The 53,441-nt window shown below is 41.9% G+C and overlaps 1 protein-coding gene across 1 annotated transcript; it reads right to left on the bottom strand.

Moving 5' to 3' along the window:
- Positions 1–1,036: 1,036 nt before the first annotated feature.
- samsn1b (SAM domain, SH3 domain and nuclear localisation signals 1b) lies at positions 1,037–29,332 on the bottom strand. Its single transcript, XM_028595856.1, has 13 exons — positions 29,228–29,332; positions 22,556–22,693; positions 20,998–21,041; positions 20,818–20,858; positions 20,570–20,632; positions 20,207–20,289; positions 11,902–12,477; positions 7,227–7,304; positions 3,387–3,519; positions 2,964–3,115; positions 2,351–2,551; positions 2,109–2,259; positions 1,037–1,230 (listed from the first exon to the last, which is right to left on the bottom strand). Exons 1-13 carry the CDS (start codon positions 29,249–29,251, stop codon positions 1,037–1,039), a joined length of 1,878 nt encoding a protein of 625 aa, XP_028451657.1. The 5' UTR covers positions 29,252–29,332.
- Between the last annotated feature and the right edge of the window lie 24,109 nt (positions 29,333–53,441).

Below are 53,441 nucleotides of genomic sequence, written 5' to 3'. Positions count from 1 at the left end.
TCAGGGTTTTACAGCATAGTTTCCTCCAGGCTGGTCATAATTAAACACCTCACTGTGCATGTGGATCCTTGACTTCCAGGCAGGCAGACCTCAGGTGGTGAGGGTGGGCAGGCACACATCTTCCAACCTCATCGTTGACAACAGAGCACCCCAGGGCTGTGTTCTGAGTCCCCTGCTGTACTCCCCGTATACACATGACTGTTAAGCCACTTTCGTCTTCATACACACACAATCATCAAGTTTGCTGATGACACAGTTGTGGTGGACCTTATCACAGACAACTAGGAAAAGGCCTAGGCTACCTGAAAGAAGTAGAGGACCGGAGCCACTGGTGTCAGGACAAATAACCTGCAAATGAATGTCAGCAAGACTAAAGAGATGATAGTGGACTTTGGGAGGAGTAGGGAAGGAACTACGCCCCTGTAAATATCAACGGGTCCTCGTGGAGAGGGTGGCCAGCTTCAAGTACCTTTGTGTCCACATCACTGAGGGTCTGACCTGGGCGCTGTATACGGACTCAGTGGTGAGAAAGGCAAGGCTAGAGATAGTTTGACCTCAGATGTCAGATGAAATGTCAGGTTCCCTCTCAAACACTGAGCAATTTCTACCCCTGCAATATTGAGAGCATCCTGACGGGGGACATCACTGCCTGGTACAGAAAAAGCACCGAACAGGACTGCAAAGCCCTGCAGAGAGTGTTTCGCTCAGATATACCAGGCCAGCACCGAGAGGATCAGGAGGAGCTTCTACCCTCAGGCCACTGGGATCCTGAATGAGGACACTGCCTTAGACTGCACAAGTTGAAGGAGTTGATGGGATTACATTTCACTGGAATTGTACCTCGTACAATCAGGAAACAAATGAGCATCCTTCAACGTATAGACACATACAGTAGTATTACTAAGAGTTGAGGATAAGCAGTGGTAAAGGCTCATTGTACATAATAAGAAATGACGCTGTTGCAAGAAATACATTTTTTTATTCACAAGTCATCTCAACAGCAGCATAAAGATTACAACAGATTCTAAAGACATTCTCATGAAGCTGCCGTCTGAGCTGGTAGAGGGGATTCAGAGAGAAAGTGAAGGTCTGTGTCCTCCGCGCTGTTGTCGGGGCTGTCAGATGGCATGTGGCAGCCGGAGTCTCTTAGGCAGTTGTTCATATCTGCCTTTGTGTTCTCGCTGGGGGTCTCGGCCTCCTGATTGGCCTCATTCTCCAACTGACGATTAGCTGTGAAGCAGAGAAGAGTTGGATGTACTATCCCAGAGTTGAATGGATGAGCGGTATGTAATCCTTTACAGCTAGTATTCCTGTGCAGTAAGGCTCAACGGCCTGTGTTTCTGCAGCTACTATCTTTGTGTGTCCTGCTCTATTCTCAGTAACACTCTTTGGGGTTATCCTGTTATCCTTAACCTCTTTAGCTGTGGCCCGCATACCCTCCCAGGAGTATATATTTGAGGTGCAATGTCACTTGTCCCTAGGGCTCGGCAATTTATCGATATTATAACCATATCAATATATTAGAGTAGACATCGCCTTCAATTTTGGATATCGTTATATCTTGATATGACACAAATGTTGTCTTTTCCTGGTTTTACATTGCATTACAGTAACGTGATGTAATTTTCTAAACTAACCAGACTGTTCTAGCTGTTCTGTTATTTGCCTTTACCCACTTAGTCATTGTATCCCTATTAATGGTGATTATTTATCAAAACTCTGATTGTGCAGACTGATCTCATAAACTGACACGCCAATTCGTATGCCATTTTGGCGTGTTATCAAGACGCATAATCGCTTTTTGCTTACATCCACTGTATACAACGTAGACATACACGTGGATAGCTCAAATGCATACAGATAACACGCCATTTGGCTTTAGTAAAGTGGCATGTATGTTTACGCAAAGTCATGATGCCTCGCAATATTGACATTGATGTTGTTGGTAAAAAAATGTCATGATATTTGATTTTCTCCATATCGCCCAGCTCTACTCTTTTTATTTCTGAATCTTAACATCGCCACGTGTACTTTTTGCGGTTTTATCACAAAATGTGCGTGATGACACTGTCCTTGGATGAGCTTTTTCTCTGCTTCCCACTACTCACAGCGCATTTGCTGCAGGGAGTCGACAGCGTCGAGCAGGCGATGCCTGTGCTCTGGATCAGTCACATTCAGCTCCGTCAGGTGGTGCTCCCTCAGCCTCATCAAGTCATCTACTGTTTGGTAGCCGTTCAGCTGTAAGGACGAGAAATGCTCCTGGGGAAGCAAGTGGAAAAAGAAACATTCAGGAACACCCTCTTGTACGGAAGATGATTGCTGCTAAGTGAATCTCCAAAAGACAAAATACCTCCAAACTGAGGCGCTTTAAAACTTCCTTGGCAGTTGATTTGTGTTTCACTCTGTGGGTTTGTGTCTTCCTGTGTGTGTCAGGACTCTTCTCTGTTAGCACATCCACATAAATGAACTTGAAATTTCCCACTCTGCCGTTAAGCATGCCTGTCCATATTCCCATGGGGGGCTTGGCGATTATGTCAATCACATCTCCCACCTGAAGGAGAGGTTAGTTTAGTTTAATTACATTTATTTGACTGGGAGCATGTACAAAATACACCCAAGTTCATAGACAGAGAAGAGCTTGTACCAGATTGCACTTCTTTCCATCTATGCTCACTGCCTGGGCAGTAGATACACACACTATTACTACTAATACAATGAACACACATACAAGTTCAAAATAGAGTAAAAACCAAATGCTTTATAGCTTTCATATTTCTGTTAGCAGCTACTAAGACAAAACAGAGGAAAAATCTTGGGCATCACTAAAGTCAGTAGGATACATCATCTTGGGACCATTAATGTATGTACACACTTTCATTGCAATCTATGAAATGGTTGTTGAAATATATTAAATTCAGGTAGTTTACTGCATTTCCATTTGCCTTCCAGACTTGTTTATGTACCTTGAGTTTGAGGGATTCTGTGTCATATGGACTTGGCACAAAGTCTGTATGGACTTTAGCTCTGCCACAGAACTGTCTTCTTGACAATAGATCGTCCTCCAGCCTGAGACTGTCTCTGTTACTGGAGAAGTCCGACCCACTGGTGACTCCACCTGGGGATCAGCAGACAAACAAGAGGGTTCAATAAAGGGGCAAGCTAATTACTGCGTTCGATTCTAATCGAGCCATCCACACGTCAGTAATAAGAGCGCCCAAGTCTGAGTCGAGGGTTTAGTTTTTGATTTGTCAGAGGTTAGTGTAGCTCTACAAATTAGTGCGTCTAACGGGAAGTAACAGGATACAGGAGTGTACAAGCAAGGGTTGCATAATTCATCAGTTTGTGGTGTAAAGAGTACACTTGGCTCTGTGCCTGAAGGTGCTTACTTGAGGAGCTTTGTCCACTGTGGAGGCTGTAGAGGCTTTCCAGAGAGTTACTGGACCGCCTGTGTCCTTTACTAAAGGGTCGCCCTCCACCAACTTCCCTCTTCTCTGCTTCGTCTTTCTGTGTGTTTCCAGTCTGCACAGTAAAAACACCAGGTGACATTTGCATTCTGCCGCATATGCTTTTGGTTCCCTCCCTGTCATTCGTTATCTTCCGCTACAGGCGAACAAAAAAAGAAGGTTAACCAACCAGAAAGCTGAGTCAGGGCCCTACAGTAAGCTGCCGTGTTTGATTCCTCATGTGAACAGCGCACTATCCCAGTTTATGCTGGAACATGCAGCTCCTCTGGTAAGCGAAATACTTAATCCTGCAAGAGTCGCCTTGCTTTTTATAGCTGACAGCTAGGATGTGTGTGGCGAGCATAATCCCCAGCTACCTGTGCTCAGCTTGTAACTTCCTCTTCCTGTACAGGGACTATCACACCATGGACCGTGGACCATATTGGCATCATGCGTGTGCAGTTTGTGAAGTGCATAGTTGTGGATAGATTGCACTTAAACTTCACAGCTATGCAGCTTATAAAATATATGATCGGATTTAATTGGGTTTTGAAATTGTGAGGCAGACTCTTCTATAGCGAGCGGTGGTGGGAATAATTTGTTTGAATAAACAGCATCCGTATCACCTGATAATAAAGAGGACAATTTAACCGGCCGCATGCACACACTGATTATATACATAAACATAACACAGTGAACCAGGGCCAGTGAGCTGTCATAGTATGGCAGTTTTATCACCTAATAGCTTGATTAGGTGATATCACATTGAAGATATCTTTCATGATCTCTCATTTATTCATGATATCTATAATAATGTTTTGACTAGTCAACGCCTGAGTTTAGGAAATCTTACATTACATTTTGAGTGCTCACAATTTGGTCACAATAATGGTAAAAAACATTATAAGCTCGGCGCCCAGATAGCTCAGTTGGTAGAGCGGGCGGCCATGTGTAGAGGTTTACACCTCGACGCAGCGGACCCTGGTTCAATTCCAGCCTGCGGACCTTTGCTGCATGTCATTCCCCCTCTCTCTCCCCCTTCACTTCTTCAGCTGTCCTATAATTAAAGGCCTAAAATGCCCAAAAAAATAATCTTTAAAAAAAAAAAAAAAAAAAAAAAACATTATAAGCTTAACAAATGCACACAGGAACTAATGCATCAGTCACACTGAGTTAATGCAGATGTATCAGGCATTCGTGTAGTCCATTACAGTAAGCAATGATCAGGTCACTATGAGTTCACGTGATTAGTAAACACATAATAGATCATCAAATGCAAACATAGACGTGTTGCCAGGCCGACTGACCGCCATCCCTTCAGCCGCACGGCTAGTATGGATACAATATGATCATCATTTAGCCACACTCTCTCTTACGAATATGACAAACAAAGACCTTTGGGTCATGCAGCAACATGTAGATGTTTGCATCTGACAAGTTTGATAAAAAAAAAAAACAGCTTCATGCTTCCGTGAGAATAGCTACTGTTCTGCTTTCAGAGCGGCTGATCGCATGCATCCCTGTCTCCTCTGTAACTGGATTCCAGCTGATTAGCCGGCATATAAATACATAAATATATAAAGTTCCTGAGTTAATATCCATTAATTATGATCCATTAAGTGTTAACTAGTTACATAACTTCAAAGTGACTCGATCATTTCTTAATGGTGAGCAATATAAATCATCATTACACACGCATTGTAGTATGACAGCTCATTTACTGACACTGATCCAAGCCAGGGCTCCTTCACTGCCATTTGTCATCCATCTACCAGATGCCCTCTAACTTCACTTCCTTTCCCTGTCACCTGACTGCCCTACACACCTGTTCCCACTTCCCTCATCTGCTCCGCAGTTGCCTGGCCTTCCCTCCTCACCTGCATCTCATTCCCTCATCAGCATCCCACTACACTACATGTACCGGCCCAGTTCCAGTCCTTTCACTGCAAGACCGTTGAAGTTGCTGTGTGCCCTGATTTGTTTTCAAGCCACCAGAACCAGAACCTCACTTAGATCCTGTACCTGCACCTGCCTGCATGTAGTTTTCCCTGCCATCCTGTGGCTTCAACTTCTGTTTGGACTGTTCTGTCTGGACTTCACTTGCTGTCCTGGCACCTAAATGGTGGAACGAGCTCTCCATTGATATCAGGACAGCAGAAAGTCGACACATCTTCTGCTGCAGGCTCAAAACGCATTTCTTCTGACTGCATCTTAGGTACGTAGATGATGGCTACAAAAAAAATTCACTTCCATGTGGCACTTTGTAGTTTGGCTTATTGGAAGCTAATGCACTTCTGTGATTCTTGCTGTTCTGAGTTTGAACCGTCATGGTTGAATGCACTAAGTGGAAGTCGCTTTGGATAAAAACGTCAGCCAATTGTAATGTAATGGACTTGCTATCTATCCCCATAAGCTTTTGTATCTTTTTTTTTTTTTTGTGAATAAATTACTGAACTGTCCCTGTCTCTTATTTGGGTCTTTCCCTCGTTGCACACCAGCTGTGACTCATGCGTCATTCATATAGTTGCGTTGACGCACTTTGCAGCTGTAGTCATTTAAAACCATAAGGTGGCAGAACATCCACATGCATGTTGGATCCGTCAGTTTAGTGCCAGTTTGAACTGTCTTTGGTGTAAAGCCCTGTCTGTAAAATGGCAAATGATAGTCTGATAGTTTGCAGTCTGGCGGAGCAGGCGTGGGCTGTGTCTGCTTGGTAACCGATGTTATTTCGTTAGGTGTGAAGCACAGCAAATGCAGGGTGCAACGAACTTAAAACTGGTTGTATAAACCTAAGCTTTGTAGAGTGCATGACATACAGTGATGGCTGTCAACGTTTTCTCAGGCGGGGCCTTGACATGCTTTCTGTCCCCGTGTGACGAGGTCTCCCTCCTCTGCAGCCTCAATTTGGTTGGATCGCAACTCTGCTCCTGCTTTTAAAAACAGAACGCACTGTAAACGGGGACGGATTCAAGATTTTTTATTTTATTTTTTTAAGTGGGCTAGCACAGGGAGGGGACCAATAATCGTCTGGAATACGGCATAGAAAATATGTTTAGAAATATTGGAAAGGATATAACCCAAAGTAATTCTGCTAAATTAAACATCATATATAATATCTCATTCATTATTAATTTCACTTGTTTTATATTCAATTGTAAATACAAATACAGTACACATTTTCTATAGGCTCATGCTGCGTTCCAGACACAATTTTTAGCCCGTAAATTAGGACTTCAAGTCACGACTCAAGTTGGTTGCGTTCCAGGCAAAGTCACGACAAACTCTTCTAGCTAGAGTTAGCGTTAGTTAGCGGCTACCTAACCTAGCTGATACTAGCGATTTCTAGTTGGCGACATATTTTGGGCTTCATGTAATAAACATAACCTGTAGTAGTACACAATTGTCTGTGTATTGTTTTGATTACAATGTGCGGAATTACTTTACGTTGCCTATCTGTACAGCATCAACAGGGGTCGCCATGGTTTGTGTGGTGTGACGTCAAAAACTGAAACTGGGAGTACAACCATCTGGTACGAGTTCATGAGTAGTAAGTGACGGGTTTGACTGCCGTTCCAGGACACTTTCACGGGTAGAACGTTGTGAAAACACGAGTTAGGGGTTGCCTGGAACGCCCCTGACTGTAAATAAAGGATTTGCCCACAACTGCCAAATAAACATGCTGTACATTTTCTGTCTAAACCTCAGATTTGGTGTGGTGCAGTGGTGTCAAAGTAAAGTTCCTCAATGGACCAACCGGCAGATGGAGGAGCTTGGTTCTCTTACCGGAGCGCTTCCATTATCCTGTGGCTTCATCAAAGGCAAGGGCTGTCTGCAGGCTTCTAATCTCCCAAATCTGGTCAACTGTTTGGGTAAAAGAGAGATTAAAATGTGTTTTGTGGTGACAGATGGGCACATTATCTGCGTGTATGTGTGCGTTCTCCCTGTGAGCCCACAACATAAACCGTATGTGTTTATTCCCTGTTTGTGATTTGTGTCGGAATTAGGTTAAACCCTGGCAGCCATACAGTTCTTTAGATATGATGTATTTTACTTTTTCATATCCAGAGTCAAAATATTGTGGCTTGTATTTGAATGATCACGTTGCGCTGATCTTGTACTGTTGACTGCGTTACCTTTTTAAAAATATGATTTCAGTGTCATGTGAGAGGGAGGTTGCCTACCTACCATGTTATTTTTGTCAATATGTATAAAGTATTCTACCCTGCTTAATAATTTGTATAATCTTCTGATCTATATTCTGTAAGTGGATACAGTATGGGCACAATGAGTTATTTTCTTGTTTGCCATTAGCTTCCGTTAGCGGTCATTCAGCTCTGCCCTCAGAACATCTGTTACACTGACTCTTGGCTCAATCCCAACATTGGCCGTTAGTGAACTGAGGCCTCACTGTCATGCACGGAGGGTAGGGATAAGAGCAACTCTAAATACCATTGTCCTTGATTTACACAATTATGTCTGTAGTGCATTTATTTTTTTTTATTTTTTTTTTGCAATTCTATGAAACAGCCATATTAATACAGATTCAGAGTTTTGGGGTTTGTCTGTGACACATGCGATCATGTGCTCTGATGCTTGGTGTGGAGTCTGATTTCAACCAGTGATTGATCTTATTCTTAATTCCACCCCAAGCGAAGGGGAGAGAGGAATCTCCGTAACTGGGTGCTGAGCTGAAGGATAACCGGTTGAGATTTGTGATAATGAGGAAGGCACTGAATAGGAGAATGAGTTAGTGCATGCTGTTCTAGTCCCCAGGGATTTGGAATACAATAAAGAAGCTGCTCTGCCGCTTGATGACATCAGGCTGTCACTTCTGAGGCAGTTGGTCACATTTACGCTCAATGGTGTTTTTTGCCCCCAACTGCTCCTTCCAGGCAGCACTGCGACCACTGCCTTCAAGGCACCTAACCTTAACCTTAACCAACCAGTGCCTCCCGAAGGCACCGTTGGGGGCAAAAAAACACTGATAAACCACATTTACTCCGTTCTACAGTATATCGACACATTTCATTTCCAGGATTGCTCAGGTGCCGCCAGATATTCCGTTGGATGTCCCTCATTTAGGTCTGATGTCCATCACCTTCCTTGTTTCTTTGAGTTGGCATTTTAAACTCGGGTGGATTTGTGAGGACTATGGTTAACTGCTCCTCAGATCTCTGCAGGGTAAATCCAGACAGCTAGACGATTCTGTCCAATCGGAGTTTTCTGTTGCACGACAACCTGCTTTTGAATGTACACACGTTCCACCAAAACAAGTTCCTTCCTGGGGCTATTTTGCAGCCGCATCGTGGCTCTGTCCGGCGCTTAGCGCCGCCCAACACAGTTGTGATTGGTTTAAAGAAATGCCAATACACCAGAGTACGCTTATTTTTATTTTTTTTTGCTGTGGACTAGCCAGACTCTCCTCCACAGCACTGTGGAGGAAGGTCTGGCAATGTGAGACTACATTTACTCTGAATATTACAGTAATAAATATATGAAATACATGCAAGTTCCAGTGGATTACTTTTTGTAGCTATATGTGCAAATGGTTCATGAGAAGAGCCTGACTTAAGTGATGTCACTTGAGTCATTTTCTCAGGCCTGACAAAGCACGCCAAAGGGGGCTGGCCCTGCAGCACTCCTCCATGCATGAGCCTCATGCCTCATGTATCTGTCCTACATATCCCTGATGTTCAACTCTGAAGCTGCTGCTCACTTCCTGCTTACCAAACTCCATCTCTCAGGGATATCAATAGTTTCAGGTTTCATTTAGAGAAATTGTCTTCATTTTTCCAGTTTTAGCAGGATGGTCAACACATTTCCATTACAGCCTTGTGTAACTGTTTTTGTTTTCATAGGATTGTGATATTTTTAAGTAGCAGGTTAGGACGCATAACCGTTAGTCTAAATGTTCTCTGAAGAGCTCTGAGGTGCAATTAGAAAGTCAGGCCCTGTGAAGCCCATTTTAACGGTACTTTGGAGAACTGGGAGCAGGCTACAGACTGCAGCTAAATGCTGGTTTCTACTGTACTTTGGCACAAAACACGCTTACAGTTTTTTCCAACTGCTTACACACAATCTTTTCATGTCACACGATTTTTGAAACCTCTCAAAGTGCAAAACTACCCAGCAAATCTCCAAAACCATAAGCTATTTCTATGCCTTTCACTCAGTTTTCAATTGCATAAAACCCTTTTTTCAAAACATTACACACAATTCTCTACCTAAGACACAAAAATCTAACAGGAAGTGACTTGCTATCCATTTCTAAACACAACCAATCAAAATGCTACTTATTTACCAGGGCACACACACTTCTCACATTTGCAAACACATTATGTCATAACTGAACACTAACCTATCATTGCTTTAGTATAGGCCTATACATGGGTCAAAGGTCAGATTACCAGTTTTGAACAATGGATGCCAACAATAGACAGAGAGCAAGGGGAGGAGGAGGAAGAGACGGGGGATAACGAGGAGGGAAGAAAAGTAAGGAGAGCCATCTGCGATCAGGGAGAGAAGCCCATCTAGAGTAGCTTTACAGTGGTGTCCATACTGCATGCAACTATCTAATGACTATTTCAGCATTACAAATCAATCAGACTTTGTTTTGCACAAAGTGCATACAATTCTGTCTCCACACACACACACACACACCCTCGCCCCAACACACAAGCATGCAAAAACACTCACAGCACACACACACACATACACATATTCTTTATTCTAAAAATGATACCTTTGGTTTACATATGTTTGTACTATTGTTTTCTTGTTTCATGCTACTGTAAACAACACGGTGCTACTCTTACAAATGTAATGTTTTGCCCAATCAATATTTTCTGTTTCATTGTAACATTACATTGTTTTTTACAGGTGCACTTTTCAACCACTTCCAGCAGATTACTTTCCCTCTAGAACATTGTAAATGTAGATATAAACCTATGAAAGACAAAAGACCTTTTAGATTTAGAACAACAGTGTGTACATGGTATATCCAAAAATATACTATTATGAAAAAAGTGTTTGCCATTTGATGCAAATGCTTCATTTTGAGATGAGTTTATGGTATTTTGAATGCAGTGTTTCATTTTGAAGGAGATGTGAGGCATTTTGCATTTTGTGTGAGCAGTTTTAGGAATTGTGTGTAGAGTTTTGAAAAAAAGGAGACATAGTTTTGAAAACGTGTGTAAGCAGTTGGAAAAAAACTCTAAAGTGTCAGTGGTGGAAGTATTTAGATCCTTTGCTTAAGTAACTCAATGTTTGTTTGTTTTTTACAGTGTGGTATTTGTACTTTTACTTAAGTGAAAGTGTATATACACTATCAGGAAAATGTACTTAAATTTAGTAAAAGTACTCGGAGAAAAGAAATCCTCACATTTTAGAATCTGGAAATGAAACCGTTCTGTTAAATCAACTAAGATTAATCTGCTAATCATTTCAGCAGGACTTGTAGGCCGTTATATTGTTGGCTAGTTTAATTTATTAAAATCGTATTATGTGTTTTGTAAGCAAAAATGTTCATTTGTAAAGTAACAAATAACTAAAGCTGTCTGAAAATTGTAGGGGATTAAAAATTGCAATATTTCTCTCTGAAATATAGCGAAGTAGAAAGTGGCATGAAAAGACTCAAAGTTCAAGCACCTTGAATTTGACTTAAGTACAGTACTTGAGTAAATGTACTTAGTTACATTCCACTACTGTAAATTGTAAAATCTATATGAACATAAGAATAATAATTGCTGTAAACAAACCAGGTCATCACACCCAGGTCCCTCTTCACAGGGAACGCATTGCTTCCCACAAAACTTCAAGAATGCTCACAGGCTTACTTTTGAAATTGAGATCAAGTTTTGTAGCAACAATAGCTGTCAGACGGCGTGAATCATTCGGCATTTATGGGAAATGGACTTTACACACATGTCCCCTGCCCCGCGCACAATACACAACCCTTACACCCACATTTGTAATCTGTGATAGTCTCTATCTGTTCTGTCTTGTGTACCTGTTTTGTTTCTTATGACTGAATAAAAAGTGGAACTGCACCTTAGACAATGAATTGGGGAAGATGTTATAGATGACACTGTGAGCACCCAGGGAAATGTTCTGAGTCAGCCGGACGGAGCCACGGTGTCGCTGCGAAATCGCCTCGGGAAGGAACTTGTTTTGGTGAAACGTGTGGACGTTCAAAAGTAGTTTTAGTCGTGCAACAGAACTCCGATTGGACAGATAGTCTAGCTAGCGGTCTGGATTTACCCTGCAGAGATCTGAGGAGCAGTTAACCATAGTCCTCAGAAATCCACCGGAGGTTAGAATGCCGACACAAAGAAAGAGGAAGGTAACGGACATCCGGCGGAATTTCCGGTGGCAGTGGCACCTGAACAACACCAGAACTGGACCTTCGTGGATATAGACTTGATGGAAGGTAATGACGCCACGGTACGGTGTGTCTTACTGTGTTCTGTGAGAGCTGCAGATCTGTGTTGGAGCGCATCATTTGTTTAGGAGACAGATCAGGCTGTTTGCTGTCCAGCTCCTGTATCAAACTCTCAAAGCGATCCCATTCTGTGGTCCGGGGAGGCGACCAGGTGCCGCCATACCCCGACAGTTCATGTCCAGGTTGGTGACATGTGTGGTAGAAGGGAGTCCAGGGCTGCGGACACTCGAACGGGTTCCACCGATAATTTCCAAGCCGCGGGCCCCAAACTCCTTCCTCTTCTGAATCTTTACGGCCATCTTTGGCCTGTTGTTGCTGCTGTGGTGATGGGGCCGTTTCAGAGGGCTTCTTCTCTGTTCTCCTCCCCAGGCCGATGCACGTTAGCACTGGATTGTTGCTCCTCAACAAATCCGATCTGAGTGCAGCTTCCTGAGCAGGTTGAGGAACGTGGCCCTCACCGTTATTCTCGGAGGTCCTCTTGCCTCCTCCAGCTCCACCCTGATGTCCCGTCTTTGTTTGCACCAGGTTCTGTAACTTCTTTAGTCTTCCCGTGGTGTGTATGGATTCTGCTGTGTCAGCTGCAGTTTCAGTGCCCTGTAATAAAGAAACCAGGTGAGCATTCTGTGCAGTGTACTGCACACACTGAAATGTTTCTGCTTTACAAAACAGGAATATATTAAAAGAATCTTATACAGATTATGTATATAAAACTGTTCAAAGTAACTCTATCAAGCAGTTACAACAGTAAAATGCTGCTTACTTATATAACACATAAATTTTTTTTAAACATGAGTTTGAGAGAGAGAGAGAGAGAGAGAGAGAGAGAGAGAGAGAGAGAGATCTATAAAGCTAATTAAGATCAGCTCCACACAACTCAGTTAGTAGTCAGTCAGTAGGACTATGTTCAGAAGATTGTATCTTTTGCACACAGAAACTCAAGATAATGACTTCTTCTGAAGAGTCCATGTTTTTGTATCCTCCTTGGCTACTAGCAACTGTGTGGAGGGTTGGGGGGGTGCTGTGTGCGATCACGGAAGGCTTGTGTCAGGTGGATGCACTGATGGTGTTTTCATTACTTAGAATTCCTCTTGGGGGTCACAGAAACTACGGACTATAGCTTTAATAGGTAAATTATTACAGAGATTTGGAGCAGCCACTGAAATTGCTCGATCACCTTATTTCTTAACCTGGAACGGGGATCATCGACGAACATTTGCTTGGACGACCCCAGTGCATTGACAGGAGTGAGCATCGGTATTAACAATCTAATACCATATATTAAAATATATTGGTCGCAGGGGACATTTTAGTGCAGAATGACTACTTTCACTTTTGATCAATCATACTAAGTTTGTTTGGCTGATCGTACGTCTGTTCTTTTACCTCTGTATGATTTTGAGTGCAATACTTGTAATGAAGTATTTAATCACTGTGTAAAGTATCTGAACTTCTACCACTTAACCACTTAAATGTTACACGACTAGCCAAACCTTCCAAAACTTGCTGTATTCCCTTCAAAATCTAATGCTCAAATAAAAAGTCACCTCTTCATGCTGGTACTGCCTCAGCGTTTGTTCCCTGCTGTGTGGATGAGATTGCTGTCCCGTCCCTATCTCAACTATCAGCTGTTGGCATGAAAAGCACCAAACCGTAGAAAATCTAAGTGTTCTAAAGAACACAGACCTATAGATATAAAAGGGGCTTTATAAAGCAGATTAAAGATTATAAAGCAGATTAAAGTGAACCACGGTGGATCTGATCTGGCTGACATACAAATGTCCTCCATCAGGTTTACTTCACATTTCCTTTTTACCCTCTGTTACCTCTGTCCATGTCACATAATTATAGGAAGTGAGTTAACTTTGAAACATTAGCCAGATTTACACATATAAACAGATGAAATGGACCTGTATACACTGCCAAAGGGCTTAAGACCTTCTTTTTTTTGTCAATGTACAGATGCTGTACTGTAATATAATCTATTCCGTGTTTTTCCCAGTTAGCCTACATAAGCAGAGCGTGGAAGATGAGCACAGATAAAAATGTCTATGTGGCACACACGGACATGTAGGTACGGATTTATATATTTATAGTTAGTTAGTACAGGCCAAAAGTTTGGACACACCTTCTCATTCAATGCGTTTCCTTTATTTTCGTGACTATTTACATTGTAGATTCTCATTGAAGGCATCAAAACTATGAATGAACACATATGGAATTATGTACTTAACCAAAAGTGTGAAATAACTGAAAACATGAGGACCGCCCCAGGAAAAGGAAGACCAAGAGTCACCTCTGCTGCTGAGGATAAGTTCATCAGAGTCACCAGCCTCAGAAATGACAAGTTAACAGCAGCTCAGATTAGAGACCAGATGAATGCCACACAGAGTTCTAGCAGCAGACACATCTCTAGAACAACTGTTAAGAGGAGACTGAGCGAATCAGGCCTTCATGGTCAAGTAGCTGCTAGGAAACCACTGCTAAGGAGAGGCAACAAGCAGAAGAGATTTGTTTGTGCCAAGAAACACAAGGAATGGACATTAGACCAGTGGAAATCTGTGCTTTGGTCTGATGAGTCCAAATTTGAGATCTTTGGTTCCAACCGCCGTGTCTTTGTGCGACACAGAAAAGGTGAACGGATGGATTCTACATGCCTGGTTCCCACCGTGAAGCATGGAGGAGGAGGTGTGATGGTGTGGGGGTGCTTTGCTGGTGACACTGTTGGGGATTTATTCAAAATTGAAGGCATGCTGAACCAGCATGGCTACCACAGCATCCTGCAGCAACATGCCATCCCATCCGGTTTGCATTTAGTTGGACCATCATTTATTTTGACAATGAACCCAAACACACCTCCAGACTGTGTAAGGGCTATTTGACCAAGAAGGAAAGTGATGGAGTGCTGCGCCAGATGACCTGGCCTCCACAGTCACCGGACCTGAACCCAATCGAGATGGTTTGGGGTGAGCTGGACCGCAGAGTGAAGGCAGAAGTGCCAACAAGTGCTAAGCATCTCTGGGAACTCCTTCAAGACTGTTGGAAAACCATTTCAGGTGACTACCTCTTGAAGCTCATCAAGAGAATGCCAAGAGTATGCAAAGCAGTAATCAGAGCAAAGGGTGGCTACTTTGAGGAAACTAGAATATAAGACTTGTTTTCAGTTATTTCACACTTTTTTGTTAAGTACATAATTCCATATGTGTTCATTCATAGTTTTGATGCCTTCAGTGAGAATCTACAATGTAAATAGTCATGAAAATAAAGAAAGAACATTGAATGAGAAGGTGTGTCCCAACTTTTGGCCTGTACTGTGTGTATATGTGTGTGTATCTGTCAAAGGTGAAAAGATCTGTGTGTGTGCTCAGTTCAGGTCTGGTTTACTGCCTCCCCATATTGAAATGCTCAATGATGTTTTTTGTTTTTGTTTTTTTAAGCCCCCAACATCGACTTCAAGGCAGCGCTGCGACCATTGACTCCAAGGCACTTACAGTTTTTTTGGATTGCTTAAGCACGATTTTCAAAACACTACACACAATTAGCACAACCACACACCCAATTAGCAAAACACCTTTGCACCTTTGCAAAATGAAACACTCTTGCAAAAACTATACACTAATTTATAAAAAACATATTTTGTTACCATATGAAACACACCTTTCATTTGACTTAATTAAGTTTTAACCATATACACACTGCTGTTAACCTAAAACACTTTTAGCATTCTATTTTTCAGTGATTAGAGTACTGTAAATGAATTACACAGAGAAATTTACAATAAGTTCACCAAACACTACACAAGACCAATGCTGCAGACTGAGGAAATATAATTTATTTCTCTCCATATACCCAAATCAGTCGACATGGAGAATCAACAACAAAACATGTCCCAGTTTTCATTCTACAGTAGTAGAATTCGACAGTAGTGTGCATAACACTGTTAGCTCCACAAACAACAAACTTAAAATATTCTATCCAGTACAGGTTACAATCACAGAAAAAACAGACAAAACAAAAAAAAAGATCTGAAAAAGTACAGAAAATACTAGACATTATCTCTTCGCCTAGCTGGATCCGGCCAAGAGAATTTCATCAACATCACAGGCGATATCTTCATTGGCAAGACAACGTGGGAAGAACCGTCTTGAATATCGAATCCATCCTTGCACAGCTGCAGCGTAGATTTGGTCACAGGCGTCCTCCATGGCCTCAATGAGGGGTACCTGAGCCTGGGGCCTCAATGAGGGGTACCTGAGCCTGGGGCCTCAATGAGGGGTACCTGAGCCTGGGGCCTCAATGAGGGGTACCTGAGCATGGGGCCGGAGATCGTAAACCCTCGCGTGAATATGGGCCCCCTTCCTCCTTGTCGTTGTCGACCCTCAATCCTCATGTCACAGGGAGGGGTATCAAAAGTGCTGATATGGTGCATCCAGTGAGCAGCTGATTACTGTAACTGTAGACAGATTTTCTTTGACCTGTTTCCTTGTCGAAATGTCCTTATGACAGATGCCGCTGTATATCTACCAAGATTTGGCTGACTCTTAGTCCAGTCTCCCTCAGCATCAATCCGTGGTTCACAACATGGTCCACTAGTGTGCCTCTACCTCTGGCTGGGCCTCTTCCTCTACCTCCTTTTCCTCCTCTGTGGATTCTCCCTCTCACTCTCATTCTTCTTCTGACTCCTTCCATTTTGGTTGAAGGCAGGTGAACTTACCTGCTGCATTTTATATAGTGCTTAAACCCGATTGGTGTGTCTACAATTTAGCAGTCATGTGTTTGTGTATCTGGTGGCTGTGTTTAACCAATTGATTCATGTGTGTTCATTTGAAAGCCTTTGCTTTGAAATTGCAAGGAAGTGACATCATGATAAATTTCTGTGTCAAATGCATACAAGTGTGTTTAGTGTTTTGCAATCACTGTGTGTAATGTTTTGCAAAACGTGTGAAGCTGACAATGTGCTTACAGTTGTGCAAATCTAGCCTAGTGTTTTGCTCCTTGAGTGTAAGGTTTTGCTAATTGTGGGAAAGTTTTAATTTTAGTGTGTAAGCAATTGTAAAAAACTGTAACCTTAAACCTAACCATTGCATAATCCTAGTGCCTTTCAGGCAGCGCTGACTGGAAGACGACGTTGGAGGCTTAAAACGCCAAACACCTATCGAAACAGGAGGTTGGTCATACACCAGTGAGGAAGACAGACTGTGTTAGTTATGTGATCTCAATGAAAATGGAAGTTAATTTTGCTTTGTATTGTCCATATTATCATGACTTGAGATTGCAATTATTTAACAAAGTTGAAGTGAAAGAGATGAGGCAGGATATCTATATGTTAGTTTGGTTGTTCGAACATAAAACATTTTTATTTGCAAACTTTTTACTTTTTTTTTTTTTTTTTTTTTTTTCAAGAATATATAGTTAGGGCTACTTCAAACATGGATACTGTACTATATTCATCATAATGTGGCTCTCCTGGAGAGTTCCACCTGGTGTGAGGTAGGGCTGTAGCGATACACTAATCATACGATACGATACACGATATTCAGCTCACGATACGATATATATCACGATATTCAGCCAACGATACGATTCGATACGATTCGATATATTTCGATACACTTACATCATTTTCTGAAAGATTTAAAGGGGACCAAGTGATTTTGGTGACATCTTGTGAGTGTTCCATTTACTTGGATTTAATTAATTGAACTGAAAACATCAATTACACAATATATGTCTCTGACTGGACAGAGAGTCTACAGCAGGGATCATCAACTACATTTTTGTCAGAATTTTTCTAAGCACTCTGGCGGCCGGACTTTCAAATAAAGAAAATAAAATGAATTTATACCTAATACGCCTATTCTTGTTCGAAATTTTCACTTTCTTACTGAATTAATGCTACTATTTTTTAACATGTATTAGTGTGAGAAAACTCCTAAAAAACATGGAAACTCCATAATGATAACTGGCTCTTTAACTAGAAAAAGATCTCAGACTAGGAGGCAGTTCACTGAGGAGTGATGGTTAAAGTCTGTGATTATGGAAACATTATTGTAGTATGCAGCATCCTGATTGGTGGAAAATGCTTGCAGAAAGAGGCTGTTGTCAGGTAAACATGTCACTGTCAAAGACGCTGAAGCGAAAAGTTGACGTGGAAAAGCCAAAAGCCCAGCTTTAATGATGAATGACTGATAAGCAGGCTATGCACTCGTCATGTATGCCTCATTTGCAATGAAACGATGTTGTTGCAAAATAATACATCCATCATCATCACTCGAACATAACGATCGCGTCATTCACGTGCATATTAAGTAGCTCCAGATTGTCCGCTCTAGCGGAGAGTTTGGTTTGTTCAGCCAGCAGCAGTGTTTGGAATAACGCTGTTTAAAAGAACGGCGTGAGGTAACGACGTTATTTTTTCAGTAACAGGGTAATCTAACTAATTACTTTTCCCGTCGTTACAACGCCGTTAACGTTACTGGACGTTAAATGCGGTGCGTTACTATGCACTGATTGAATAAACTGTAATCCGAATGCACCCCTGGCTCACAGCTAGTGAGGAGGTGGTTAATAACAAGGTAATCGATTATGATTGGCTAAGGCAGAGTCATGTTTTATGGTAGCCAATCAGAGCCAGTGTTTTTACACACACACACACACACACACACACACACACACACACACACACACACACACACACACACACACAGGTAAACAGAGATTCGATGAAGCAGCAGAGATGGCGAGTCAGGAGCAATCCGAGGAAAAGTTGGCATTTTCAAGGTGGAGATATAAGCGCTACTTCAAATACATTGTGGTCAAAGGCAAGAACGTGCATGTAATGTCCTACATTATGTCCAAGAGTGAAGACTTTGTCGACATCCGTTGTAAGCAACTCTAATTTAATGAAGCATCTCACAACGACACACGCATCTACAAAGCTAGTAGCCAAAACCACCGATACCTCCACCACAGATGATCGCTCGCCATCCACTAGCAAAGAAGGACTCGGAGCAAAGTCCTCCAAGCAGCAAAAGCTAGATCTTTCTGCCTCACAACAAAAACCTATGACACAGGCTGAAGTCAACCGTATGATAGGCAGGTATGTTTCTAAAAGTATATGTGTCATATAAGTTTATATGGTGTAACTGTTAACAGTTTACTTTTCTTACAAAGATAATACTTGAAGTGCGGGATAAACCTCTTGCTGTCTGTCGACGTGCAATAAATATCTAAAGTTATATACAAACACCTGTCTGTTCTACTCATTTCAACTGACTTGTGAAAACTGCTAAAAAAAATCCCAATTCTTTGACATATAGCAATTTTTTTTTTATAGTAACAAATAGTTACTTTCCCTGGTAACGAGTTACTTTTATTATAGAGTAATTCAGTTACTAACTCAGTTACTTTTTGGAACAAGTAGTGAGTAACTATAACTAATTACTTTTTTAAAGTAACGTTCCCAACACTGGCCAGCAGTGAGGTTTACAAGAATTTGTCAAAATGTCCAGATTCCCGGCAACCTAAGATACACAGTTAAACTACAAACCGACAGCTTTTGTTTTAGCTTGTTTGTTAAAATTTGCTATTTGCAGAGTAGAGCTGTGTTTGCGTAAAACAGCGCGGTGGACTGAGCAGATAGAAATATCCCTTTCTACATGTTTATGCCGGTCTACACAGGTGAGTGCATTGATAAGTATTGACTTTCTACTCACGAAGGTTTAATTGTAGCCTATTTACAGAAAAGAGACCAGCGTGAGTTCATCTGCCCCAGCGGCCGTTGGTAACTGTATCGTTCCCAGTCAGGTGCTGCGTGTTTTAACCTTTAACACACACATCTCGGCTCAGCGGTGTGTGTGTGTGTGTGTGTGTGTGTGTGTGTTTTAACGCACACACATCTCGGCTCAGCTGTGTGTGTGGAGCTCGGGCATCGCTGTGGGCTACAGAATCCCGGCGTGTGAATAGAGATGTAAATACAGGGGGCTGGGTTTTTGCTCTAAATGCTTGAAATGATAAATAACAGAACACATTTTTTCCTCTTTACATTTTGTGAATTCCTGATTACTCTGGGGGCCAGACTAAAAGCTTTGGCGGAGGGCCGCCAGTTGACGTTGGCAGCTCTACAGCGACACTAGCGGCTGGCTGACCAAATCGCTCTTCCTGCAACGTGAACGGAGGTAAACACGGGGGATTTGAATGGGACTTATGTATCAATACTCGCGGCATAAAAATCGATACTTTGTTGGGGGAAAGAATATCGATTTATATCGGAGAATCGATAAAATTGCTCAGCCTTAGTGTGAGGGTGACCGTAGTGTGGTCTTACCTCAGCCTGTAGATGGGTCTGTGTCTCCGTCACTCTGTCATCTCTTGTCCACATGCTGCTCTGACACGGGCCTTTACACATCTCTGTAGGATCATCAATCCACAATGCTTTATTTCCTCCTCATTCACATATTGTCAAACATACAAATGTCATTAGCACTGATCCTAGATATGAGGTAAATAAAGCCATGCTAGTCTGACCGCTATCATATATTTTTCTTTTTTTCTTTTCTAAATCTGGCTTCCTTCAGCTGTCATACACTCTTATTAAATTCTCTGATATCTGATCTGACATAAGTTCCAACTTCAGTGCACCGTGGTTTCCTAGCACTTTGGTTTTGCTCAGGTAGACCTATTTCTTTACCTTTCATTTGTTGAGAGAAGTCCTTCTTTTCTCTTGATGACATACAGCAGGTATAATGAATGTCTGCAACAGACAGGGTGGAGGGGGAGGAGAAGCAGGTGTGACTGTACACAGAGAGGTTCAACATGTAATGTAAGATCAAGATGAGTAACGGGAGCCTGAAGTTACTTTGCATGAAGTGTGAAGAAAAAGCAACAAATAATGATTGGAAATATGAACATGAGTGACTGTGATCATTTCATACCAACCTAATGTTTCATTGTCCAAGGGTGATGTTGGCACACATGACCTAAAATGACAAATATTAAAATTTCCTTATGGGAAATAAGTTGATTCTGATAAGTGAAATACAAACAAGGCTAAAGAAAGTCTTTTAAAGGAAGTGCCCTCTTAAAAATGACCGTTCAAAATGAACAAAACTGTCATACCTTCTGTTATTCTTCTTTACTTTTACTGTACTCTGTGGTCGGTCCTTGGGGGAACAAAGACATGTACAACTTAAAGAAAAATCATCATCATAATAATAATAATAGGATCCATTAGCATTTAGCCATGTGATCTGGACTTCTGTACTGGCTGTGCCGTTTTTAGCCATGCTAGCTCAATGAATTGCAATGTCAACCCTTGGGTCCAGACTGAAATATCTCAGCAATCATTTGATGGAGTGGGATCAAATTTGGCGCAGATATCCAGGAAGCTGAGAAGATTCATCCTCAAGACTTTGGTGAACCCCTGACTTTTCGTCTAGTGCCACCAGCAGTTTAAAGATGTCACTTATTCTGAGAAACATTACCATCTATAAGATGAGAAGGGCACAAAATGTGGTCGACATTTACAAGTCCTGGTGAATCAAATTTAGTGATCCTCTGACTTTTCCTCTAGCGCCACCAGGAGGTTCACATAAAGGGTTTTGAGTGAATTATCTCAACAACTGTTGGATCTTTGGAACTTCACATCTAGTGACATTATCGGGTCAAACCTAGGCGCTGTGCTACCCCTGGTGTCGCGCACAGCTCGGATTTGCTGCTTTGCGCTGCACTCAAAGTTCAAATTATTTCAACTTTGACCTAGTTGCCGCTGACCTTTCGAAAGCACAACTAATGAGATAACAGCTGTCTTTACCTAGCAATGGGAAACGGCTTCCTTGCCACCCTCGGTAACAATTACTTGCGCTGCTCTTTGCTCTCTGTGCTTTGCTCTACGCCCTACCTAGCGGTGCTTAGAGCGCAAATCACTTATCATGTGTAGGCGGCTTAAGAGAGGTGATCTATAACCGTGAGCATGCCCGATCATCACCACAGTTACAGCTCTGTCTGGTTTCCAGAGGTTGACCCTTGGTTTTGTGCAGAGCCGGCCTTCATCCTGCATCACACAGGCTTTCTTTGTGTAGCCAGTTAGTGATCCGAGGACTGTCCCACAAGTCTCCAATCCCAGCGGTTTCAGATTGGTTGAATGTTTAAAAAAAGTGTCCACTAAACACTCATCGGTGTTTGATCAAGTCTTGGTCTGAATGAACGTACAGTCTTGCTTTGCCAGACCTTCCTTCACAGCGCTGTGGAGGAGGGTCTGGCTAGTCCACACAGCATTCCGGGATGGGAGAAAAACGTGCTCTGATTTATTGGCATTTCTTTTAAACCAATCACAATCGTCTTGGGCGGTGCTAAGCGCCGAGCGGTGCCACGGTGCCTCTGCAAAATAGCCTCAGGAAGGAACTTGTTTTGGTGGAACATGTGGACGTTCAAAAGTAGTTTTTTAGTCGTGCGAGAGAAAACTCAGATTGGACAGATGGTCTAGCTAGCTGTCTGGATTTACCCTGCAGAGATCTGAGGAGCAGTTAACCATAGTCCTCACAAATCCACCGGAGTTTAAAATGCCAACACAAAGGAAGCCCACGGTAATGGACACCTGGCTGAAAAGAGTGAAATCCGGCAGAACAAGAGCAATCCCGGAAGTCGTGGATACAGACTAAAATGAACATAATCTTACAGAATGGAGGGATGGATCTGAGCCGCCCCATTCAGTCTTCCACGTGTGGAGAGAAGGGCTGCACTGGTACTTGGGATGGACGTCCTGGACGAGTGTTTGGCTGTGCGGTGGTTCGTATATGCTTTCTGTGGAGCCCTCCTGGAGAGAAAGAAAACAGTCTGCATGGTGACAGCAGCCTAGTTTAAATACTACAGTACACTGATTGGCTCTGTTCAAACTCCTAGACTAAATATATCCTAGTGTTGAGGCTCATCAAGGAGGAGTTGTCCTGAATCAATCATCAGCCCGACTACACAATACAAAATCCATGAAAAGCCTTCCAGTACATCTGAGAGAGGCGAGCATGTCTTCTAATCTAATGTCCTGGCATCTACACCGCATGGTGTAATTATTCTGCATGTACAGCTCGTCACTCAAACGCGTACAATCAATATTCATCACACTTTGGTGTACTTTTTGTCTTGATCTGGTCAAAATGTCTGGCCATTTGAGACGAAAATGCTGGATTATGTATTGTGTGAGAAGCACTGGGAGCAGTATGTTATAATGGATTCAAACTGAGCTCCAAGTCATTGTGAACGCATGATGATCAAACACAGAGAAGATACAGATTTCATTTATAATAGCTCTACCTTGTTTACGTGGAGTGTCAAATTAAGTTTTAATGGCATGGAAAGAAAATGTAAATTCTACCATTCTACACATTACACGTGTTTTGAAGACTCTTCTGATACTGTTGTGGACTAAATGTTTTAAAATGTGATAGTTTGTAGGTAAAAGAGTTGTAAAATTATTTCTACAGCAGTATTACATATCTGGCACTGTAGCGAAGGCTTTGAGCAACATCTAGATTATAATGAAGGGCAATAAAATGTAGCCTAATACACTAATATAATTAAACAATTAAAGTATAATTAAACTCTGCTTCTGATTCAATCTAGAGATGTTATGATACCAGTATCTGAAAAGCCTCCGATACGCCTAAAATCCTGGTACTGGTATCTGAAAGTATCCGAGTTTATGCACCGCTACTATGTTATTTAGCCCCAAAAAAAATTACTTTAAAGTAGTTTGTGTTCTTTTTCCGTTAGGACTGACTGGAAAATTGTGTGTGTGTGTGTGTGTGTGTGTGTGTGTGTGTGTGTGTGTAAATGTTAATATCCTTCCTCATATTATATTACATATATTTATACAGTTTTTCAACCATAACTGATAAGACCAGATATGTAAATGTGTCATAGTTTAAGATGAGCGGAAGATGTTGTGGTGTTGTTGTGTTGTCACAGTTTTGAGTCCATGAGGCTGGTGGCATTTAGAACTGTTTGTGTGCTAACTTTAGGATCTTACCTCAGAGTAAAGCCCCAAATCTGGCACTGAGTGGAAGAGGAGTGTGATATTATGTAACAGCTACTGCTATAAATTGTCGCTAACAATCAAACTGAACATATGCAGCAGTGTTACAGCTGTGGGTGCAGCGGTGGCCTAAAGGTTAGAGAAGAGAGCTGCCGGTTCAATTCCCAGACCAACAGCATGGGTGGGGAAAGTGAAAGAGCAGCGCTTGTCCCTCCCTCATTGCCACCACTGAGGTGCCTTTGAGCAAGGCCCTTAACCTCCAACCGCTCCAGTGGAGCTGCTCAGTGGCCAGCAGATAGACTGTGGTTGTACTGGGCAGCTTCCAGGTATGGATGTGGAACTGTCCTGCAAAAGAGAGGCTGCCTCTCAGTGAACCTTCCCTGAATAAATACAGTACAGGCCAAAAGTTTGGACACACCTTCTTATTCAATGCGTTTCCTTTTTATTTTCATGACTATTTACATTGTAGATTCTCACTGATGGCATCAAAACTATGAATGAACACATATGGAATGATGTACTTAACAAAAAAGTGTGAAATAACTGAAAACATGTCTTATATTTTAGATTCTTCAAAGTAGCCACCCTTTGCTTTTTTATTAATAAGGAAAAAACTTCCACTAATTAACCCTGACAAAGCACACCTGTGAAGGTAAAACCATTTCAGGTGACTACCTCATGAAGCTCATTGAGAGAACACCAAGGGTTTGCAGAGTTATCAAAAAAACCAAAGGGTGGCTACTTTGAAGAATCTAAAATATAAGACATGTTTTCAGTTATTTCACACTTTTTTGTTAAGTACATCATTCCATATGTGTTCATTCATAGTTGTGATGCCTTCAGTGATACTCTACAATGTAAATAGTCATGAAAATAAAGAAACACATTGAATGAGAAGGTGTGTCCAAACTTTTGGCCTGTACTGTAAAGGTTAAAAAATTGTGATAATAATCATGAAATCACACTCCATTAGCATTGATTCTTTGTGTTATATTTCATTATCGTTCATTATTGTTGAGTGTGTCACCAATCAGACCAATAAGACCAGTCGGATGCATGTTTTTCTGAATCGTTGTCGAACTATATGACTATTTATATGAACATTAGGTCAGTTGTTTACATGACTATAGTCATTTGTCATTGCTTTGGCACAAAAAGCATTGAGAAAGCCTTGCAGATCAAAATAGTTAGCATTTATTTGCTTTTGAATCCTATTTTTCTCAAATGCAATTGCATGTTCACTGTGTAAATCCCTATACATGCAAAATGGAGCAACCAACAATCCCAACAACCTGTCACATATATTAGATTTGTTGTAAAAGCTTTCCGATGAATAAACTTCCTCACAATTTAGAGCAACCAAATACAAACAGGTGATCGGTGAGGATATCACAGCAGGTTTTTGTAAGGGGGGGGTTGGGGCTGCATCATGCCAAAAGATTTTTCCCTTGTTGCATTGCAAAGGAGGATATCCGGTGTGATCAGAGGTGTATAAAGTACTAGAGACCCATACTTGAGTAAAAGTACAAGTGCTCTATCAAAAAAAGTGACTTGAGTAGAAGTGCTCTTTAAGCACAACACTTAAGTAGAAGTACTAAAGTATTCAACATTTTTTGTACTTAAGCATTGCAAGTAGTTAATTTTAAAATGTACTACTCAAGTACTAAAAGTAAAAGTACAAGTATTGTATTATGTAGTTATTAAAGAAAGCAGTCAAATTTTGAGTATCCTATTGTTGGAGTTCAACATTTTACTTAAAGGTCCAATATGTAATATTTGCACTGTAATAAATCCAAAAATGACACCAATGCCTCATCAGATATTAAGGAAAGATGTTAAACTGAAATACTATCTTTTCTGACGACAATGCTAATGTCAGTATTTTTTTCTTTTTGAAATTTACATTCCGTGACAGAATTCATTTTTATGTTTTGATCTGTGTGTTGTTATCAACGGCGCAGTTTGACAGGCAGGCCGGGTTGCCAGATATACCTGTAAAAACGTAAACCCAGCACACTACAGCTGTAACGGTAGTACAGCCATGAAAGCAGCAAACAAACCAACAGGATCAATGGAGATAGATTCTACATGACATAAAAAAAAAGAAAAAAGCATGTTTCTAACAGTTGCGTGACCAGAGACGTAACAACCCCCTGGTAAATATTGGAGATGTATTTGAAAGATGGAGACAGCTTAGATCCCAAAAGGACGCAGAGTTGCCTTATTTCCTCCTGAACAGGTAAGCATTAGCTTCAGGCTCATTTATCACAGCTACTAAGGATGGGAATTTTTTGTCATTTCAACATTTGTCTACTCACATTGAATTATATAGCTAGAACACCCGAGTTGGTTACTCGCAAAAACAATTGAGACATAGCCAGTAAAGTGATCCCGACTGGTCCTGGCTAACGCCGTTATGCTAACCCTGTTAACTGTTAACGTTACCGGGAGGACCAGGCATGCAGACCATGGCTGTTTACAATGTGTAGTTCAGCGGCTGGAGCCGACAACGGTGAGTTATTTTAAGCCACGAGAGGGGGGCTGTAAATCGGAAAGAGAGGACTGTGAGTTTGCAGTGTGTTTAGCGATTGTTGCCGTAATTCTAAGCCAATGAAGTGTGTTCCGTCGGCAAGGTAGTGGTATTTTTAGCGTTTCGTATTGTAATTCTAAGCCGAGGAAGTGTGCCTGACTTGCGTGTGGAGAGAACAGTGAGGTTGTTGTGTTTTTTGCGGTTCATACTGTAATTTTAAGCAGAAAAAGTGTGTCTGTTAGTTGGTTACTCCGCGTGAGCACGGGCTTTTATGACTGTCAATATAGCCAGCATCTACCGTTAGCTACTCCGCTGTGCTGTGGAGTAATGTCTGGCTATGTGAGACTAGCATCTAACGTTAGCTACTCTGCTGTGCTGTGGAGTAATGTCTGGCTATGTGAGACTAGCATCTACCGTTAGCTACTCTGCTGTGCTGTGGAGTAATGTCTGGCTATGTGAGACTAGCATCTAACGTTAGCTACTCCGCTGTGCTGTAGAGTAATGTCTGGCTATGTGAGACTAGCATCTACCGTTAGCTACTCCGCTGTGCTGTGGAGTAATAACTGGCTATGTGAGAAAAGCGTCTAGCAACATTGTTGTGAATGCTGCGGTCTCGGCCTGGCAACCCCCGTGAACTTCGAGTCTGGGCAGGAGGGGACGGGGGAAACGACTCTCCAGTATTTTGAATTGGTAGTGCAGTAACTATTTTAACCGCTAGCTGCCAGTATTACATACAATATTACATATTGCACCTTTAAGGCAGTCACAAACTGTACATTGCTGGATATGAAGGAAGTTTCTGAAATAAACCCCAAAAGGTACATTAATGTCACAGCTGTTATAACTACTATTATCTGATATAATAGTGGGTTATTAATCACTTATTAACAAATACTGAAATAAAATGTGTGATGAACAGGAAAGTGAGCAAGCTAGCAAAATACAGATGAACTAGCAGCTTCACATCACAGGGTCAAACGGTTAACCTTTAGGACTCACTGCAGACTGAAAGTACTTGAATAGATTAATCTGCTGCAACAATAGTTTATAGAAAGAGTACAAACTTACATCGTCTCTGACTTCTGAACAGGCAACCATAATGAAAAGAAACCTGACGCGATCTCAGGGATTTCTTACGTAAATTATGTAATTAGCCTACCTAGCCTAACCTACCCAGTCTCCGTAGTGTGAGGCATTCACAACAGTAACGAGTAACGATGCAGCACATAAAAAAATGTATCTGAGTAAAAGTATTAAACTCATCAAAAATATGTACTCAAGTGAAAGTGGAAGTAGGAGAAAAAAATACTACTCCAGTAAAGTACAGATACAGCCTTTTAGTACTTAAGTAGTGAAGTAGTACTATACAGCTCTGGGTGTGATATCGATAAAATGTTGTGGCCAGACAGAGGAGAGATTGGATGACCCTTGAGGTCGATATATTATATATTTGCCGAATATTTTCTTCTTTTTTTGTATATCTTTAACAACAGATCCTGATCATTTTGCTGTCTTATATATTTTCCTCTGTACAAGCTTCCTTGGTGTGTTTATGGATGGCTGGTGTGTAAATACAATGAGAAAATATAGTGTATACAATACTTTTAAGCTGCCTACTAGTTAGCAACTGGACAATATGACAGAGTGGGTAACTATCACCCCTTTAGAGTACACTGTCATTAGACAAGATGTCTTTGCATTTTGACTGTCCGGGTCTAAGCCAGACATGTCCAAAGTCCGGCCCAGGGGCCAATCCCAGTCCACGGCCAGATTTCATACGGCCCGCAGCCTCAGTTTGTAAAAGGCTAGAGCAAGAATCCTATTTTGTAAGCTTAAATAAAAAAAAAAAAAAAAAACTTTTCATTACCCATAATAAGTAATGTTTAAAATGAACATGAGGTTAAGATATTTATCAACTTCAAGTTTAAGGTATTCCATAAGGAATCTGTAGTCAGTCCAGTTAATGACTACAGATGTAAAAGTAAGGCACAACATTGTGACAATGAAAATAAAGAGTTTTGAAAATTGAAAGTTTGTTTCAGTAAATGTGCCAAAGCCATTGAGGAAAAACTGTAATCCTTCCTAACATCTCATAAGAAATTCAGGAATTAGTACTGCACTACACTGACTATGATTAGTAGGGCTGCGTTAAAGTTATCGATTCTCCAATTAAAATCGATATTTGTCGGAGTGATCTGGTATGGATTTATGAAATCCTGAAATTGATCTTACAGCCTTTATAACCCACCACAAACATTCTGCGGGTCAATCCTTAATGTTAACATTAACCTGGTGCATTATAAAAAGTATTTGAGGGTTGCTTCTCGGTTGTACAATTTACAGCATAAGTTCTTTGAGAATCTCTTTTATATCCAAGCTAAATTGGTATTGTAACTGAAATGTCCCTAAACTAATTAATATTGAATTGGCCATACCCAGCCCTAATGATTATGTCACGTTAGCAGAATTATTATACCATTATATATGATTAATTACACTAATAAGAAGATATTACATATACAGTTGTAAGTATGCAGAACAAAAACCAAGCACAGCAAAGGAAGAGTACCATCGTACGGGACCCAATGAATCTTACAAAGAGGGAAAGTTGTTTGCAGTTTTGTCTCGTTCCCCAGAGAGACCATTTCAGGTCCTTGTCAACACCAATAACATCAGCAGTCGCTCCCACAGCAGCACGCCGAGTTTCCTCTGGCGGCAGGGACTAAACGAGTGCTCCGGATACACCCAGACCTAACGACAAAATGTAAAGCAATTGTGGAAGATCTTACCAGCGTGAAGCAGAAGAGGTTCATGTCTGCAGGTCCGTGCCAAAGACAAGGCAGCCAAGTGGAGGCGAGCTGCACACTTTGGACTCTGAGATGCGTAAACACACTTTCTCACACACATACACACACCACCCTCCCGCTCAAACACACACATACACATACACGCTGAACCCTAACACACCCCTGTGATGCAAAAGCTCATGCAGCCCCCGTGCTGTCCGCAGCCCAATGGCCTAATCCTAGTTTCAAATCCCTGACCTAATCCAATAGATGCGGTGAGCCAGCGCTGTCCAACAGGGGCCTCAGGAGGAGCCAGGCCACCCGTGACAACAAGACAATAAACACAGGCTGGCTTTGTTTGGCATGTGTCTGAAATGATTATGATAATGACCTGATGGAGATTAAGTAATCCCTAAATGAGGTTAAATAAAAAAAAAAACAATACAAATATCCTTTTAAGGTTTTGGTCACATGTTAAGGAATGTGTTTGGTAGCCTACGTGTCTGACGAGACATGATGAAGCCAAGGTTTGCATAATACAGTTTATACTACAGGAATACTTTTAATCCTACATTTTGCATTGATTCTAAATGTATTTGAGGGTTTGACAGTTAGAATAAATGCATTGCATTATGATGAATGAACTGGAAAATGTCTAGATAGATATGGATTTTAAGTTGCCGAGGCGATTTTCTTATGATTTCTTTAGCAGAATGAGCTGCAGACAAATGCTTGAAAAATGTTGCTTTATATAAACTGTGCAAATAAACATTGTATTTTATGATTTTATAATGATTGGATTTTTAAAACAAATCCTACTTCAAAATAACTAAGTGAATAGAAAAAAGTATCTTCCTATAAATAAGCTACAGTAAGAACACATAGTGACATCGGAAGTCAAACCAGTGGAATCAAGAGTAGATTAGACTGTTTAAAAAATTGCTTATCTAAACCGGTTGTAATATTTACACATTTTATGCAATTTTTTTAACAGACAATGCATCGTTACATCCCTATTAGACAGACGGATAATATTTTGTCTCGCTTTGCCAGACCTTCCTCCACAGTGCTGCGGAGGAGGGTCTGGCTAATCCACACAACATTCCGGGATGGGAGAAAAAAGTGCTCTGCTCTTATTGGCATTACTTTAAACCAATCACAATTGTCATTGGGCGGTGCTAAGCAACGCACGGCGCCACGGTGCCTCTGCAAAATAGCCTCGGGAAGGAACTTGTTTTGGTGGAACGTTTGCTCGTTCAAAAGTAGTTTTAGTGGCGCAACAGAAGACTCCGATTGGACAGATAGTCTAGCTAGCAGAGATCTGAGGAGCAGTTAACCGTAGTCCTCAGAAATCCACCGGAGGTTAGAATTACAACACAAAGGAAGAGGAAGGTAACGAACATCCGGCCGAAAAGGGGAAACATCAGGGGAATTTCCAGCTGCACCGGAGCAATCCTGGAAGTGTAATGTCGTGGATATAGACTAGATAATATCTATCTCACAGTATTACAGCAATTGAGCCTTTTCAAACAGTGTGTGTTTCCAGAGGGAAGCTGCAGGAACACAAAGCCGTTCTTTTACTAGTGGTACTCCAGGAAATGTCTGTGTTTCACTCAAATCCCATAAAACGCCAAATGCAAACCTCTTATTACAGTCACTGTTTCTCCGTGAACAGGCTTCTAAAAATAACATTATTACAGTTATTATTGATGTCAGGGTCAATGTCAATCTCTTCTTGAAAGCCCGTTCTCCCCCTCTGTCTCCCCCCCCCCCCCACCTTCTCCCCCGGTCCTGTCTACACCTTCTCCTGCCCCGCTGTCTTTTTGTCTCCCATCCAGAGATAAAGATGACCTTTCATGTTGTTGTGATCAGAGCTCGGCTACAGAATTAGGTCAGAGAAGGAGAACAATATGTCTCTGGTAATAAGAACCAAAGATGTTACTGAGATATTTTACTCAAGAGTCTGACTGTTAATTATAGTGCTACTTACAATTCAAACTGTGTTTACTGCAGCGAGGGGATTTAGTTAGTTTTACATATACCAGTGCCATTTAAAACTTATATTTCTATTAGCTATAGGTGATTTAAAGGGGTACTCCATCTATATAGCATTGCACTTTCATAAAGTTTAGAGCCTCACAAGGGGCACATTTATTTATTTTTTTTAATTTGAAATTAAATTAGATTTACATCACCATAATATTTTTTTGTAGAATTTTTTTCTTTTTGTGAATTGCATATTATAGTTTTTTTTTTTATTATAAAAAAACTTTAAATCATTTTATTTTAATAATCATTTTACATCTAATATGCTAAGAAATGTGTCTATTGCAAGCTAGTAATGCAGACTGATATGAATACATGACATGACATGGAGCATCCTGTTTCACACTCATCCAGTTCCACACACTGGAAGCTTCCCAGTACAACCAGAGTCTGATCTGCTGGCCACTGGGGATTAAGTAGTCTCGCTTTGCCAGACCTTCCTCCACAGCACTGCGGAGGAGGGTCTGGCTAGTCCACACAGCATTCCAGGATTGGAGGTAAAACGTGCTCTGGTTTATTGGCATGTATACCAATCAGTCGTCTTGGGCGGCGCGAAGCACCGGACGGAGCCACGGTGCTTCTGCTAAATAGTCTCAGGAAGGAACTTGTTTTGGTGGAACGTGTACGTTCAAAAGTAGTTTTAATCGTGCAACAGAAAACTCAGATTGGACAGATAGTCTAGCTAGCTGTCTGGATTTACCCTGCAGAGATCTGAGGAGCAGTTAACCATAGTCCTCACAAATCCACCGGAGGTTAGAGCAGCAACACAAAGAGGAAGGTAACGGACATCCGGCTGAAATGAGTAAAATCCGGCGGAATTTCCAACGGCAACGGAGCAATCCTGGAAGTGGAACATCAAGGATATAGACTAGTGATGAAGAGCCTTGCTCAAGGAGCACCTGAGCAGTGGCAATGGTTGTTTCTTTACATTACCTTTCACCGCAGGTCCATTGTAGCTTATCTGCCTTTAGTCACAATCCTCAGTCAGGGGTCTTCAACCTTTTTATAGTGCAATGTCCCCCTTAGCTGAAAGAGACACAGAGCAGGGACCCCCTACCACAGATATTGTATAAACATTTAGTTGTATATTAACGTTCTAATAAAAGAACAACACAGCTGGTGTGGACATCCTGGTCTGTTGTGGCACATGCTGAGTTATAAAATCCATGGTACCACTGCTAACACTGGAGGGAATAAAATAAAGAAGAGTAATGTTAGTGGACTCGAACCTCCTCATTGAGATCAATTAAATGTTATTTATAGTGTCAAATCCCAAACGGAGCTATCTCAGGACCCTTTACGGACAGACTAGGTCTAGACCACGCGCTATAATTTACAAAGACCCAACAATTTCCCACGAGCAAGCATTTGGTGCGACCGTGGCGAGGAAAAACTTCTTTTTAGGCAGAAACCTCGGACAGACCCTGACCCTTGGTGGGCGGCTATCTGCCGATGCCGGTTGGGACACCGTGACGCTGATGCAATCACTGGGTGCCTCTGCTCAAACGGTGAGTTAGAATGGCAGTGAACCGGAAACACTGTCCTTGTGTTAGTGTACAAGTCAACAATAGTTTGTAGAAAATGACAAAAAGAGGGCCCATCACCCCCAAAATCTGTTGAGCTGTTGCACCACCACACAGCAAATTTTCTTATTAATCTTATGGAAATCTTTCTTTTTTTTTCTATATGTAAAATGTTTTTATTTTTATATTTATTGCTCTTGTCTCTTGTGTTTGGTAGAGGTTCATGATCCACTCAGTTAAGTTTGTTATTGCCCAAAGCAAGGATTACAAAAGATTAAATTTTTTTCATTGCTTTGTTATAGCTGCATGGGAGCATCAAAGGATACCTGCAATGGCAACACTCCTCCACTAGAAATGGTAAAACGGTTTCATCCAAGGGGGGTAAGCGAGCATCCAAAAAGCGTACCTCCTATGGGGAGGTTCATAGGCTAACAAGCCATCACCTCCCGTTAGCATGCCATTGACTCTCATTCATTTTGGCGTCACTTTGACAGGGAATAACTTTACATCTGAAGCGTTTAAAGACTCTATTTGTCCATTGTTTATTTCTAAAGAAACACGGCAATGTATAAAAGGCTCCATTACCTTGTATCTCACGTTATGGCTCCGTAGCAGACGGTTTTGTAAAAATAGGCTGACGATTGTGTCATAACCAAGCGACTTACTGTCCAAGATAAATTACCGTATAGTCAGGAGAAGCTCGCAGGTGATCGGGGTGGGGGGACTTGGAGGCATACAGTCAAAATGACAAAATAATGAATCAGAATACTTACCAAAAGTTGCTCCTGCTCCTCCGCTCATGGACAGCTCCTACTCATGTGCTCCGTCTCTGCAAAATTGGGAATGATTGAGATTTCTCTTGGCACAGCTACCAGAAGACTTCACACTTTCAGACACGTTGCTCACGTCACACCTACGTCGTCTCTCTCAGTTGGAGGCTGCTCAGTAACGCTCAGCCATCACCGGAAAAGTGCTTCTAATATCCTTCACTGGTCTCCGTGGAAGTCTACAGCGTCACGTTGTCCATTCCTTTAACTGTCTATGGTTTCATCATCCAGAGATCTTTTTGTTCTTTTGGCCATAGCATGTGTGAACAGTTTGCCGGTGTACTGCCCTCTACTGGGACTGGACAGAAGCACAACATTTCAGACTCAGCAGGCCTTACTTTAATCCTCAAATGTTCCAACCTAATAATCAGCAATGACAAAACTAGTCTCTGTTGTCTTTTGTGTCCAGATGAGACTGAAGCACAGGTAGGAAACAAGCCTCACAGCATTACATCACAGTATCTCATGCACTGTTATCAATGGGTTTAACTTTACATGTTCCATTTGAGCTATTTACTGTGATGCTCTTCTTTGGGAATAATGCAGAGTGAGTAAGGAGCCTTTTATACACAGAGAACAATCACTACTGTAGGCAACTCTCAGGGCATAGATGTACTGTAGTCTGACTAAACTAGCACTAACTCATCCCTTTGGTTCACACACATCCACTCACTTCTACCAGAGCCTTACTGCTGTGATCTTAACTATTGCATTCAACATTGTATCATTTCCTTGAAGTGTGGAAAGCAGTGTTTAGCAATGCTGACATTACACCGACTGTTGTGTATTGCTCCTGCAGATGGCAGTGTCACACCTGGTGATTTCAAAGTGGCTCTGAGCTCATCTCATCTGTCATCAGAGCTGAGTTCATTGAGTTAATATTAATGTTTATTATCAGCAATGTCAACACAAATGTAAGAAATCTTTCATAATGTTAAATATTATACTACATGTTTTTTTTTTCATTTTTAATGACTGAATAGTCTTTTGATATTACAGTGTTATGCAAGACTACTTTTTGAGAACGGCTGCCATGGGATCTTATATTACTTGGATACATTTTATACAACGCAGCAACAGTTATTCTTGAAAAAGTTTAATTAAACGCCATGATTCTTCTTCCGACAGTGTGAATATAATATGATTCATCAGTTCCCATTACATGCCTTCCACTGTGCGTAATTAGAATATTAAATCACACAGTTACACCTTCAGCCTGAACCTGCTGCCGCTGCTGCTGCTGCTCCAGGTACATTCTGACCTCTAGTCTCAGAGTACAACTCCCATTTACTCAGGGATCTTCATCCAAACGGGAGGGATGGAGACCACACCTTTGACCCCTTTGCTCCCAACCTCCCGTTTACCCAGCATTCCTGCGCTGACCCCCTGACCCCCAGGACACACAGAGTCTCAGCCCAGAGGCTACGACCCTGCTGTCCTTTACTGCGACCTTTTTTCAACTTTAACACACACACACACACACACACACACACACCGGTCAAAAAGTGAAACGGTTTGTCCCCTTGGAACAATTGACCTCTCTTCCCCTTGTCCGGCAAAGGTATGTGAGTACGTTGAACCCGCTCAACCTTTCATTAGCTCTTGCTTTTATTACAGCGCTTCCTCCCTGCTGCCTCGTCAGCACGTCACAGCGCGGGGGATGGTGGAAGGAGGAGGGAGAGGTGTGGGGGGGAGAGATGGAGAAGCAAAATGAGAGAGGAGCAGGAGGAGGAAAAAGAAAGCCGAAAGAGAGGCGTAGAGAGAGAAAGAGATAGGGCTGTAAAAAGGAGGGCGGCAGATCGAGCCGAGGAAGAGATAGATTGGCAGCATCTGCTGCTGCGTTGACTGAAATGTCACCTTTAAATGGCTCGTCTGTCCTTGTAGCCGGACCCCGCTATCTGATCTCTATTCTCCTTGGGAGTTGTAGTTCTGATGACTTATGTAGGACACGAAACACATCTCTTATGGAAAAAAAAACAAACTATAGGACAGTTCGAGATAAGCTTTCAGCAAAAAGGGAAAGACAATTTCTCTGCCTCCTGTGGTTCTGAGTTCTACTGAAATTGACCATTTGAATGTTAAGTCAAAGGTCATTGCGCCATGTCTGAATAAGATAATTGGATTTTGAGGCTTGCTGATACTGAGAGCTTACCAGGTGATGCAGCTACTCACCCCAACAACAGTAACTCATACACCCCCCACCCACCCACCCTGTTTTGCTCTCATAGGAGATGAAATCTATTTTCTTGAACACTGCCGATACAGTAAGACACCTCCGCTCATCCTGGGCACATTCAGCTTAGATATGGCTAAATAGCTCAGTTGGACATATATCATTTTAAATGTAGTATTGGGGATTTAGCTTTAATGCTCCCAATTCTAAAATAAAATGGAATATCCCTATAAAAAAACAAATAGAAGAACATATATTGTGTATTTGGTATAGATCTCATCCAGCTAAATCTGCCCCAAGGCAAGAACAGCACATCCACATCTGGAAGGTGGCAGATCTTGTTTACTGTCACTTGACATGAGATGCAGTTGACATGTGTAAGAGATATGTCTGTCTGTGTGTAGCGTGGGATAGGTGGGGGGGTGTTCCACTGCATTTTGGGGGCTAAGTCAGATCAGGCTGACAATGTCTCCATGTGGTGGCTCGCCACAGGGCACAGCGGTGCCACACTCAATGTCATTCCTATCTTTAATGTCACTCTCGGTAAGCCCATCACCTCTCATCTGCTGGCTCGTGTCCCCGGGGCCACATTCACCCTTCAACCTTACAGTAATGTAGCAAAGAGGAGAGGGCAAGCCAGACCTCGTCTCCGCCTCTCCAAGGCCGCTGTTTACTCTTCTTTTACATAATCTACTGTGTCACCGTAGGTCGTTAAAGTCCAAAGACACACTGAGAAAAATATAATGAGGCTCAGCGGACTTTCATTGTGCGAGTTTATACGTGCTCAGATGTTTGTGTGCTCGCTGGTCACACCGTTGGCCCTCAAGTGACCTTTGGTCTGGCGTGACCCAGGGGCCATGATGTGCCCTTTCATTCCCACTGGTGTGCTGACAGCGAGGCTAATTACCCACACTCCACTGTGTGTGTCTGTGGGAGTCATAAAAGGAGTTACGACTGTCAGATGACAAAACACTGTAAGGCTGGTGTTTATTTAGTGGTGCGCTTGTGCTGATGAATAACGTGCAGCGGTGGAAGGAGCATTCAGATCCCTTATTTATATAAAGTAAAAGTACTAATACCACACTGTAAATAAAATAAATAATCCGTTACAAGTCAAAGTCCTGCATTGAAAATGTTACTTAAGTAAAAGTATGTAAGTATCATCAGGGAAATGTACTTAATAGTATTAAAAAAAAAGTTCTCGATGCAGACACATTTTGGAAACTGGAAACGATCCAAACTTCTGTCAATCAACTTTGTGTTATCATTTCAGCTGTACTTGTAGGCTGTTATATTGCCGGGGGGTTTAATTTATAATAAAACATCAGATTTTATAAACTGCATGTGTTTTGTGTGCAAAAATCTTAATGTGTAAAGTAACTAGTAACTAAAGCTGTAACAGATGAATGTAGTGGAGTAAAAAGTCCAATATTTCTCTCTGAAATGTAGCGGAGTAGAAGTAGAAAGTGGCATGAAAAGAAAAGACTCAAGTAAAGTACAAGTACCTCAACATTTGTACAGTACTTGAGTAAATGTATTTAGTTACATTCCACCACTGAATCAACTTTATTACATGAACTCGTCCGTGAACGTTATTTCTGCCTGAGTCACGTCTTTGCGTCATCGCCGGTGGTGGTTATTTAACAACGAAGACAACAACTCCCATGATCCCACAGTACGTCACGACGTCATTGTTTTGACTGAGAGACCGCGAGCGGCAGAAATAACGTACTGTGCTTAATTTCAACGCGATGTGCGATGACTTCAATGTTCAGTGTTCGCAGCTTGTTTCTGCTGCCTCCAAATGGCCCCAAAAAAAAGTCTGTTAAAGTCAGGTTTGACTAAGCTTCAATCACTTACACCTACCAGTATTTTATGTAACATAGTTGGTTTAACTTCATCAGCTGGCCAGTTTCTGATGTGGAGCCAAATAAAGATCTATATTCTCTATATATGCGATTACAATTGAAACAAAATGTGACATCTTACTATAATAACTCGAAACAAAGTGCTCGGCCACAGTGAAAATAGTGTGTTACCTCCTGTGTCAGTGTGTATGTGTGGCCCATGGATGATCCACCTTCCACTGTAGGAGTAGAGCATCATGATATATGGTCACAATTTCCAAACTCTCTGTTATAGAAATGCATCTTTTTGCCTGAAAGCGGTTCCAGGAGCAGATTACTTTTTTATAACAGTGCTCTTTATGACCCAAATGGTAGTGAGTATTGCATGTTGTTTTTTTCTCAAATCGGCACACACTTGGCAAGATATACTGTATATACTGTTGATGTCTTTCCTAAGTCAATATCTTTCCCTCAGCTGGCTGACATGAATTGAGCGATTTTTACTTTTCACTGTAAAACCTAGTTGCAAATCAGAGTTTGTGTGGCTTCATTTTATGACTTAAAGCGCTCCTGTGCGCTGTGCACTTTATCAAAGGCGCAATAATGAAACGCTCCCTTACAACATCTAAATATAGAACGCAATGAAAGTGGTGTCAAAAAAAACAAACAAACGCAAAATAGATAATCCATTTGTGACCCATTTCTGTCCCTGTGTGAGCTCCGTTGTTTGGAATAATGATGATAATATAATACAAAGAAAGGGAAAAAAAAAAAGAATTCTCCCCAGGCACGCAAATATCTACAAAGCCCTAGTCTCTGACAAAGGGTTTGGCACTGTGGGACCATGAGGAAATTAAGACTCCTGAACACCAGGCTTGTACAACAACCAACACCCTCTTTGAAGAAAAAAAATAAAAAAGAGAGAGGGAACTGTCGCTTGTTATACCACCGGTGTGATCCCACTTCTAATTTTGAGATTCCCACCCCTACGTGTGCGTTCAAGCGCGTGAAGCCGGGAGCATTAGTGCTGGCTCTGTGATCGCGTGGCGGCACAGGAAGGACATCGTCGCCATGTGTGTGTTTTTTTAATAGGATAGCAAAATAAACCTGTTTTCTGGTCAGCAATTACCCATTCTTCTGGCTCGCTGTAAATTAGAGAGAAGCTGCAGAAAAGAGGCTTTGAAGGCTATAGAAGACGGATGGGGAGGACATAGACAGGATCTCAAATTAAGTCCCGGTTCATTTTTATTTAATTTTGTATTACTGTGACTTACACTCGAGCCCTGTCGAGTCCCCTAACTCCTGTTTGAACTGTACTGACAGTTCCCTGTACGCCTCCGTGTCCATGTTTCGACTCGGGTTTTCGCAATCCCATCCATTCATCCATGTGATGTCGTGTTATCAAATGTGTTTGCTGCCTTTGTGTTTTCTATAGCGGTTATGCTGGAAATCAAACACCTTTCTCTCAAGGCAAACCACAGAACACCCCCACCCCCACCCACCCCCCTGTTCTGAACCACAGCGCTGACTGTCAGGAGAGCTCAGACGGAACACAGGATTATGACTCCAGTCAAGTGGCGTAGACGATCATTTCACCATTTGGGAAGGAGTTTTTTTTATTTTTTTTTTAAACAGACTTCATCTTTAGGCCGATGATGCTGCATTTAATAATGGAAAAAGGTTTTCTGTCACACCGTATGGACAGGATGTATGTCACTTTTACAGTCCGAGGTGGGAGGAAGTCTCACACGTGTTAAGTCTCAGTCACTGTGCTGAGAGTCAAGTCGAGTCCCTGCTTTAAGTCACAAGTCACGTCCTAGAAAATTCGGAGGATCTACCCCCAGTTTCCACATTTAAATCAGTGTACAAAGACAGTTGTTTTCTAGCTAACATTACCCAGCCGATCAATTTTCCTAAAAAAAAAGACCCATTCATGTACCTTTCTTTGTGGGTTTTGTAGTATGGACGGATGAAGTTAGATGTTGTGTTGGTCATCGACTACATAAGTCTTGCATCCTAATGGTAGTTTTTTTGGGCTTAACCCCCTCCATGGCGGCTGCCTCCTGCGTTGTCCTCAGCTGGTCTGCCGCGCTCTGGGAGGTTGAAAAAATCGCCCAGTCACGTTTGAAAAAACAAAACGTAACTTCTCAGTATCTTGAAAAAAGCAAATGTTACTTTGTACTATATTCAAGTGTTTTCGAGTTATCTGTCTCAAGTCTCGAATACCAAGTCAAAGTCAAGTTTTTTTTTTTTAATCAATGCGAGTGAAGCAAGTCTTAAGAGCTGAAGAATGGAGTCCCCCACCTCTGTTTCCAGTCTTGGACAGAGGTTGTTGATGGAGTGAAGGCGGAGTCTATAGAGAGGCCTCGGGGGCGTCCCAGATGTGCAGCTGGGATGCCACCTGACATCTTCCTCAGAGGTGTTTTAGGCAACAAATAGCAGGTCTGTCTGCTGTCAGCCTGTAGGCCACCTGGGAGGGGGGTCAGTCCTGACAGCACATGCACCCCCACCCCATCAACCTCCTCCCAGTCCAGGGCCCGGCCCCCAGAATGCACCGGGAGCCGTCACGGCCGATGAGGAGTGACGCCGGTGATGAGAAGGGGAGAGAAATCCTTCTTTCCTTTCAGGTGCAATGAAAGGTCGGGAGGCCGGTATCACTGGGAGAATTACTCACCGCGGCCCCGCCGCCTTGACATCAACAGAGGGAGCGGGGAGCGAGCGGGAACCAGGCGAGGGGAGAGAACAGGTGGAACAGGCTGGATGGTGGTGGCAGATAGGTGGTGAGGGAGTAATGAGTTGGAGGGGGGAGGAGGGTGGGAGGATGACAGGGTCACGGGGAGGTGGAGATGCAGGTTGAGGTAATGGGCTATAGGGAGCATGTCTATGTGTCCGGGCGTTTGAAGTGTGTGTGTGTGTGTGTGTGCGTGTGTGCGTGTGCTCTGGTTGGAGTGGAGGAAGGGGGGGGGGCGTCTTGCCCTTGCAGCTCTTCATCACATTCATTTTTTTATCCACGCTTCCTGAACTTCCACTGCCTTTTCCGCTCCAGTTGTCTCTCAGCAGACAATGCGATCAGAGTGTCCCTGCATGTGCATTATGCAAGCGTGCTCCGGTCTATAGTTAAGATGTCAATGGTGCGTGCACCTCCCCAAGGTCAACCCGCTAATGAAAAATGGCCAGGGACAACAAGTAATTATCAAATAACTAAATGCAAAAGCCAGCCAAAGTGTGAGAGTTTTTCCTGAGCCCACCGTTGATAAAAGATTGGATTGCATCCTTTCCTCTGGCTTGAAAGAGACTTCTTTTCCCCCAGAATTCTTACCCACCAAGTCTGCAAGGATACTCGATGATACTGGTAGCTTGTCAGTCGTAGTCGAGGCCGTGCCACATTTGAATTCTGGGACCATCTGCTACTTCATACATCTTCTCTAATAGCTTTCTTTTTCCATCAGGGCTGTCTCACTATCTGACAGTAGTTATGCACAAGACAGTCACATACAATATGACTGCACGGCTGCGTGGCATTCTTTCAACCTGCCCGCACATAACAAGAACTTAAGCACATGAGCACTTGGTATTTGACTGCTCCAGAGCCTGAATAGCGCGGAGGAGAGCTGAGTGGAGGATTGAGATTGATCAGCGTTGAGACAGTGGCTGTGCCGCTCGCTGAGTGTTTCAGATTTTTTTAAGGTCACCCTCACTAGAGCCAAAAGGGCACATCAATTTTAGAGCCCTCATGAGGAGGCGCCGGCATCTCCTCCTCGATCACTCACCCCCCTGTGGAGAAACGACATCTGAAGGGGCATTTGATTTGTGTGAAACCCGGTAGCGTGCATGATCGGAATAAATAAAATAAACAGACGCAACCTGGGTAAACAGATGGGTAGCACCTCAAGATGTGGCGTTAGACAGCTTCAGAGAACATGTAACAACTGGAAGGCAGCTGATTAGTAACTTGGCAGTTGTCAAAAACAATATGGTGCTGTGTAAGTCATACATACTGTGCATTGCCATAATATAATATTTGTAAAATACCAGATAAAATGTTCAAATAAGAGCATGAGATGTAGTAACAGCTGGATTTCTCCTACTTCCTGTGAGAGTTCAGAGCTGTTGGGCTACATCTACACTGTTACATTGTAATTTTTAAGCTGTGTTTTGAGACAAAAACGATCTCCGCCCACACAAGAGTTTTAGCTCCAGTAGCAGTAACTAATCTCCGTCCGTATTAACACATCCGACATGACCATTCACACACACTGGGCATGTGCATGCCGGTGTAAACAGGAAGCAGATTGCCTGACGTTACTCTGCAGTAGAAAATCATGGACGTACGAGTTGAAAATACAGAAAATACTTTGAAGAAGAAACAACAGTGGTGAAAAGAAAGCGCAGGGATTTATTAGCTTGGACCGACGACGAGGTGGAACTGTTACTGAAAGGTGCGTAAGCCTACCTAACCGATAAAACGTGCATCGTCTTTTCCAGAGGTCTCCGTTTGTGCCCGTAGACGAAGCAAAAGAGATTATTTTTAAACCAAAACGCGGTAGTGCAGATGTAGCCTAGGACGCATAAACAAGATTATGTCTTCATTTTACAAAGGAGAGAAAGGAAGTAAAACATGCTAATGAACTGGGAACGGTCTCTAATAATGAATGAAACTGAATTTAGATGTATTCAAAGTCAAATGTGTAATTGGGTACAGTGTGATTGGCCTAGACATGACCCCCTTTTTTTCTTCTTTTTTTTTTTTTAAACAAAAAGGTCAAACCGAGTGTGAAGCTGCTTAACATCCACATCCAAAAAACACACTTGCAAGGACAAAAACAATGAGGCGTTCATCCCTGAGACAGCTTCAGGGAACAGCAGTGAGTGGGAGGAGAGTGAAAAGATAACATCACAAAAAAAAAAAAAAAAAAAAACACAGACAAGGAGAGGGAGAACGAAGGAGAGAGCAGGAGGAGGAGAGTCATCAGAGATCAGGGTGACCCTGCGCCACTCAGGAACATGCTCTGCTTATAAGCTAAAGGAGAAGCCAAAAGTTTGCCACTGAGTAATCTCTCCGCCGTCAACATCCTGGGGACTCGGCCTTGACAGTGACCAGGTTTCAGCGGCGCAGGGCCACGCCGCTATCAAAACTGCCTGACACGGTTGAGGCTTGTTTGGCGAAAGTCTCTCTTGAGCGGACAGCAGATAATAACTATGCACCTGCTCTAAACCTTCATACGTTGCTTGTAAAAAGCTAAGCAGTTACACATTGCATATAAGTGTCGAGACTTATGCATGAATGCCTTCAATAAAAATATTTGAAACACATAAACCATACATTTAAAGAGGTTATTAGAGACCCTATAGGCTGAAGAAGTACAGTACTTAACACAGAGAGGAAATATTTTCCGTGTGTGTGCCAAAGCGGGGGGAGATTGAGGAAGCACACTCACAAAAACATCACAGCAGATGGTGTCTTGCTTTGGTAGATGTCAGGTTTAATGGAGGCTACCTATCATATAAGAAGTCAAGCAAACTCCTCACTGAAACTGGGTAAGGCCCCGTTTACACGAAGGGAAGACGCAGATATTTTCCTCATTTACACGAAAACCCCGTTTTTATCACAGAAAACGATTATTTCTAAAAAAAACTCCGGCCAAAGTGGAGATTTTGGAAAACTTTGTTTGCACGTTTGCACGTAAACTGAGACAAACGGAGGTTTAGGCAGCCGAGAGAGAGAAAGAGGACGTGATTGGTTGCTGTTGTTGCTATTGACGGGATTCTGATTGGCTAACGTGGGCTTGAACTTCTCGTTACACTGCCACCTACAGGTCTGGCGTGCTCTTGACTGCACTGACGGCATCTATATACACGGGTACATATAAACGAACACTTTTCTGAAAACCGAGAGGTTGAAATGTCCGTTTATGAAAATAGCCGGCCACGTGTAAACGTAGCATTAGTCTGATCAAGATGTGCATTAGCTGTCTCTGGTCACAGGGACTTCCAAAATGCATCCAGCATAAACAATACCAGCTTAAAGCAGACACTGGGACATCTACAGAAAGAAGAGTGCATCATTTAAAGAGCAGCAAAAAGTACATTACTTGAACGCAACACAAGGTAGCCTCTGACAAAATGACAGACAAACATAAAGTTCCTAGCAATCCTCAAAACACATTGCCATGTTCATAACCACTGCAAGCACAAAATTCCCATGTCCATATAAATATACAGAAGTTAATTTGGTTTGCTTTATTAAAGGGGTCTTCAACGTTTTTCTTCACTGTTATCCTCACACAACAACCAATATTCTCTTAGCTCCTCTTAGATCTGATTGTTTTTGTACATGTCATTTAAATTCAGTATAGCGAAATTTGCATTTGGTTATCTTGGATGCCCTTTCATCCCACTTCTTAGACCGACTACTGCATATTTATTCTCTTCTTCAAAGTCCTATTTTACCATGTCTGATAAGTATATTAAAAGCTGACTCTCTTCCAAAACATAACCTCATATACTTCATAGTTCACAGCTGCAGTAGCCTCCCCTCTGCTCCTATGCAAACTAATAAAGCTACTAAAGCTGAACAAGGGAAGCTTAAAATGGATAACCCCATCAGAAATGGCTGGCCCATATTGACCCCATACATAAACAACATGGATCCTGAGACCTGGGGGCATGCTTAAATCTGTCTGGTTAGGATTTAACGCGGCGGCCATCCCTTCTGAAACACTGCTGACCTCTCCCTTAGGTCCTTTGTTAGTACAGCAGCTCTTCGTGTGTATACAATCATTTGCATTTTAGAATTGTTTAACAAATACCCCCCCATGGCTCCTTCTCCCTGCCACCCACTGTGACCCTCCACCCACTCTCCTCCCAAGTCAGCCAAAGGTAATAGCAGGCAAACGGTGCACCAAATGTTAGCCAGAGCGAGCAGGGTCAGAAGTTGAACAATTCCTATCAGTGAGTGGAAGAAATACTCAACAGAAGGAATAAAAGTTTAACTAGCTTGGCAGCAGCATCAACATGCCAGAGACTCCTTAACTTGATGGCGAATGACTTAATTCAAATGGAGCCATTTTGTTTAATTTATAAAAATTACTCACTGCACCATTTTGTAGATGTGGAGCTGTAAAACCAGGGCCTGAAATAGGCCAGTACTCACCACAGAAGTGCCGGTACTCAAATTGAGTACCGGCACTTCTGTGTTTTGTCCACGTGAGTACCCTTACTTCTAATTGTTGGTATTAATAGAAAATTAAAAGGCTGATATTTATACCAAAATAGGCTATATATCATGATTTATTGAGAAAAAACAAGCAATTCTATGTATAATCAGACATTCAGCACCCCTATTAAGCCTGAATGGAATGATCCTTTGTTTCATAACCAAATGTTCAGACACTGCAACGATTTGACTGTGAGATTGGCGTTCAAACCAGACCCCTTAGATCAAATCATCGAATAGTCGGTATTCAGGGTCACCTTGGTCTCGCATTGCCAGCTCGATCTCCACAGCGCTGTGGACTAAGGTCCGGCTACACCACACATACATACTGGGATAGGAGAAAGCAACGCTCTGGGTTATTTGCATTTCTTTAAACCAATCACCATCGTCTTGGGCGGCGCTAAGTGTATCTCTGTGTGTACTTTGTCTACAGCAATCCCCCGAATCGGTCCCAAAACGTCCCAGTTAGAGAGGAAATGCCGTAAACACATTCTTTTTAAATCTATACAATCATTCCCTGAAAGAGCCAAGCAGGCCTGCCTTGTTGCACCATCCAAATGTTCTTCAAAACGTTCAGCGTGTATCTTGCTAGCTCAAAGTTTGTAATTGTTTCCCGCAGCGAACAGAGAGTGGAAGGTGATGGATTTCAGGCAATTATCCCGGAAATGTACTTCCGTTGATCCAGACTAGGGTCACCCATACAAGATATATGCATGAATATGAATATGTCTAAAACACATGCAATTATCATTTCATGCACCTGCTGAATTAGGGCACTGGCACCTCTTCTGGTCCTATTCAGGCACAGTGTAAAACTATTGCATTATTGAACAGGAGCCATACAGGCATCACATGACATTGTCTCCGTACACATTAGCTGATGATGTCAGAGGCTAGGGAGGCATATCTTTGGCAGTTTGGAAACGTGGTATGGCCAATGCTGTCAGAGCCTGAGTGTGTAGGACTGCAGATCAATAGCCAGCTATTGGGTAGACAGTGGCGGTGTAACGCAGTGCAATCTGGGAGTTTCCTCTGGGGAGAAATGGGTCACGAGGGGTACGGAGCGTCAAGCTGCTCGTGTCGTTTAAGATGGGAGTACAGGCTAGCGCTGTGTGTTTGTGTTGCAGCTGCTGATGCGTGAAATGGAACTCAGGTAGCATGGGCGGGCTGCAGGCCTTCGCTGTATCTTCCGCCAAGTGATTACTTTACTCCATTGATTTTTCTCCTTCCTCCACTGATCTGAGAAGATCACTGAGAGAGAGAGAGAGCAGAGAAACCATTGATTGACCTAGTAGCGAGATGCAACGATTGACAGCAGAACCTTGAGTGGCAATGCTACCTCTTAGCCCGCTAATCTATGACGGAGATCCCCTGTACATTCAGGGAGTACTGTTATATAAATCCTTACAGATAGAGGCCAAATCTGTTCCTGTCCAAACAGGTTGAGGCATTTAGAAAAAACAAAATTGGAGCTGTACTTGTGAAAACCCATCGCTGTCACATTGAATGCGCTGTTAGGAACATCTTAACCATGTCTAATACATTGCCTTATTAGGAATATATTCTACTCACTGCACATTATGGTTGGCTATGCGCGCAGTGTTTGTTTCTTTCATGGTCTTATCAAGGTTTGTTGACCAGGCAGGGCTGAGTAAATATATTCATGAGTTTTTGAATGGTTTCTTTTATTCCATAATGCAGTGCGTCTTTCAAACAGCATGACATCTCCGAGAATCAAAACCACACTTCTTTACCTCCAAGGCAGATAGCATCAACGCTTATGCAAAAAGGTGCATTTCATTAAGCTACAGTGAGTTTGTATGTGTAATGGCGTAAAGTGTCTATTAAAGGTTAATTGCATTTTTTTTTGTCATTATGTTTGCGGGGTGGGTCATCCCGCCAAGGCAGACTTAGAGGTGGAGTTGAACTTAAGTGAGATGAGTCACAGAGCCTCCTGTTAGAGGGTTTAACACAACACGTTGATAACCACAGCATGCAAAAAATAAAAGATTATCTTGGAAGTGCATGAATACTCACTGTTGAGTTGACACAGCAGTACTTTTCAGCATAGAGGCAAAACACTCAGAGAAAGAGTGTCAGCAATCTGTTCCAAAGGTCTGTCTTGACAGTGTCAACCTGACATTTTCATTTTATTTTTTTTTACATTTTAAAGGACATGTCTGGGAATATTCTATTTTATTGTTGTTCTCGACCAACCCCATTCCCATGGAAAGACAAAAATAAACTAGAATGACCGTGTCACGGTAGCCTGCTAACCAGTCGAGTTGCAGTTTACATCCATGTGTGTCCACATTCATATAGTATAACTATGTAGTAAAGACTTTGAAGAAATTTAATAAAATGTATTAAGTGTATTTTCTTGGCAAAATGGAAGTTATAACTAAAAGGACATTATGACATTTATTTTTTCTAGTGAGAAACATGCTGTCTTCCCACTTTTTTTACAGAGGAGTACAGAGGACTGGTAGAGAGCTTTGTCACATGCTGCAACAACAATCCGCTGAAGGTCAATATCAGCAAAACCAATGAGCTTGTGGTGGACTACCAGAGGATCAGGATAGAACACAAAGTGGTAGCCATGACAGTAGACAAGGCTTTAAATACGGATGTGGCTGCGAGGGAGCTACAATTCTAAAACGTGGATGCTTCACACAGATCTTTGACAAGACTAGTGTCACCAACTCAGTATCCAACCAAATGTCTCCCCTTCTGTTCCTGAGTTGTGGCATTAAATAATGGCCAGAAAAGCGTTTATGCCAAACGTTCTTATGCCACAGTGAAGTTGGCCGTGGACTTTTTGGATATAAAATGTCATCACCAGAGGTGTCAAGTAACGAAGTACAAATACTTCGTTACCTTACTTAAGTAGAAATTTTGGGTATCTATACTTTACTGGAGTAATTATTTTACAGCATACTTTTTACTTTTACTCCTTACATTTTCACGCAAATATCTGTACTTTCTACTCCTTACATTTTAAAAATAGCCTCGTTACTCATATTTCAGTTCGGCTTGTTTTCATTCCAGCTCGTCAGTCATCGTACAAAAAAACACACACACAAAAATCCCTATCCAAATCGCTCCATCCGGAGTGAATTTGATTGTGGTTGGATGAGAAGTATAAACATAGCTATTCCGACACCCTATTGGTTTGTACGCGATCCATAACACCTGTACAGACCCGGTGCTAATACGCCACCGGTGCCTTAACGACCATTATCTACCGGACCGAATAGCAACACGGATTTCGGTGCCTTGGGTGCCTGCGCAATGCTCCGAAAACGGACGTTAGAGGGAACTGAACATCGCCGCCGCGCGGGGCTAGTCAACACTACAGTTGGAAGCAGGTTAGCCTAGCGTTAGCTAGAAGATGGAGTAAACATGATAAAATGCTGAGAGCTAAACGGTGTAAAAGTGTGTCTATATTTCACTGGAGAGGAGTCTGACACCAGACTGTAGCTGCCGTTGTCTGAAAAAAACAGAAGAGATATAGCCTACGTGTCACCTTTTTCAGCCCTTCTGAGTTTCAGGTATGATTTTAATATACTGTAACATTATTATAGTTATAGAATTTTGTCCCCGCGTTTTAGAGTTAAGCTGTTGTCCTTAATGGCATTTCCCCCCCTTACATCAGGGGTCTTGAACGTTTTTTAAGCCAAGGACCACTTAACTTAAAGTGAGATGTAGCAGGGACCCCCTATATATTGTATGAAATTAAGTTGCATATTAAACTGGGCCTACAATAACTGTTAGGGTAACCTAAAGCCTTCTTACATACGTTTTTTCATAAGCTATTAAAATATTAATTGTTGGCATGATTTTATAAATCATATTTTAATGTTACATATGTGGCACAGTAAATCTAGGATTAACTGTATCTGTGGGCTGATATCTTAGTGACTACCTTACCTATAGGCCAGTAAGCCTATCATCAGTGGGAATTTATATTTGCTAATAATATGTTGGAATTATGTTAAGGCATTTTATTTTTTATTTTTTTTAAAGACTCAAAAATGTACAATAATTTGGAGGCCCCCCTGCAATGACTCTGAGGACCCCCTGTTGAAGATCTCAGCCTTACATTACTTTTACTTTTATACTTTAAGTAGTTTTGAAATCAGTACTTTTACACTTTTACTTAAGTAAAAAGCTTGAGTTGATACTTCAACTTCTACAAAAGTCTTTTCAAACCCTATCTATACTTCTACTTGAGTAATGAATGTGAATACTTTTGACACCTCTGGTCATCACTAGGGCTGGGCGATATGGAGAAAATCAGATATCACGATATTCTTGACCAAATACCTCGATATCGATACTGCGGCGATATTGTAGGGTTGACAAGTGGTGCTTTAACAAAATATCTTCACACTAAGATTTTAGATAAATAATCATCAGTAATGTGGACATAATGTCTAAGTGGGGAAAAGGCAAATAATAGAACAGTTACAACAGTCTGGTAAGTTCAGAAAAGTACCTCACTTTACTGTAATGCAGCCTTTAAAATCAGGAAAAGACACTTATGTCATATCACGATATTACGATATCCAAAATCTAAGTCTAGTCTCATATCACAATATCAAAATAATATTGATAAATTGCCCAGCTCTACTCATTGCTTTATCATTTCTTTCTATTAGACATTTGTGTGAAATTGTGTAATACACTCTAAGAAATAAATCCGTAAAATAACAGAAAAAGCTTGCCTCCTAATTAAAAAAAAAACGGAAATGATGTGTGCATTTTCTTTTAGGCCTATTATAAAAAACAATGCTCTCATACAAAGCTGCTCAGTTAGTAATATCTTCAAAAATGTCAGATAAAGCGACAAAAATGTTGTCAGAAAAAAACATCAGAAATGGCGATTAAAGCGATAAGAAAAAACGTTGGAAAAAGCGCCAAAAATGTTGAAAAAAAAACATAAAAAAAATAAAATGGCAAACATAAAAAAAAACAAAAAAACAACATGGACTTTTCTTTAACCTCCTAAAATCAACCTCCGTGGCTGATAAAAGTTGTCGGAGCAAAAAATATGCAATTCGCAAATGTAAAATGTAAAAATACAACTGTGAATCATTTTCTAAGGACACTTTCTATTAAAAAATAAAATAAAAATACAGACATACAACTGATACACAGATATTTCTTAGAAAGAAATTAGCTTATTCATTCTTTGAGTTATGGCCCAGAAGAGGGTTTGTGAGGCCACAGTGGCCTTGACCTTTGACCAAGAAAGTCTTATAAGTTCATCCTTGAGTTCAAGTGGGCGTTTGAAACGTGAAGCGATTCCCTTCGTGCGTTCCTTAGATATGGCTTTCACAGGAATGGAACAGACATGAAGTCACAGTGATCTTGACCTTTAACCTTTTGAGATTCAAAATCAAATTAGTTCATCCTTGAGTTCCAGTGGAGATCACAAGAATGGGACGTACGGACAACCCGAAAAACAGCTGCTCACACTGAAGTTTTTTCTGACTCAATCCCACACACACCGTCCTGCTGCCCTAGATACTCACTGGAGCACCAAATGTGTTATTAATCCACCGCTGAAAATAATCCCCATCAAATACACAATTTACTGCTCTTTGAGTAGCTAAGCTAAAAATTACAGTACTGTACTTTATAGAAATTGAAGTGCATACTTGTAAATCCTTTTTAATTTTTTTTTTTTTTAATGAGATCTGTGGGCAATAAGAAACATGTTGAATATTCAAGCATTTACAACCTGTTTGGGTGCTGAGCGTCTCGCATTGCCAGGCCTTCCTCCATAGCGCTGTGGAGGAGGGTCTGGCTAGTCCACACAGCATTCCGGGATGGGAGAAAAACGTGCTCTGGTTTACTGGCATTTCTTTAAACCAATCACAATTGTCATGGGTGGTGCTAAGCGCCGGACGGAGCCTCGGTGCCTCTGCATACTTACATGCCTCTGTCTCTGCATGTGTGTGTGCACTTACACACACACACAGCCAGGTCGCTACTTTTTGGTGAAACCGCAACGGTGCATAATGGAGAGAAACTAAAACTAAAGTATCGATTTCATTACACTGGTATTTATCAATATCGCTACCAACGTTGGTATCGATATGATCTATATTTGGATCGATCCACCCACCACTAGTGCCAACCAGCCTCGGGATATTGCCATCACTCAAACTGCTGGTAAACGTAACCGCGGTTTAACGTGGAGTGGTTAGCTTACAAAATAAGTCAAGTTTGCCCAGAGGAAGAACCGCTGAGTGGCCTTTCTCTTAGAGAGCCCTCAGCCTTGGTGAGTGAAAACCCATTTTTTCATCCTGCCTTGGTGGCGCTGGTCCGTATGCTGATCATGTTGTGTTGGATCGATTGATATTACGTTCGATGGTGACGAGTGTGTACATATTCGGTTGTTGTCATAGAATGGATCTGAATGCATCGCCGCATGACGTTAACTTTTTCTGGCCAAACTCTAACGTTACTACCACGGCCCCTAAAAGCACCCTCATCTGGGCGGTGCCTGTAGCCGGGCTCGCAGTCACCTATTGACGGCTAAACAACTAGCGCTGGTAGCCGCATCGCACGTTACAATGCTGTCTGTTTTGTGGAGCCATGCGGTTTGTTGACATGTTAACCGAGCGAGACACAGAGTATTCTAGTTTTACTGGTATGTAGCCCATCTTTTGAAATTGTGCCCCACCAATTGTTTCAGTTTATCGCGGTGCCTTCTGCTCCGGGAAAACACGGCCTCGTTACATTGTGGTATACAGGAGTAAAATGTAGGGTACATCGTGTGTACACTCAAATTACCTGTGCATTGTGAGTATTTTATAGTGGACTATATAGCAAATGAAATTAACAGCTGAGAATTCGAAACACCACTACAAAATGGCGACACACACTATACAGTGCACTATTTACGTGATAGGGAACGGTTTCCAACACAGCTTTTGTCTCTAAAATGTAGTGGAGTACAAGTAGAAATAGCATATTTTAACAGTACTTGAGTAAATGTATTTAGTTTCTCTCCACCACAGGGGTTAAGTGCCTTGCCCAGCAGCACTTCAGCGGAACATGCAGCTTCAGCAGGGGTCACAGCAGGAGTTGTGACCTATTTTAGACGCGTCTCCTGCTCACAAGGTATTTGTGGAGAGACGGATTGAGCGAAACAGTGTAAGTAGATACGCCACCAAGGAGAGACATAACCGATTAAATAACAACAGTATGCAACACATAGGTCAAACACAGGTCAGTTCTGTTTCTAAAACGATTGAGCAGAAAAAGTGGGTCCTGCATGAAAGGAACAGCACCTCTGTCTGCCGAGGCAAGGTCGAACGCAGCGGCGTTATCGGAGCATCATCAGGCGAGGAACCATGTAAAAGGCCGCCGTCGTAATGAAGACCTGAGACCCGCGCTTAACATTGGCACACTCTGGGCCTGGAGAGTGATAAGTGCTTGATCCTGATCAATAAGATGCACAGCCCCGTCGCCACTTGCAAAATCAATATTGTTTTATTTGCTGTTACAATGGGCTTGTCTGGTTGCAAATGAGGTCTGAGCCGCAGAGTTACTTTGGAAGTACAGACCTTACCCTAGACTTGTGCCCCAGTCCGCCTTAATGAAAAGGCCAATACGTGTCTGCACTGGTGACCTCTCCAGTTGGATGCCTGGGGGTGGGGGGGGGAGATATCGTTACACACACACAAAAATCTGCAAGCAACATGCTCAGTGACCATTTTATCCACGATACAGGTATATTAGTGTTGCGGTTAGCAATTTTAGGGCATGCTACTTGCAGGAGTTAAAGTGGTTAGAGTTAGTATATGTGGTAGAAGATATCTACTAGGTTTGAACTGTATTTTAATATTTTATATTTAATTGCCATTATTTTGACTGATATTGCAATTTTGATACACTTCCCAATATTGGAGAGAATAATCATTTTTGCATCATTATTCTCGATGTCATTTAAAAAATGTATTAAAATGATCATAGATATATTGCAAGGATTTGTACCAAACAAAGATTTTTTTTCTTAAATCTGCAGACTACCATTTGCAGGCTGGGTCATCTCTGCAGCACCGCCATCCTTAATTCAGAATAGTATTTTTTACATGTTTTGCCTTGAACAAATACCGTGCACCAGTGTTTCTGATCCTTTATCCATTCCAGTGTTTCCCCTATTCATTTTTAGCAACAAGGATGGTGCCTGTGGTTAGTTCACATGTCTGTAATAATAGCAGGACAGTCGGGTACTATCCAAACTGGTAAAGTCAGTTTGCAGGTGAAGATTACATTGTCAGTAGCCTTCCGGTTACAAACAGGCTCGGTAGTGAACGATGCAGTAACGGGCTGCAGATCCGGTGTTTTCAGCTGAGCTAGAGAGAGAATATTTGGTTATAATAGATCGGTGATCCTGTTCTGCCCTCATTTTTTTCCGTGAAGTTAGCTGGAAGTGACTGTAGCCCCGAACATTTTGTGTGGAGTGACTGCAACGGACTCCGTTTGAAAAATAGCCTTTTAAATGCTTGTCATTAACCGGTCATATGGTAACTCGGGAGGCAATTTGGTCTTTTATGCTGTGATTAATT

The sequence above is a fragment of the Perca flavescens genome, chromosome 13, assembly GCF_004354835.1.
Source record: "Perca flavescens isolate YP-PL-M2 chromosome 13, PFLA_1.0, whole genome shotgun sequence".
NCBI lineage: Eukaryota > Metazoa > Chordata > Actinopteri > Perciformes > Percidae > Perca > Perca flavescens.
The sequence above is the reverse complement of the archived record's forward strand: the minus strand, read 5'-3'. Positions and strand labels throughout refer to the sequence as shown.

Excerpts from the sequence above, each read along its gene's own strand:
- samsn1b (XM_028595856.1), bottom strand. The coding sequence starts at position 29,251 with ATGAACCTCTTCTGCTTCACGCTG. Across the intron at positions 22,694-29,227 it reads ACCTCTTCTGCTTCACGCTG|GAGGGCTCCACAGAAAGCAT; the intron begins GTAAGATCTTCC and ends CTTTCTCTCCAG. Across the intron at positions 7,305-11,901 it reads TGCAGCTCTCACAGAACACA|TTGACCAGATTTGGGAGATT; the intron begins GTAAGACACACC and ends TTACCCAAACAG.